This window comes from Pieris brassicae, chromosome 9 (assembly GCF_905147105.1).
Source record: "Pieris brassicae chromosome 9, ilPieBrab1.1, whole genome shotgun sequence".
NCBI lineage: Eukaryota > Metazoa > Arthropoda > Insecta > Lepidoptera > Pieridae > Pieris > Pieris brassicae.
In genome coordinates, this window is record NC_059673.1 from 13,056,551 (window position 1) to 13,117,498 (window position 60,948).

A 60,948-nucleotide genomic window follows, 5' to 3' on the forward strand; every position below is an offset into this window, starting at 1 on the left:
TGTGTCAATAATTATGCTATATTTTAATACACGTAGTAATCGTTGAAGAAGTTGCAAGAGAATTTGGTAAAATACACGAAACCCACATGGACGGGAGCTGGTTTAAAATAAAATATTACATATAGGGGAATTATTTTGATTTTGTTAAACCTGCCTAATTAATTAAGTAAATATTATTGAACATAGTTTGTGCAATTATTTTAAGTTACACTGAATCTTTATAGAATCAAAGTCGTTGAACTATAGGATATTCTAAACTCAACATCTGCGAAGTTGATAGAGGGAAATTGCCGTCTTGTTCCTGTTCCGTCGATATTTTAATGAATTATTTATAATCACACTATACTCAAAATATCCGAAATATACAAATTATATTTTTTTCCTAAATTAGCATATAAAAGTTTTTTATTTAATTAGCATATAAAATTTCCTAAAATAACATCTTATTATTTTAACTTTATTTACAAGTTTTATTAAAATATAGAATTTAATATGTTCTAACCTATTATTTGGACACGTTCGACACAAAAGGGTTGAACAAAAGTAACTTTTTTTGAATCGCTTATTCTGTCATAGCTGGAAGGCGCAACTATCAAATTTCGGTTCAGCTATGCGGTCATGGTACAAATCTTCATACAAATTGAACGAACGAAATCTGATTAGCGCTAAGGTCACGTGGGAACATAAACTGTTTCGATGTCATGGTACGAATTAGCGATGCATCTCAGTTGTAGGTTGTCAATAGGCTCGCAATAAGAGCTCATGGTAGGCCCCCTGAAACCTTATTTTTTTATTCATAATTTTCATACAAACTTGCTTGGCGTTAGTCGGTTGCATCAGTCGAAAAGTGATTTTGTCTCAAGTTATAACACTGAAGGAACAATAGTATATATAGGTATCATAGACACACATTTTACCCAAAAATAATTTCCTTTAAAATAAGATATATTTCTATTGATTGACAAGCAGTCTTGAACTTATAATGGATTAGCGTGTCTCTAAAGTGGTTAAAATCACGGCAGTGCTCCATTAGAATTTGAAGCCTGTTAAAAATCTATTATTCATAAAGTCTACACTATCAGCAAATCTTTAATTCTCATAAAAAGTTATCCATATGAAAATTTAAATTGAAAAGGAATCCGCCGACTGAAGAGTCATTTCATTGAAAACGTTTTATAATGTAAAAAAAAACAAGTATTGTGGAAGTTGTCGCTATAAAACTCTGTGAAAGCGAAAAAAGATGGAATAATTTTAATGAAATATATTTTATTCGAGAGGTTTAAATAGGTTGTGGGTGAAGTGTTCTAGTGAATAATGGTCTGACGATACCACAGGATGCGGAAGTGAAAACCGCATTGACGGCATACGTCACTGTCAGTGAGTAAAGGATTTATAATTAATTTTTGCGAATAATTCCGAGAAGGACCTTAATTTTTTGTTTATAAAACCTTTTTATAAACAGGCTAAGTTTGTTACTACATTATGTTTAAAGAAAACACTTTTTTACCGGATGGAAGCTATGTATAAACTTATAATTAAATTTTTCCGACGTTTCGCGTCGCTTTACAATTAATAATTATAAGTTTATAATAATACATAGCTTCCATCCGCTACGTTAACAAAAGACAATACTTTACATTATGTTTTTCACAATACAAGAGCGATCTCCCAGTGTGACTATTGTCGTAGATTGATGATTAATTGACAGATTTGCAGCACCACCTACTTCGTGAGTCCTATTTATCGACGGATTTATAATTGAGCCATACTAAGTTTTGTATCAAGTGAATTTTCTTGTATTTCTATATAGATTTACCTTATAGAGAACCTACTGGTAAAGTTTAATTTGGTCCATGGTCCCTAATGAATCCAAGAAAGCCATATAAAGTTGACTAATAAGGAAAAACCAGGAACTAATCACTGATATTGGAACCAAAATATACGTGCTTGTATTACGAAGCTTCATTCGAAGAAAATTCATATTTATTTATATTAATCTGGTGAGTTTATTTGATTGAACACGGTCACTACTAACAGTTTTTGGGTTGGAAAGTGTCGTCACGTTCAATTGAATTAACAGCAATATTAAGAACTTCCGCTGAGTATGCGGTGAAAATTTTCCCTAAAAAAAGCCTACAACACAACATCAATACGTCTCACAAGGATGAATTAATATAACTTTTTACCGGAAATACATTTTGGTCTATTCAATATTAACAAAGGTTTATAAGCATGATAATAATCCTTATCCAGCTAGCTAGTTCAGCCATAAGTTCTGTTACAGGTGAAAATGCAATGTTCTTTTAAATTAAGTAATGTAATATTATTAAAATTTATACCTACATATTTATTAGCAAGAAATAAAATATTCTATTCGAAATGGCCACCCTTGGCTGTTATACAGGCTGATAAGCTGTTTGGTCACGTATCTTTTGATTTACGCATTGTTTCCAAGTGAAATTTCGCCGCTGATTGCTCCAAACATTCTTTAAGGGACTTAATGTCACCGTGACCATTATTTGAAGTCCAAAAAGCTTGAGGTCTGGGCTAGTGGAGGCCTTCGGCTCTTATAAAGTCCGGAACATTGGTTTAAGCCATTATCATTTTTCTAATTGTAGTGATCTTAAAACGTGAAATTTATTGCGTATCACGACTGAAGGCGTTTTGATCAATCCAATCAATTTTGACTCTCTTAAATTGTAAAGATTGATTTAGGACATGTACTGTATATCGACGATAATTACCGAGCTTCAGGTGTTGTTTTGTAATACTCGACAGAGTCCTAGCGGGAATTTTCATTTCTCGCGATAAGATTTTTTCTGCCTTTAATGGGGTTTCGACGAATTCTGGCTTTAACAGCATAACAGCCTTTGTAGTTCTAACAGCATGCGGCCGCCCCGATCTATTCTAGTCTTCGACAGACGAAGTTGTTGTATCTGTTGATAGTACCGTATGAACATACAGCTGAAACCAAGCTTTTGAAGTGTCTAGAATATGACCGAAGGGAGTCTAGATATGACGAAGTGGATCGGCCACTTTGTGCAAGGCGATCACTGCAATCCTATTTTCTTTAACACCTCATTGCATATTGTAATTTGATAATTAACACGAAAAAATATATGAAATGGCGCAAAATCCAAAGAAGATTTTAAAAAAATATACGTATTCCTAATTCAAAATAATTAAAAAGTTGAAAAAGAAATACATTTTCATCTGTAACAGAACTTATGGCCAGATTAGTTATATACGCTATTAACAAGATTTTTTATTTGCAAGAATATATCACCAAATAAAACCATCACAACAAAATAATGGTCAAGAACCAAGATCAAGTTTTTAACCGACAAGAGGCTAACGTGCAGGCGAGACAGAAGAACAAGTTCGTCGACGATTTGAACTGAGGATAGATGCGTTCAGGAGATGTTAATGGGGAGGTTTTATGTACAATACTCCATTTGGAGCCGTATTTGCGTTGAGATTTGTAAACGATGACCTGGAAAGAAAGTACGGTTGTGCCTCATAAAGCATCCCTTCCAGATGACTGCTGATCTGAACGTCGCTCACTGTTGACACCGAGTATTTACGATGTTTATATTAAGTTTAAGCGGGAAACAAATGAATCTCTCTTACATGTAACAAGCATATTTAATTAACAAATCCAGCAAGTCAATACAAATAATAATTTTGAAGTTGAATATAAACCATCTCCGCTTTTAGCCTCTAATGAAAATGAGCAGATATACAAACAAATATCGTAAACTAGACATTTGTAAACTTAAATTCATATAATAATATAGTGTAGTTTAGATGATGAAAAATATCAAACATACAGATTTAGCGATTTCAATATAGAATCATGCATTCAAGTTTGTGATTTTGCTCTTGTTGTGTGTTTGTAAACATATAGTTACGAACTGTTGTAGTATTAATGTGATATGACAGAATCTTATTTCACTCATATCCTTCACCTATAGTGGAGTATGTATGGACAAATATCACGTGCTCTGAGGGATTGTTTATGTAATAACAGAACTGGATATAATTCGAAATCGAAACCTTTTGCGAATACAGCGCTAATTTGCGAACAACACTGAAAAAATATTCTTAAAATTCTTGCGTCGAATTATAAACTACTTCAATGTTTTTTTCTTATCGGTCGAAAATTTACGGTTTTAATACTTTTTACATAATTACATTAAAAATAACAATTTGTATTCAAATTTCAAATTCAAATAATTTTTTCATATAGGTAACACAATTATGAACGTCAAAAACAGAATGCTTCAAATTTTCATTAACATTCTTAAATCAAGGGCATAGAACGGAAGATAATAACTGGCAATAAACTCACCGCCACTCTTTTTAATCGCCAAGTTTTTATTTTACACAACGTTTGTAAGGAGCTGCTACCATTACACCATGTTGCACATGCTATCTTAAGTAATTAATAATAATAAATTAATTAAAAACCAAAATTATACTTTCATAGTAAAACGTTTTTAACTAAAGCGTACAATTAAACATTAAATTAATAAACTGCAGGTAAGAATACGTTTCTTTGATCAAAAACAACTTGTACTTTCATATGTACAATTCACTAAAAAAGAAAAGCGTTTCAGAACATGAAGACCTAGTTTTCTTATAATTAGTTTTTTTCTAATTAAGTCACGAGGGGAATTTTCTACGTGCTATTTTTTTCCTATTCGAAATTCTCTTGTGCGGTTTTGAAAAGAAAGTTTGCTTCTTTCATATGTAAATAAAAATGGCTTTTATGTGTGGAATCTAGTTAAAAAGCTAAATTCTCAATACATTCGTAAAATTTAATTAAATTGGCATTAATTAACCTTAGATTTTAGACTAATAATCAGAATGCAAAACAGATGCAAATTTGCGGTGTTTACTCCGAGCTAGCTACTCTGGGCTTCAATAATCTGTGATGCCGTCAACTGTCAAAATTGATGACATAAATAATTATGAGAACGTGAATTGTAAACAATATTTGCGTTAAAACTTCGTGTTTTTCTCGATCTAAAGTGACATTTTTCAAGCTTTCCCTTCGTCACTATAAAATTAGATCTGGCTGTCCAAACGTGATAAACTCAAACAACGAAGGGATTTACGTTTGGATACCTAACAAAAGGTAGTTTTAACAAAACAATTAAAACAAAGTTTTTAGTACCATACAATATTTGACTTTAGAAAACAGTTCGATCACTTACCTACATTAATATAATAAACAGAAATAAACTCGAGTAGTTATAAAATAGGTCACGAGTTTGCTCTTCTTGTAGGGGCTATTAAGAGTTGTAACCACCACTTTGTAGAAGTATTTCCGAATCAATTCGACTAAGGCTCCTTGAAGTGAAGGCACTTGTCAGCCCTTTGGCATGAGGCACTTAATATTAGGTGATCCTCCTGCCAGTTTTATGGAGAAAAAATGACGATGATATGTAATAAAATTATTATCATCAGCGTGCTACAGGGCTTGGCGCGGTCAATCCTGGAAGTCCAGATGATCTTATTTTCGATCCTTTTGCTCAGTTTAGTCTTGTACTATTGAGTTTTAATATGTATTCTCGATTTCTGTACACATCCAGAACATCGGTCGATATTTTATTAAAATTCAATCGACAATTATAGCAATAAACCACCTAAATTTCAGTAAATAAACGTATCTCTCTCCATTCACCTAATTAATTTCACCTTGAAACTGAAAACCCTGAAACATCGCGAATGACAATTGAAATTGTGAATTTTCATAACAGGCTTTATAACAACTTCATTATGGTGCTACAAGTCTGGCATCATTTTGATTGTGACGCAACTTCTGCATTGCAGGTGAATAGAACATACCTTATGGTTTTAAATTTAATAAAATCCTTTACATTTTCAAATAAGCTACGCCACTATATCGTATAGATATCGTATAGATTTCGTGAGAAATAATTAAGCTCTCAGAACCTATTTGAGCGTAAGGAATAGGTAGCGATATTTTTGACAAAATCAAAGATTTTTAAAACCGCGAGCGTTTTTGTGTTATATATATTATACAGGTACATATATAACACAAAAACACTCAAACCCCAAATCAAAACAGAGTTTTGAGGAACTTTTTAATACAACAAAGATAATTTGTTACTCTTCTCATAATCGGACCTAATATATTTTATTAGACCTATTTTTTTGAAAATTGGAAATTTTCTATATATTTTTCTATTTAATGTCTCGTTCAGTAATAAAGTCAAAGTAAAAAAATATTTATTCATATAGGTAACACAATGTACGCTTATGAACGTTAAAAAAATAAATATTCATTAAATGCTTCAGATTTTACATTTACTGCCAGTTCTCAAATCAAGGGCGTAGAACAGAAGAGAAGAACTGGAAATAAACTAAATGTATAAATTGTATGTAGTATAAAAAATCATTTTTTTCTCCCAATTAATTTGAATTAAGATGCCGAACTCATAATTCTATTTATTAAGCAATAAGAAATAATTCATAATAAATTCAACAACCGTAAGTATTTTAAATTATACTTCATTGTTATTTAGAGTATTATGTGGACTTAGGTAATACTGATCATATGTTTCAGTCATGTAAAAAAATATATTCTTTAGAAAACTACTTTAAAAACAGGGAATGCCTTCAAATATCGAAGTTTTTTCCTTTGGAATTCCATAAATGAAGCTTTTTTGAAGTTCCCAGTGGTCTGCTTGAATAAATGAAAAGTTAATGTTGGATTTAGCCAGTGATAAAAGTTATTTATTTATTGTTGTCTCTGGTAATACGTGCTAATCTTTTAAATTCATTCCTTAACGGATATCTCTATATACAGAATGTGACGTATGATTATATAAAATGGTACCTCTGGGTAGTTGATATGATGTAATGGTTCAGAAAAATATGTTTTAATATAAGGGTTTTTTAGATATTCGACATTTGCAAAAATTGACCTTTGCCACTCTTTTGGTGCCTAAACTTCAAATAAAGGAATTTTATCAATCTGTTTTTTGGCTAGTATTTCTGGCGATATCAAATGTAACCTATCATTTTTGACATGCCTGTTTCATTGAAATTCCGAAATCTTTGTTCTGTGTCTTGTATATCTAAGATATCCACTAGTACTGATAATCCATTTAATCGACTGAGGTAACGGCATTCGAACTGCAGCACTGTATTGGAATCTTTTTCCAAATGCTCGCCATCCCGATTATCGAGTGTTAACTCGCGTGCATAATGCATGGAACGCCGAATACCTTGAAGAGGTTTCAGTGGAACGAACTTCGAAAAGCCACGAGCACACAATGAAAAGAATGTTGATAAAATCGCAGCTGGTCCGACAATGTCTACGCACACCAGAGCAAAACACACATAACTCTAGGCAGAACGATTTTTAAGAGCATGTTCACTGTTTGCTGCCAAGAGACAATCCTGGAAGAGTTGAATTCTGCAAAACATGGCAAGCAAATTGAACAATGATCCCGACAAAGTTCGGTTGAGTGACGGGTCCATGGCATAAAATACTGATGTACTAAAAAAAATATTTATTTTCTCCCATATAACATTTACAACAATAAATAAGATTACAGTTGAGAAGGTATTGGGAGACTAGTTTCCTAACTAGGTAAGAACCTGTGATAAGGATAACCAGGCTTTCATTCCACAGCAAAGTCATGATGAGTGGTAACAAAAAGTACTTACATATATGTAGGTAAGGTAGGAAAACAAATTTAACTTTTTAAATAGGGAAAGAAAAACAATAAAAAGCAGTCAACTAGTTAGAAGTTAGTAGAAATAAAGTTGTATATGGGTGTGTATGTGTGTGTGAGTGAGTGTTATAAGGGTGTCTGTGGGTATACCCTTATCACACTCACCTCAGGCGTGTGCCTGACATATCAGTCACACGCCTGAGAACATATGTTAAAATTATTTTAATACATCTAGCAGATTAAAATAATTTTCACATGTGTTTTCTCGAAAAGAGCAGAGTTGGCCTAGGGGCTTCAGCGTGCTACCCTCATCCCTGATGTCGTAGGTTCGATCCCCGGCTGTGCACCAATTAATTTTTTTCTATGTGTGCATTTAATATAAGCTCGAACGGTGAAGGAAAACATCGTGAGGAAACCGGCTTGCCATAGACCCAAAAAAAGTCGACGGCGTGCGTCAGGCACAGAAGGCTGATCACCTACTTGCCTATTAGTTTAACAAATGATCATGAAACAGATACATAAATCTGATGCCAAGACTTAAAAAGGTTGTATCGCCATTGATTTATATTATTTTCTCTCTAAAATGCACTGTCTGCTGAGTTGGCAGCTCACCAACCCTCATTTAAATAGTAGTAGTGGTTTTGCCATGTACAAGGAATGAAACGACAAGGTGGGGTCTGGTAGGACTTGTCATACATACCTGGACCAAATCTCGGACTCGTACTAGAGAAGGAACAGATCAAAAGTACCCATAACCGTCGTGCATGCATGGTAGGATGTCACGAAAGTGAATGAAACGAGAAAGGTATATCAAGTGGAGAAAAGTTGTCTCTGCCTTCAGTTAAAATTTGTTGATGTATACATAAATAAAATATGTAATTAAGTGGATTTTCTATATGATTAAAGAAAGTCAAAATAATATGTTATTATCATATATAGTACATTATATACTATGTGGGTATTTAGATATTTATTTCTTATTAACAACGTTACAACGTTGACTAGTATAAGAAAATATGCTAACTAATAGAAGAATACAATCACCTAGCTTATAAATTAATTATGTATGAAGTACACTAGTAAAAAATAGTAACAAGACTTATTAGATACAAATACAGCAATTAGAAATTCTAAAACTACATCAGAGATGTGACGGTATTCTTATATTTGCGCAATGAGACTCGTATCGCCTAAAACACATCCATTAAGTGCATAACAATTTTAAGTACAGAATAAATATAATTGATATGGCCCTCAACTAGTATGGCCCTCAAAATATAAAGAAAAATATCCAAATATGTTGCTGAGGGCAAAACTCCAAGATGGATAGATATTTTTGAAGTCAAACTTCTTGATCGGCGTTGGAAAAAAAGTTAGTTAAACTTTTCTTTATTACTTCATTGTTTCGTAGTTCTATCACATTAGTTATAATTGTAATAATAACTATTATTAAGCCTTTATTGCTGAATGTTAATATATATATAAACACTTAAGTTACATAACCTAACTTAATCTAATTCATCAAATGTGCCGGTTTTATCAATCAGCGTGCCCACATACGTACATATTATGTTTATACGCGTACACATAAGCCTCTTCCAGCTGCTTCCATTATTTTTTAATATTAGCTCTTCTTGTCCAAGCTATGCCTCTTGTTGTCTTTATATCGTCTGCCCATCTCTTTCTCTGTATTCCTCAATTCTTATTTCCATCTCGTGGTTGCCATTCTGTAATATGTTTTGTCCATTTCAATCGTCTCTCGTCATGTGCCCAGTCCAGCGCCATTTCAATTGCCTTAATTTCTCTTTGGCATGTTCTCAACTTTAAAAGATATTTCTCAGATATTGCCCAAGTCTGGCAGTCGCATGGCAGCAGATATGTGACACATACATAAGTTGAACACTGTAATTATTTGGCATTAATATAATAATACAATATTCAGTACACCACAGATAATCGTATAGGAGTTGCTTAAAACTGTTTTGATTTGTTAAGCAAATGATATTTTAGTCGTTTTGATCATTATTCATCCTTGAAATTTCCTTTAAACAGTAGACGTAAAAGAATAATATATTGTTACGGAGACGGGTCGACTGCAATGTTTCTAGATTTTTCCACTAGATAGAGAACTTTTCAGCAGGCTGAAATATGATTTCTGACCGTTTCAGGAGAGGCTCAATCACTCTAGAACGCCGTACGACAAGGACGGAGCAACGTGCGAAAGAGACAAAGAGTGCGGACGTTCTAGAATTGTGCAATCGCTACTCAGTAGCAATCCCGCCTAGAAAGTTCTCGAATATTGTTTAGAATTATTCCCAGGGATATATAAGCGAGCCGAAACGCGACTAGTCGCCTTTAGTTTTGAATGCGATAACAAGAGAGAAACACCGAAGCGATAAAGTGCAAATAAAGTGAATACAAGTGATAAAGTACTGTGTGAAGTGTGCATAAGTGAAGTATTTAGTGACTGTGTTTTTGCGTGCAATTAGTGCATCTCTGCAATTAATTTGTGCCCATAAATTCCTCATTGATTTATCAAGAAATAAACCCTTGAATAAATTCACGGCATTTTCTATCCGATCCCCTAGCTCGTAACATTTTGGTGTCAGAAGTGGGATAGAAAAATGCCAATTACTCCAAGGGAGAATCAGGAGGAGTTTGTGGCAGAGTCTTCAGCTGCGGAGGGAGTGCAGACAAGGGCGCAATCAGCACGCGATGCCGCCCGGCGACAAAGTTTCGATGCGAACCGCGGGATGGGTGAAAGTAACGATGGCAACATCCTCCTTGCTCTGAAGCAAATGATGGAAGCACAGGCACGCCGTCAAGAAGAACAGACACGACAAATGATGGAAGAACAGGCACGCCGTCAGGAAGAACAGGCACGCCGTCAAGAAGAACAGGCACGCCGTCAGGAAGAACAGACAAAACAAATGATGGAAGAACAGGCACGCCGTCAAGAAGAACAGGCACGCCGTCAAGACGAACATACACGCCAAATGATGGAAGAACAGGCTCAGACACGTCGCATGATAGAGGAGCAGGCACGACGTCAAGAGGAGCAGGCTCGCCGTATAGGAGAAAAACTTTGTGACCTGAAAATACAGGTAGATGAAAAGATCGAGAATTTGGAATCTAATATGGATTGTAAGCTATCCAAGCAGGATAAACGTATCCTTGGATTAGAAAATGAAATCCAATGCCTGAAGACCTCTGTTGTTGTCACGACTGTAGCACCACCTGGAAATGTGAAAGTGCCTCCCTTTGATGGTACATCTTCTTGGGGCGCGTACAAGCTTCAATTTGAGACTGTAGCACAGTCAAACGGGTGGACTGACGATCAAGCAGTTACCGCCCTTATTCTGGGACTGCGAGACGAAGCCCTATCCATATTAGATACCAAGAAAGGTAAGGTGACGTTGAAGCAACTGCTAGATGCCCTGGAATCACGATATGGAGACGCACATTTAGAGCACGTTTACAGGGCTCAATTGAAGGATAGAATACAGCAGACAAATGAAAGTTTGCAAAAATGGGGACTTGAAATAGAGAAGCTGGTAAGGAAGGCCTACGCATCCTCACCAGATGTTGCAGACAAGATGTTGGTTCAAGCTTTTGTCGACGGTCTTCGAGACCGTGAAACTCGAATGGCTGTGAACCTCGGTCACCATAAGGACCTTAAGGATGCTCTTGCCCATGCGTTGGAAGTGAAAGCATTTTGCAAGGATCATCGACCTAACCGCATTAGGGCTGTCACGGATAAACCAAGTTCCCAACGTGGACCCACCTGTTACCTCTGTGGGGAAATAGGGCATATGAGGTTTTCATGCCCTAAAAAAGATCTCAGAGGCGAAATAAAGACTAGACGTGGGGAACCGGAAGCAGCGGGTGTGACTGCCGCTGAACAGCGGCAGGGAAACGAGTAGAAGCCAGGACCACGGGGCGGGTGCTGGCCGGTTCTGTAAGGAAGGCCCCAAAAGTTATGATCACTCAAACTCAGGATGGGAATACCATTGTTATCGACGGAGAAGTAAACGGATGTAGGTGTAAGTTAACCCTTGATACTGGAGCTTCCCGGACAGTAATTAGATACCAACTTCTGAAGTCATTTTACAAAAGCCTTTCAGGTGGAAATGTACAGCTCCTTACAGCTACTGGTCAGCACATAACCGTTCGAGGGGAAGGTATCGCTACCTTCAAAATTGGGGGAAGATCATACAGACATAAGGTGGTTATTGCTGACATCGTGGATGACTGTATTATCGGTTTAGACTTCATGAAGCATTACAACTGTAAGATTGACTTGTAGAACGGCACGTTCAAGTGTAGAGATGAGGTAGTTTCTCTAAAAGGTAATACATTGAAGGGTGGGTATGACGTCTATAGATCAATCACTGAAAATAGTACAGTCAGTAAAGAACGAGATATAGTTCAAGAAGTATTAAAGGACTGTAAGGAAACCTTGTCGAAAGAAGAAATGTTGAAAGCAAAGGAACTAATGATGTCATTTTCAGACATGTTTGCTACACACGATGGAGATCTAGGCAGGACAGGTGTAGTTAAACATCGAATTGAGACTGGAACCGAAGCACCGATACGTTTGCGACCGCGACGAGTACCTGTCGCATATGAAAAGAATATAGACAAGATGATGAGATGCGGAAATGTCAAATCATAATGTCATTGAATCATCATCCAGCCCTTGGTGCTCTCCAGTAGTTTTAGTCAAGAAAAAGGATAACAGTTTAAGGTTCTGCGTCGACTACCGTCGTCTAAACCATATCACAAAGAAGGACAGTTACCCCTTACCTAGAATAGATGACACCTTGGATACCTTAAGTGGGGCAAAATGGTTTACAACTTTAGACTTGAAAAGTGGGTACTGGCAGGTGGAGATAGACCCAAGTCATAAAGAGAAGACAGCGTTCTCAACTGGAAAAGGACTATGGCAGTTTAAAGTTATGCCGTTTGGGCTTTGCAATGCGCCTGCTACCTTTGAAAGACTAATGGAGAAAGTACTGTCAGGACTGATAGGACAAGCCTGCTTAGTGTACTTGGATGATGTAGTCATCATTGGGAGAAATTTTGAAGATCACATACGGAATCTGCAACGGGTGCTCACCAGACTCCATAAAGCCAACCTGAAATTAAGTCCAAAGAAATGTTTATTTTTTAAAAGAGAAGTGAGCTACTTGGGTCACATTATATCGCAGGACGGAGTTCGAACAGATCCCGAGAAGATAGTTGCGGTGAAGGAATGGCCAGTACCGAAAGATAAAACTGAAGTCCGTGCTTTCTTAGGCTTATGTTCTTACTACCGAAGATTCGTGAAAAATTTCGCGGATATTGCAAAACCTCTTCACAGACTCACCGAAGAGAAGAGGAAATTCACATGGGATGGATAGTGTGAAGTTGCATTTAATGAGCTCAAGAACCGACTATGTGAGACTCCGATACTAGGCTACCCGGAACATGATGGTGAATATGTGGTAGATACAGATGCCAGTGGAATTGGCATCGGAGGTGTACTATCACAGGTAAAAGGTGAGCGCGAGGAAGTAATAGCCTACTTCAGCATGTCGTTATCGATACCAGAACGAAACTACTGCGTTACTCGGAGGGAACTATTGGCTGTTGTGAAGACGCTGCAGCATTTCAGCAAATACTTACTAGGTCGCAAGTTCCGTCTTAGAACAGATCATGCTGCATTAAAATGGCTACTTCAGTTCAAGAACCCAGAAGGACAGGTGGCTCGATGGATCGAACAATTGCAAGAGTATGACTTTGCTACTGAACATCGCAAGGGTAGAGCGCACGGGAACGCAGATGCATTGTCTCGTAGGCCATGTGAGGAAGACTGTAAACATTGTACAAGACACGAAGGTAGAGAGGTTGCCCATGTGAGGATACTAAGAACGGATACCATTAGTCCAGATTGGTGTGGTAAATTAATTCAGGAAGAGCAACAACAACTCTCTGACATCTCTGACTCTGACATTAAACCAATTCTGGACTGGATGAAAACTTCAGCTATAAAGCCGCGATGGAATGATGTTGCATACTAGCACCACGACCAAGAGTTACTGGGCTCAATGGCATAGCTTAGTTCTCCATAATGGGGTGTTATGTCGTAAATGGGAAAACGCTCGTGGGGATGCATCTCATCTACAGTTAGTTGTGCCAAGATCCAAGATTCGCAACATATTGGAAATGTTTCATGACGGCTCATCAGGCGGACACTTAGGTGTAAAAAGGACTCTTTTAAAAATTAAAGAGAGATTTTATTGGATACATTGCCGCGAAGATGTAGAAGACTGGATTCGAAAATGTAAAGCTTGTGCAGCTGTTAAAGGCCCACAGACGAGAACTAGAGCGAGTATGAAGAAATACAATGTCGGAGCTCCATGGGAGAGGATAGCAGTTGACATAGCTGGACCATTTCCGTTAACAGAAAAAGGAAATAAGTACATCATGGTTGTTATGGATTATTTTACGAAGTGGCCCGAAGTATTCCCTATTCCCAATCAAGAGGCAGTTACAGTGGCTGAGATACTTGTAAATGACGTATTTTCTAGATTTGGAGTACCCTTGGAAATGCACAGTGATCAGGGAAGAAATTTTGAGTCTCAACTATTTCAAGAATTATGCCGATTAATGGGAATTCATAAGACGCGGACTACCCCATATCACCCACAGTCAGATGGAATGGTGGAACACTTCAATCAAACCTTGGAAAGGCACTTGGCAAAACTGGTGGACAACCATCAAAAAGACTGGGACAAGTATATTCCATTATTTCTAATGTCATACCGGTCTGCGGTTCATGAAACCACGAATGTTACTCCTGCTTTAGCCATGTTTGGGAGACAACTTAGATTACCAGCGGATATTGTAACTGGGCGACCACCTGACACACCGGAGAGTGTAACAGAATATGCTGCGGATCTGCGTAATAAACTAGATGAAATCCATGAACACGTACGAGCATCTCAAAGCAAAATAAGTGAGATTACGAAGATTAGGTATGACAGAAAGACGAATCATATAGAATTTAAAGAAGGCTCGCAAGTATGGCTCCATAACCCAACAAAACGAAAAGGCAAATCACCAAAGCTTCAAGCTGACTGGGACGGTCCATACATAGTCACGAAGATAAATGACGTTACCTATCGCATAAAGAAAGTGGGTGGTTTAAGGAGCAAACCGAAAGTGGTTCACATAAATCGATTGGCTCCCTATAAAGGATGTAATGATGCTCGGGACGAGCATGTCTAAGGAGGGGGTAGTGTTACGGAGACGGGTCGACTGCAATGTTTCTAGATTTTTCCACTAGATAGAGAACTTTTCAGCAGGCTGAAATATGATTTCTGACCGTTTCAGGAGAGGCTCAATCACATATTAGTTAATTGTAATTTCCATAATGTTACCCTAGTTTTCAGGAAGCTGAAACCTTTTTTCAGTCGGTTTCAGAACATGTGTAGTAGAGTGGTGCAGTTTTCAGGAGACCCGTTTTCAGGCCTAGGTATACCCCTTTGATGAAGGAATATTCTAGACCAAACTTTCTAGGTGTGAGACAAGGACGAAATGATACGAGAGAGAGAGAGAGAAGATCGGAACTTTCTCGAAACTACATTGAGCACTCTAGAACGCCGTACGACAAGGACGGAGCAACGTGCGAAAGAGACAAAGAGTGCGGACGTTCTAGAATTGTGCAATCGCTACTCAGTAGCAATCCCGCCTAGAAAGTTCTCGAATATTGTTTAGAATTATTCCCAGGGATATATAAGCGAGCCGAAACGCGACTAGTCGCCTTTAGTTTTGAATGCGATAACAAGAGAGAAACACCGAAGCGATAAAGTGCGAATAAAGTGAATACAAGTGATAAAGTACTGTGTGAAGTGTGCATAAGTGAAGTATTTAGTGACTGTGTTTTTGCGTGCAATTAGTGCATCTCTGCAATTAATTTGTGCCCATAAATTCCTCATTGATTTATCAAGAAATAAACCCTTGAATAAATTCACGGCATTTTCTATCCGATCCCCTAGCTCGTAACAATATTTACGCAGCTAATGAACTGTTTCCACTGCAATAATTGTATTATCCTCCGTTTAATTCGTAGAGGACGTCTCTTAATTAATTTTCCTCAGAAGAAATCTTAGCTTTTTAGAAAATTAACTTTTATTTGACTGAAACTCTGTTATAAGTAAGAGTTTTATCAAGCACTACTCCATTCGGGGCAAAAGTGGATCGTTTTATTATCATATTATTACGGCAGAAGAAAAAAAAATTAAATAATTAGTAAGTTGATATAAATTGTAAAAAAATATACAAATATTCCATAATAGAGAGATTAACTATAGGTGGGCCCAAGAGTGTCGTAGGTTTTAATTAGGTAGGATTTTGATTGATGTGAATCATTAGCAGTTGCTCATGTTAAAGGGTATGGTGAGGTAGCAGGATGTCTTGGACCCAAAAAAGACGTCTCGAGCGTTAATCTACACTCAAGAAACACAAAACACTTACTCATCGTGGTCTACGCGGTACAGGGGGGCAATTTGATTGTTAAGGGGGGCAATCTAAATCAGCTGGACACGACGTGGAGACTTGCGACTGAAGCTAACCAATTTTAAATCTGTGTGGTGCATCAAGCGCAATAATCTCACTAAACCAATACAGAAAAATCTTTATTAAAATTATTCGTAATTTGGTTTTCAACCTTCAATATGTTTTGAGTCTACATTACAATTTTAGGTCGGCTAAGGTGGGGCAAGACACAAAAAATACTGGGATACACTGGTCTATTATAAAGCACAAACTTGTACATGGTTCGTCCGCCTTTAGAAATCCTTACGTTATCCTTAAGTTTCGTGAACTGATTAAAATTTGATTAATTGTTACACTGATTAATTTACAGTTTATACTCGAGATCACAGGCTATGACAGTAAATATCAAAGTTAAATACATACACGGCATCAAAGAAGATTAATTACTTTTCGTACATTAATTGATTGTGTGATTGTGAAGGCTCAGCCCTTTATAGGGAGATATCTTAATTAAATAGTTAATAGAATTAAGTCAGTTTTAACGTTATTCAATGTTAAGGGAGAATTAAGACATAACTAACTAAAGGCATGTCAAGTGCTTGAAAAGAAAAATGGGCGAAAAAGAGACAGAAATTATTACAGGGGCATATTTAAGAGTTCTGTAAAGGTATGGAGATTTAAGATAGATATTATATTTTATTTATATGTATATATGTTATATTCATGAATATTATATGATAGAACATATTTTTTTTTTAGTTTTTTCTTTAATAGAGCCTGGAATCGCTTGATAGCGATAAGGCCGCCCGTTGCATTTTTTACATTTTTATGTATGTTATTTGTTCTGTATAAATGTAATGAACTTTGAATAAAAAACATGCACAATAAATTCCTCTCTCTCTGTTTTAAACTTTAGTTTTTGAATCATTTCCCCTCTTAAATCTTTAGTTTTTATTAATAGAATGAGTACTCTGTAGGTTTTCAGGCACCAAGGTTAAATGAGATGTTTCTGTACCTAGTTATAATATTGTTACGAGCTAGGGGATCGGATAGAAAATGCCGTAGATTTCTTCAAAGGTTTATTTCTTGAAAAATCAATGAGGAATTTATGGGCACAAATTAATTGCAAAGATGCACTAATTACACACACAAAAACAATCACTTATTACTTCACTTATGCACACTTCACACACTACTTTATCACTTATATTCACTTTATTCGCACTTTATGGCTTCGGTGTTTCGCTCTTGTTATCGCATTCAAAACTAAAGGTAACTAGTCGTGTTTCGGCTCGCTTATATATCCCTGGGAATAATTCTAAACAATATTCGAGAACTCTCTAGGTGGGCTTGCTACTGAGTAGCGATTGCACAATTCTAGAACGTCCGCACTCTTTGTCTCTTTCGCACGTTACTCCGTCCTTGTAGTACGGCGTTCTAGAGTGCTCAGTCTAGTTTCGAGAAAGTTCTGATCTTCTCTCTCTCTCTCGTATCATTTCGTTCTTGTCTCACACCTAGAAAGTTTGGTCTAGAATATTCCTACATCAAAGGGGTATACCTAGGCCTGAAAACGCCTGAAAACGGGTCTCCTGAAATCTGCACCACTCTACTACACATGTTCCGAAACCGACTGAAAAAAGGTTTCAGCTTCCTGAAAACTAGGGTAACATTATGGAAATTACAATTTTCTAATATGTGATTAACCCTCTCCCGAAACGGTTAGAAATCATATTACAGCCTGCTGAAAAGTTCTCTAAGTAGTGAAAAAATCTAGAAACATTGCAGTCGACCCGTCTCCGTAACAATATTAAAGCAAAAAATGAAACAGGCATAGTTTTTTTTCTAGGAAATGTAAGTTGGTTATTATTTTCTGTATCTATAAATACTGGTTATTCTATTAAATAAAAAAGGTTCGATAAAAGTCTGTTAGTTGACCTCAATAGAATCACTATAAATTCGTATCACGAGGAAATTCCTTGTATTTGTGAGTCCTAAATAAATACGCCGAGTTTGAAAAGGTAGGTGAGAACTTTATAAGTGTTATACAAGGAATGAGATGGGTTTGAATTATTTTTAACTTAAATTAGTTTCAGTGCTTAAATTATGTATCATTATTATTTACGCAAATTATGAAACATTAATATGCTTTTATACGTTAGTGTTGGCATCTCAGCGAGCTATGTAAGCTTAGTATTAGATTGAAATTTTTTTTTTAATTAGCACACATCGTAATGAAACAACGGCAACGCACTCGCGAGCCCTCTGCCATTCAGAGATTGGCGGTATAACTCACCATCAGAGGAACGTCCTGCCCGTTTAAAATTCTATAAAAAAACAATTATATGTTTTCCTTCCGTATGTTCCATTGATATTTTTTTTCTATTTATACAAAAGGCCTTCTGTGCCTGACACACATCGTAAATTTTTGTCTATAAGACTAACGAATTCATCAAGATAAATGCTTATAAAGAATCATAAATCATCCAGATCATTTAGTGCACAGCCGTGGTTACACCAGGCTTCTAGGCTAACACTCCTCTAAGATCTATATCAAGCCAGTCAAACTGCCAGACACACAAATAAGCGTAGTTGTCAATTTGCAAAAGTAAATAAAGATAGGTAAAATCTGATACATAAACATTGTTCCAAAAAACTGATGAATTCGTTCAAATAAACCTAATCCCACTTTATTCTGTTTTTATTTAGTCTCCATGAGTTGGGTCCACGCTTCGTTTCTTCTAAGTTTAGGTCAAGTATTCCCAAAGGACGAATATATATTATGCGACCTGTGTTTGGCAAAGGGTGTTTGCATAGTTTTAAATTCATTGGCCTAATGGATTCTGCGAACGATTCTCATCCCTGAAGTCCAAACACTCCCTGATAGAGACTCAAAAAGTAGATAGGCTGATCACCTACTTGCCTATTATAAGAAGAATAAACGATCACGGAACAGATAGAAATTTGAGGTTTCAAACCTAATAAGTTGTAGCGCCACTGTTTGTTTTCGCTAAACGAAAGTATCGAAATTAATTTGGATACGATATTAGATAAATGCAATTTATATTATTATAATTATATTCTACGTATAGGCTGGATCCAGACGGTCTCTAACGAGAAAGTTCTTAATAGTATTGGAATGTAAAAAAACTTATGCATTAATTGTTAGAAGGAAAAAGTGATGGCCTCGTAAGTAGTGGATGGCGGGTATTGCGACTACAGAAGAGTTTTTGCATCTGGCACAGAACAAGACACGCTTGACGAGACTGACGGCCAACCTCCAGTTATGGAGACGCACCAAAAGAAACAGAATTATGATCGTCAATAAGATCTTGAACAATTATTAAAACGTTTTGTTTAATAATTATTTCACACAATAAGCACAGTGTTAAATTGTGTGTCGCGATAAAAGTAGTGAAAACGTCGCCACTGTATCATAATATATTTGTAAACGTCAAAGTGTATCTAAAATAAAATTAGATATGAAATTTTGGTGCACCTGACTTTTTATCTTGTCACATTTATTAGTCTCGGAAGCATTAGTTCTGTTGGCATTTATTCAATATTATGCTGTTATCATTTGGTGAAAGACACATATTTTAATCATAATTCTAACACGAAAGTTATAGCTTTAATCTCAGTTGTTGACATATTACTAATATTTTCATTACGAATAACACGCAAACATCTTTATTTGCTACGCCTAAGGTCTACGATCGAATGCGGATATATAAAAATGGATTAAATGATTTTTGCAGACACGAATTCCGTTTGCCATTTCGTAAAGACAAAATAGCATATAGACTTTTTTATAAAATCAATTAATTTCTACGATTTTAGAACTACCGAAAATTCTAGCGCCAGACGTTCTTCTAATAAGATAAATATTTAGAATAGAGTTATTAACAGACTACAGACTTACGATTCTTCACTCTGATTTTTAATCCTGGTTGTTTTAATATTTATTTAAATCTACACTAACATTTCCTATGTTTTTGACACATGTGTCAGGTCTGAGCTGACCACTGACCTTATAAAATGATCAATGGAACCATTGCCTGTTGTTATGATTAATCATGTACTTGAAATATATCGTGTTGGTGGTTACTGGTGGTCATATAGCACGTCGTGAACCAGATAACCTGGACTAGCTGGTTGGGCAAGGCAAGAGGCAGCGCGGCAGATCACCAACCCGAACCAGATTGAAATATTATACGATCACTAATGGAAATTGAATATTAATTATGAATTATACGCTACCAAAGCTACTGCAACTCCTGTTACAGGAGGAGGAAGACAACTTTTTGTGGTGGGGAGGCCTGATACCAAATAGCAGTGCCAATCGTTCTATTGGGTATATTTTAAAATAACTCAATGGGCAGACTGTGTGTGTGATCGATCGTTCGTGTGCAATGATTATGAATTATCAGGTAATTACTTCTTCATCAGAAGTACAACCCAGGATCTGTCAGTTAAACAGAGAACAGGAGTGCTGTATAATATAAATATTCTAAAAACAAAATTAACGAATAATTAAGGCTCTAACTATAACTATACAATATAACATATAGAAATACAAGAGCGTAAATTTCTTATAATAGTATTTTTAGAATATTTTACAAAATTCATTCCCCTAATAAAATAAAAAAAGCTTAAGATTATTTATAATTAAAATATTTATTATCTCTTATATATATATATATAAAATTCTCGTGTCACGATGTTCGTTCCCATACTCCTCCGAAAAGGCTCGACCTATGCTTATGTTTTTTTTTATGCATATCCAGTAAGTCTAAGAATCGGCTACTATCTATCTTTCAAACCCCTAAGTGATGGCTGACGCACAAACCGTGCAGGCCAAGAAAGGAAAAAAACCCCTAAAGTGACGTATCACTTCCTTGGGGTGTCCACCCCAAAAAATTTTTTTGTTTTACATACAACCCTTAATTGTTACCCCTCTACGATCAACCTTTATTTTTAATTATAGTGTATTGAACTAAACTAACTAGTGTTCCCTGGAAATAATATACATCGCAAAACGACGTTTGGCGGGTCACCTAGTTATTATTATATGACAACATTCCCGTGTACCTAAGTGATCATAATAACTATAACATAAATGATAAAGCCTTAACAGCATTAACGTTTGTACTCTATGGTTTGTGCGGAAGAGATTATTTAAGAAAATATTTGGTACAAGGGATTATACTAAGCCATCCTTCTCACATAATTTTATCATAGTAAATGATGTATTAGGATTTCGGTTGCGCCTGCTTTATCTCGGATTTCGATTTACGAGCATATAAATAATGTAACGAACTTACATTAATATTTGATTTATATCTGTATATACAGTGATTTATTAGAATCAAATTGTTGGTACTCACTAATTTCCATATTAGGGCTCTTAACGCCCCTGTCCAAAATACCATGTTTTCATAGAAAATGCTCCCCAGTGCTATTAAAGACATAATTAAATCCATAATGATGAAGCAGAAAATCTGAATTTTTGTCCAACAGATTTTACAGAATCTAAATCTAAATTGAAGCTCGGTCATAATAATACCACAACTTTATGAATTCAATTAAGACAGTTGAATTAAAAATTATATTACATATAGTTTATTCACGTCGCTTGAAGTCCCGTTGTCAATAGATTAGGCATATAAATAGCAATTAATTTATTGATTACTAAGCCCAAAATCCTCAGGTGTTTTTTTACTTAATTAAGCAGGCGGTAGAAGATAATATGCTTATTTACTTAATAAAATCAGTGTAATTAATCCTAGAACACTTGATAATGATTCATCATATATAAGGTTTAAAAAGGAAAGGAAAATTTAATTTAATGCATCAAAAATGCAAGCTTGCTTAATGTTTCACTTGGGAGTAATTAACATAATTAATTCTTCGCGTAAAAGGCTTTGCAATTTATTAAAAAGATATAAGTTTAAGTATGTCACTTTGCAGTTGTGTATTCTTTGATGAAATAGAGTACTTTATCTGTGTCTTGTGTCTATTTGTCTATGTCAAAATGAATTCTATTTTTAAACTAACTTCAAAGAAATAAAGTTAAATATAATTTTCGTAACGATACAAACTCTGTTGTTTCTTCACATTTTTATTGATATCTTAAAGCCAGTATTTATTAAGGTATATTCCAACTTAGAGAACAATCAAGCAATATTTATCTATTTACACTTCTTTAGATTTATAGAACAAATAACAAAATACATGAAAATTATAGGGAATGCAAGGCGGCCTTATCGCTGACAAGTTATTGATCTCTTCTAGACAACTTTATTAGAAAAAAAAACTAATATGATATGATGGATAAAGGGCAAGAAATGCATAACTAAATATAAAATATATATAAAAAAGTTATAGAATCACGAACCTTAATCTAAAATAATTCTAACAATTTTAATAAAATGAACTAAAAAGCTAATCTTACGGATTCATGAATAGCGTTGCAATACAGAAGAATAAGAGTCCAGATTTAGCAGGATTTTTCAGATGATTCAGGAATCGTGTTTTTGAGAGATTTTGTCTAAATTATTAATTTACACTACGTTACCTCATATAAAAACATACATATATAAATTACTTTTAGCGTTTACGTTTTTTTGGGTAATTGTGATATGTTTGAATTAGCTGTGATATAAATTGTTTTTAAATCCTATCCATATTAATGATAATATTTATCTAATATACCATATAAACATTTACTACACTCCAGTTCTATATTAAAATTCATTTTAGTTACGTTTTTTTTTTAAATAAAAAAAGCACAATTAATTATAATTGTACAATAATTTATTAGCGTTTTAATATATAGTTAAAGAATAGAAGATATTAGAAATGTAAAATGACCTATCTATAGAAAATCTACGACTCGTAGCGATTACGTTTGGTACATTATATAAAACCCAAGCGTAAGATACTCTATATTTTAAAATTCTAGTAAAGCAGAATTAATAAGGACTTTCATATATTTCGAAAAAACTTTTAACGGCGGTGTAATGTGGATTTTAAATGAATTCTTTAGTTAAATCTCTAACGACTAAGATTGATAATGTCTGCGTCAGTCTGCACAGAAATAAATGTAATAAATCATGACTATTATCATTTTTATTCCGTTTTCATACTTAAACCTCCATTCAGGATGCATAAAAGCGCGTTTGACCTTGAACTTTATTATATGAGGAATCATGCAAAACATGTGGAAGAAACACTATTTTTTATCATAGTTCGATTTAAAAGTGGTTTAAAAATGTATATTAGATTATAAAACAAAATTTTATGTTCATAGAATAATAAAATCTATTTACCTTTATATATAAGAAAAGGCTTAATTGTATAATTATAGCAGGATCTTAATTCACAAACTGTAACCATAATTATGTAAATAGATTTAAAATAAATTAAACAAAACTTACCGATTCAATCATTATACAAACAGAACATCACTTAAAATTCACAAAAAAGGTTTTATATTTTCTCTATATGTAAATTAATAAAAACCCTAAAAGCAGACAAATTTCGTAGAATTGTTTCGTTTTTTAAAGCTCGTATTGAATTTAGAATTTCATTTGGCGCGAATTTCAGGTCGCGTTGGATATAGGATGACGTCCGCAGCATCCGCTATCTCATGAAAAACTGGCGGGAAACATGATGGCGGGAAGACTACATACTAATAAACGATAATATACAATACCAGATTGAGATATCAGACGTCAAATTACACTTATGAATGCATATATCCTTACATTTATAGATAGCTATTTTGTTATATTTTGTGATAGTTGTTTTGCTAAAATATGTTGGATATTTAATAGATCAGTGTTAATGCTAATAAATGAAGCAAATGTAATGAAGGCATGACAAGAGGTAAGTTATTTTAAAATACATTAATACAGATTTTAAATATTTAACACCTTTATTCAAAAACACACGACAAAACTACTAAACTATAATTTGTAAATAAAAAAATTAAAATAAACGTGTAACCGAAAATACAGTCGATATTCAAACAATCATTTTGATCTTTTTAAGTTTAACGCAAGAAAAATCATTGTTTACGTAACACACAAAGAATAAATTCCAAGTATTATATCCAACACACAAATATATAGAATTTACAATTTCTTAACCTACTTAGTTATAATAATTAAATATAAAAAGTTTGGTCCCTGTGGGAATGTACCTATCCATAATGCTGGCGCCAACTTGAGTCTAGAATTAGCGCCTGTGCACTTGAACCCCTCGGCCGAAGCCGGGAATAAATTACATTTTTTTAAATATACAACTCGACGTTAAATTATAAGATAAAGATATGATTAAAACTTATTTTGTAGATATATTTTAAATCTTACACCGGTTATCAATTCGAAGTAATTTTTTTGCATCGCCCCGCTGCCCTTTTACTGATCTGGATCGGACTTGCAGGTTGGAAAAAAATCCCATTGACTGTATTTTGTAATCAGACTGATAGTTTCATATGAACTGAAATGTTTAATTTTGCAATATTTTGATTATCCAAACCGTCAGTGTTAAGTCGCTTTGTAATCCTTTATTAACCTATTATATTTTTGGCATCGATTTCGAAAATAAACAGATAAGATCTCCATATAAATAAAGAAATTAATAATCTTGCAATACATTAAATTTTTTTATACTCAAAACCAATGAATAGAAAGAAGAAATATTGTTATTAACACTTTATGTTAATGTACTAAGCATTTTGAACTCGGTTAGATTTTAAAGTAATGTATAAACAAATCTAAATTAAAAATAAATAAACTAATTGTTTATTTGCAAAGAACATTTAGATATATTAATTATAAAAATCCGCACAATGTACAATATAAAAATAAACATGCAAATGTCATATTAATTTTCACAAAGTCATATAATAAAGACATTAACATAATGTCATAATAATAAGTTAGTTATTTATAATTGTTGTCAAACGTATGGTTTAAATACGCGCAATAAAGGCACCTTGCCTTTAAAAAAATTATCACCTTCCAGTTAAAAGCATTACACGGCAGTGATCTATAAGTTGTAGGAAGGTGATTAAATAATTTGATAGCCATGGCGAGTATTGTATAAACTTAAATTTAAGAACAACATAATGTGGCGTGATTATTTTTATAAAGCCTCCACTTTTTTTTTCTTAATTGTAAAAAGCTATACAGCCTAGTTGTTTTTATAAAAATTATGTTATTTATATAAATCCCCGTACAAAATCATTCGTTTCTCTAATGTGATTAAACCCATATTTCCAGGTGAGTCGCATTGGATTTTCACAAATGAAATTATTCCGAGCTGAGCCAGCATTAAAACTTGCAGACAAAAGACATTCAGAAATTTCATGGTAACTGCAGTTGATGTATTTTTAATTAAAATATCTTCCTATTAATCACTCGATGTTAGACAAGTTAAAAGTTTGTTATATGAATATTGTTAAAAAATTTCGTAATTAATTAACCGATGTAATTTTCTTTGAAAGTAAAAACATACGTATATACGTGGGTAAAACTGAAAGTTTTTAGAACTGGCCAGTTAGAAACATTACTAATGAAAAAAAATTTCAATTTCAATTTTAGAACTCTTTGGTAACCTAATGTAGTATATTGCGTTCATTTTGTTTTTGTGAACTGGCGGCAAATCTAAAACTCTTGTTATACGTGAAAAAGAACTTAACGCGAGAAAAAATTCGGTTAATGAATATTATGACTTGCGTTGTAGGATTACTCAACAACTATAATAGGCTGCGATTCGCATTTATTAATGAAGCCTCATCTCGTGCCACTATATACAATTGGTCAAAGCAAAGCGAATACGCTTTACGAGCCCTGAAGATACGGTGAAACCGTACGAAAATGCCAAGAGACCCCTAATAAGGAAGAATGGGCCCACTACTTTTCTCATTGGTTTCATCGAATGCGGCGATGTGTAGAGAGGAACGGAGATTACTTCGAAAAACAATAAAAGTATTGGCAACTTTCTACATTAAATCGCTTTTCATTTTCTAAACATTTTCAAATACCTAGGTATAACTAACAGTATAAATTTAGAAAAAGATTTAAATTTTGGATTCGACTATTAATTTGTAAGTCTTTTAGGAAACGATAATAGGAAAAACAGACCTATGTTATAATTTATGCTAGAAATGCATGAAATCCCCAGGGCCCACAGACAGAGTCTCCCAGACATGTATTTTACGGGCGTTTGCGATAATATTTCCGCGACCTATAATGTACGCTCGAGTACCTACTGGCTTCCCAAACAAATTAGTAAAATAACCGTAAGAGGAAACTACGTCTAAATACTTATGTATGTATTTTTTGTAGAAAGTTTATTCATGTTACTGTTTTGGTAACAATGATACTACCCATGGACACTACCAGAAGGATTTAAGTGCATTGCCGACCTTTTATTACGCTCTGTCTTGGTTTGGAAAAATATTTCAGTGGGCAACTGATTCACCCACGTAGTTGTGCGCAGCAAAAACTACCTTAAAAAGCGCTCAGTTGTGGAACGCTGGACGTTCAGGTGATACGGGTGGAATTTCGATGATGAAACTCAGCTGCAGGTATTAACACGAACAGGTCCTCTGAATACTCTCAATGATAAATGCGAAAGAAGATGCAGAGAGACCCAACATCTGTACGCAACAACAAGGGATCAATGGCGCTCGGAAAGTGACTGGTCGTCGACGATTTGAACCGCTCTTCGTTTGAATGGTCAAGTGGAATTGTATTATTACTCTTCTATGGACGGAAGCTCCCCAGTATTCAGTGACTATATAATTGAGATTGCACTTTATACAAGCGATGGCCCGGAGTGAAGCACCGTCTCGCTTAGCTATGTACACGAAGTTTCTTTGCGGATAATTTAGCCTTTCCCTCCAAATCACCGTCAAACTGAACTGCGTTTGATTATTCGCCAAGTATTCAAATGCTGGCTATCTATGGCTTTAACAAGAATTTCTTCGAAGAAAAGAGTAATGACAAAAGGGTTTTTTAGTGGAAAACGTTTTCTTGCGGTTAAATTGGACGAAGAAGAAACAGAGTCGGGGTTAGGACTCAGCCTTGTGGGACGCCAGCGTTCATGGGCTTTAGGAACATGCTCCATCGATGACGAGCTTGATGCTCCAATCAGCGAGAAAAGTGGAAATTAGTACCTAGTTGCATTTTTGCATTTTCTCTGGGAGCCCAAAGGCTTGGATCGTCTGGTTATCCAAACACAGGGTAGTGTTTTTAATAGAACTTCGTTGCAGAAAGGACACATTATTAATAATAAAAAATAGTGGCGTGCCTGACAGATTCCGCTCGCAATTCACCCGCGCCATCTTGTGTGTAATAAGCAAGACGTATACACCTAACAGTCAATTGGAAGTGTTCAAACATTGGATAAAAATAACTATTTACTGGATTTATTATTTATTCATTACTTTCGTTCTCCGACAAAAATGAAATGGAAAACACAATGTATACTCATACACATTAGGAAAAGAAACAATCAAAATAGACAAAATACACAATTTAGGAAGCTTGTAAGCTTGTAATTCGGCTCTAATAACAGAAATACTTTATTAGTTACCACACAATATTCGCAATTCGAATAAACTTGCATAGATGGCGTTAAAAATAACTTTACTTTAATGGTCCTCATACAATTACCATTCCAATTTAATCAAAGAGATGTCGCTTAACTTAAAATAATTAATGGTTGGTTAACAGTTCCTAGACAAATATGTGGATGACGCTTAGACTAAGTCTATAGTAATAAATAGGGCACCTAATTTCTCCAAACAATATTTCCGAATCTCTGTTTTAGTTTTAGAAAACAATATGCAAAAATTATCACTTTTATAATAGCATTTGATTATAGAATGTGTCAAAGACAATACACGATTCTGTATAGTAGGCTTACTATTCTATTATTACCGTTAAAATATGTTTTAAATAATAAGTGGCCTACTGAGCTCAATGCATAAGCTTTTATGGTTTGTTTGGTAATTGAAATAAAAGAAGCTCTACATATAATATCACTGTAATTCTCCACAATTACTAATTATCACTTTGGCACTGACAGTCCCACTTTTACTTCCATATCGCTCCATTTTTTTTAACACATCAAGACCTGACACCACATGACCAAATACAACATGTTTTTCATCCAGCCACTCCGTTCTGGAAAAAAAAAGTTTAATATTATCAAGTCCCTCAGACTTGCTCTACGTCAAAGCCGAATCTGTGGCATCAACGGTGTATATCACCAAATTTTTTAATACAAACTCATTATACCCCTTATTAATGAGAATAAAATCAGTCTAGGTTTTCAAATAAAGCACTCTTTTAAATAACTAACTAACAAAAATTATTGTACCACTTTTACCGTTAAAGACAGACATCTATTTCTAAATTAAAATTAATTAATCTAATTTCACTTAGTGCCTAAAATTTAGTAAGACAATAAATAGATCTTCTTATATACCAATAAAAATGGATCTAATATTCTAATAGTAGAGTTGTTTAAAGCCATATTTTTATATACTATTCTATATATATTTTTATTACCTTTTATATGTATCTGGTTTTATATAAAAAAATTAATATGTAAACATACTTGGCTGTACAAAGGAAGAACTGAGATCCATTACTATTGGGTCCTGAGTTTGCCATACTTAATATTCCAGGACCTGTGTGTTTCAATATGAAATTTTCGTCTTCAAACTTTCGGCCATATATTGATTTACCTCCAGTACCATTGTTGTTTGTAAAATCACCTCCTTGACACATCTGATACTTTGTTAGGGAATTTAAAATAGATTACCATTCAAATACATAGTATCTATAGACTACACTAACTAACTATAGACAATAATACTAGGTACAATACTAAAGCTGGAAAGCATACTGGTTAAGTAAAAGTTTATGTATTTTAAAATATACCTATGTTCAGCATAAACACCATTACAATACACAACTGAATGAAATCATAAAAGGGCATTGACATTAGTACAGAGCAAGTTATCAATTGAAGAATATTTTTTAGAAATAACTGGCACCTTTGATTTTAATACATATAAAAAGTCTATTACAACTGTTTTAATGTTTTCTCATTTTTGACTTCAACATTTTACTATAAAAAACATGAGGATGTTTCTTTTCAATGGAAATTCTTTTGTGCAAAATGTTTTTAAGTATATTAAACAAATAAATAGATCACAACAACCGTAAAGTTAGTTTTATTTTAAATTGTAATTCTACCAAATATTTATAAAAGTTAATGCAGTTTAAAAACAATTGAAGAGTGGTCTCTCTCTCTATAAATCTTTCCCACCCAGGATATATTTCAGCAGAGTGTTAAGAAATTATTATATTGTATATATTCGTCAAAAAATAATGTGTGGTTGCTGTGTTATCTGTTATTATGTTTAAACAGTGAAACAATTGTAAAACACTTTTGCTCTTTAGTCAAGCCCTGAGGCAAGCAATGTATGAAAATATTGTTTTTTTAGGTTGTTGAAAAGGATACAAAGTCAGGAATAATCCTGTGAATCCCGCTACCCTGATATCCAAAGCCTTTTTCGTGTGTGCACAGAGCTCTAAAGTTTTCTGCTGTCTTGGGCACAATGTCAGCTCGGAGCATCATTATTATTCTGCCTATTTCTTGTTTTCCAACACTTATGTCAAAGTAAACTTGTGGATTCTTTTTCTCAGTTGGCTTTATGGGTATAGGCTGAAAATCAATTTTTTCATTAATAATATATTTTAGATAGAGCTGAAATGGAGGTATGTTCATACTACACCAAATTCTCATAGATTTTATTTTAAGTTGATACACTTCTTTAATAATGTATATATAAATAATATTTTAAAGTACATACAGTGCTCTCTGTATCCATTTTTTCTTCATTATCCTTTTCTTGAGCATCCTTATCAACATCAAGAGTCTCTCCAGCATGCTTTTGAAGCCAACTATCTTCTGACCACACAGGTCTTGTTGAACCCTCCTTTATCCTTTGTGGTGCTGCTACATTGACTCTTATTGTTCTTCCAAATAACTCTGAATCATTCTGGAATTATTTAAAATTAAAAATTACCTAAAAAGTATTAATATTTAAGACATCTTCCTCTTATGATAATGACTTATGTATGACTAAGCTTTTATATGTTGGAAAGTCAATATCAAAAGATATTAAAACTTTATAGAAGTATTTCTATAAATTTTTACTATCTGTATCTGTTAATACATAATCTATCTGTTAATATAAAAAAGTATTTTTTAGCAAGTAGTCGTAGAAATAGATATAACCAAAAGTGACACAGCAAGCAAAGTACCAAGGTTTTATGAAGTAAAAAAAACGTACCATGTTATCAATAGAAGCTGCTGCGTCTTCAGCATTTTCGAATTCAATAAATGCGAACCCTCTATGTTTCTCAGTTTCATAATCTAAGGGTATTTGAACATCAACAAGATCACCAAATGGGACAAATGCTGCATGTAAAACCTTCTCATCTACCTCTTCAGCTAAACCGCCAACATAAATTGTACGCTTAGAATTAGGTTTACTACTCATTATGAAATCTCCTATAAGTGAGATCCAATTAACAAGATTACTAAAAATGTTGCGAGAAATTCGAAAACAAATATTTCCCCGCCCGGTGTGCAGTTTGCATCTAGTTTTTACAAATTCAAAACATCTATTTACATTGACAATTAACAGATGTAACCTCAAAATTTATCCCTACAGATTTATCCGTTCAATTTTGACAGTTGTCTTGCAGAAATAATTTCTAAATGTCATGAGCATTTATAATAAAAATATATAAAAAAATTAACTTAAATTGTATATAACAATTTGATGTGCGAATAATAGTTAAATGGATACATTTTTATCGTATTAAAGAAATAGCGGTAGTTTCAGTCTACCAGTCTATCTACCAACAAACCGAATAGTTATGTACATATTATACCGGCAAACATCTTGAAAAAATGTCCTTGCCGGCGCAGAAGCGATTCTTAGTGACGTGTCGATCGCGTGATTGCTCAATCAATTAACGTTTATGTGTGTGTACGAAGCTTTCCCCCACTCCCTTGTTTAATGTTCAAGAAGTTTGCCGGTATCTGTACAGTGTTTGAAATTTTATTTAAAAAAAACATAATAGTGGTGTTTTTCCAATATAACAACTGATCATTATAGTTATACGAACTACTTCAATGTTTTAGAACTTATACCTACTGTTGTTGCTATAGTCTATTAAAGTAATTAATCAAATTTGCGTCTCGTCTTTATCCTGTTATACCAACATCGTTATATTAAAAAGAAAGAATCAACGAGAGAAATTACTTTTTATTTTACGATTCGCAATAAACGTTACGAGTATTAACTATTAGTATAAAATATTATTAATATTTTGATTGTCTTTGCTAGTATAGACCGTAAACAATTCTTTAGTCACACACGGCGAAAGTGACACACGATACCGTTGACATTATTTGTTCAGGAATTTAGCTTAGAACTTAATTAATCGTGACTAGAACTTTAACGGAAACGTAGATGAGTTATAATTACATAGGTGTTATATAAATGTTCTAACTTATTCTACAACTTAGTAGCATGGCAGTTAAAGATGCACCTACTGTAAACATTTAGGATAAATATTTTATACAATGAAATAAATATGTTTAGTTAAAAATAGATTTCGATGGTAAATATAATATTATTAATTCATAGTGATGAGGTTATTTTAATCTTCCAAAAGCAATGCTATATTAAGGTAAGTAAAAAAATAATTTATTTATTTGTTTTTATCGTGTTTTAACTTAACACCAATTAGATAGAAAAAGACATAGATAGATAGAAAAAGGACTCAACCCTTTACTTCATATTAATAATAATGAATTTACAAGGGCGACACAGACGCAGGGAGGGAGTTCCATTTATTAGCCGAAGTAAAAGTGTAATGTATAATAATCATATTTTTAAATGTTTTCGATAAGTATATATATAGAAAAATCTTATATATTAAAAGAGGAAAATAACTATAGTGATTTGTAAAATATAATCTGGCCAGTCAAAGATAGTACAACTGCAATGGCTCTGTGTGCTGTAATTAATATTTATAGAGCGGGTACTTTTCCAGCCGGATAGTACTTTTTTGCCCCAGAAGAAACGGCATAGTACAGCTACAGCTTTTTACTTTCAAAAGTAGTTCATTTTCTTCTGCTACGGTAAAGTTTATTAAGGAAAACCTTAAACTCATTCCAATAAGTAATAAATTTTCTTTTTGCTTAATTATTGCGCATTTGTTTCATTTTTGGCTTTCAATAATGAAATGCATTGTCATACCAATTCCGTTGCCTATAGGTGAATTAACGTCATATACTCTGTGGTTGCTGTGTTCCAGAAACTAATTCCTATATTTGTTAAATTCGCAGATGGCCGGTGATCTTCTTGTAATAAAACAAATGAAGACGCGTGTCTATCATATGTCCCAATGGTAAAGGGCTACACCGGATTGCCCTAACATTGATAATATAATGATTCAAGGCAATAATACTTTAAAATATCTTGTTTGCAGATTGCCGTAATTGTTATTAGTAAACTATACATAAACATGTACTTTATATAAGTAGATCGAAGTAGAAGTCACCTTAATCTTTAGCCTAGAGTATTAGTTAGATTTTTTCTATTTGAAGTTCTTGTCTCTTTCTGCCAAATTATGTTTTCCCTGTTATGAAAAGAGATAGATGAGTACTTAAATTACAGTGAAATTGTACTGGTTTTTTATAACAACTCTGCATAAGTAAACTTTTCCTTAACTCTCACAGATGGAAAAAGCTTTATCCGTATTTAATACTAATCCTTACGTTCATTGTTGATTCGTAAAGGCCCATAGTGGAATGTTCTCATACTTGGCAAAGTTCCTTGCAATATGTCCTCTTGACCATTAAACCCGGTATTATGTAATAACTGTTGTCGAATATTACGACTCCATTTATGGCTTCAAATATATACATAACCGTTCCTTTACAAAAAGCGAAGTTTCCAGTCTCCGCCATTACAGGATGGTATGCACATATCTCCCGATTATATCGAAATCTATTATATGCAAATTTTACTGCCGTGTGTGTTTAAGTAAGACGAGATATTATTTGATATGCGGATTATTGTGCTATTTACATCAATTCTTTGTAAAAAAAATGCCTTAATTTTTACTGAGTATTGATGAAATGAATGTTTTTCCTGTAACCCATACAGCAACGTTAAAATAACGAAACCTTAAAAGAAACAGGTTTTCTTCTAATCATAAAAGATATTTTTTAATATCTATCATCATCATCATCGATGCCCTTGACTTGCGAAGTGGTAGTAAATGTAAATTTACAATTAATTTAACTTATTTTTGACGTTCATAAGTGTACTTGTTTACCTATATGAATAAAGATGTTTTGAGTTTAGTTAGATGGCATTACAGCAGTGGGCTTTATTTAGTCCCCTCAATTATATGACACTATCTCAATCTTTTTAGTGCTTCTTGCGTCCAACTTGGAACCTCTATTGCTTCTAGGTCCTTAACAACTCCCAACAACGCAGCCTCGGTCTACCGAGTTTTTTCATGCCACCATTTTTTCCGTCAGTAGGCGCACATAACCCAACCAACCAATGTGTAATATTGTAGAGAAATACATATATAAGACAGGTTTGTATTCTTTTCGTAAAATCGTACGTGTTCGTTGTACGCAATTTACATGTTATTTCTACAATTTTACGACGTGTGGTCTTTCAAATATATAAGTGTATTAAAACTCTGTAACAACATATTATCAAGTATATAAGTAAACACTATAAAGGTTGCTTAAAAAGTTTATACGAACACACGGGCTGCAAGTTTAATAAGCTCATAAAAAAACTTTTTAATGAGAAGATTCATTAGATTATTTATAGTTTATGTGAACATTTTTTAACTAAATGTAGCTAAACCAAACTTAAAAGTTCGTAGGCTATCTATAATAATAATAATAATAAAATATGTTTATTCATTTTAAGTTCAATTTCATTACAATGTGTAAGATTTGGAAACCCTTTTAAGTAAAAAATATACCTGTGTCAGGGTTTCCAGCTCTTTCATAACAAACTTAGTTATACATTCCTTAAAATGTTTAATTTATATATAATTTAGTTACATCTTCTATTAATTTTTTTTTCTTTTTTTGTTATTGATTTTTAACTGTTATCAACACACTGGAGTGCATAAGTGAGTGTGTGAGTGCAAATGTGTGAGTGAGTGAGTGAGTGAGTCAGTGAGTGAATGAATAAAGTCTGCACTACATACTAGGCCTCAGAAGAAGCTCCAACTCTGCGTAGGGTATGTTCATGAGCCAGTCCTTTAGTCGTATTTTTAGATTGTAGACGGTAAGCGGGTAGATGTTAAGCAGCCTATTTAATTTATTATAGAAGTAGTCTGCTTGCATATTGCGTCTCGCAAAGTCAGTCCTAACGGTCTGACCGACGACAACATCCCTATTTCTTTTTAAGAACAGCCTACTATCAAATGGTAGCGCTCTGTGTGATTTAAAAATTAGACTCAGGACATACAGCTTACTAACGGAAAGTAATTGGCTGAGATGATAAAACTCTTCCGATGGGAATCTGTATGACCGGAACAGCATGACCTTTAATAGAGCCCTATGTCCCCGTTCCAATTCCAAAAATTTTGTTTTATTGGCCGTTCCCCATATGTTTATGCAATATGTCAGTACGGACTGAACAAGTGCTATGTAAATTCTTTTAAGTATTATATCCGATGTAATGTGTCTCAAAATTTTAAAAATATATGTTAGTTTCCTTAACTGGTAGATTAAGGACTAATTATTATGGAGATTATGGACTCTATATGGGGATACCATGATAGTCGCTCGTCTATATGAATGCCCAAATATTTGATAGAGCTAACTTTTGCTATTGGAAGACACGGACAGTTACTGTCTCTTTGCATATCGCAGTGATGTATTTTAATTTTAAAATCATTAGGTGGTTGAGTTCGATCAGAAATTCTGAAACATACATAGTTAGTTTTCTCTTTATTGAGAGACAAAAGGTTAAAATCAAGCCACTTAGCAATAGTTGTCAGTCCAACTTCCGCTGTTATTTTTACCTCTGCCCAGTTAAACCCTGTGAAAAGTACAGCCGTATCATCCGCATAGGAAAATATTTGCCCGTGATCAAGTTTTAGATTGCTTAATGCATTAATATATATTAAAAATAATGTTGGACCTAATATGCTTCCTTGCGGAACCCCATAGGTGATTTCCAATTCATCACTTACGTAATCTCCTACTTTCACTCTCTGTGTTCGCCTTGAAAGGTAATCACAAAATAGCTTTAAGGGTGTATCTCTAATACCTATATGCTCAATTTTATGTAAAAGTGAGGAGATACAGACTGTATCGAAGGCCTTTCTTAAATCTAGAAATACACCAAGGCATTTCTTTCCCTTATCTAGGTTTGATACTATTAGAGACGTTAATTGAGATATGGCATCTTCAGTTGATTTTCCTTGCCTGAATCCATATTGTGCGCTTGATAGAATATTAAATTTATTAAGGTAGTTTAGTAATCTAATATTTAGTAGTTTTTCTAAGACCTTAGAGATGGCTGGAAGAATGGAAATTGGCCTGTAGTTATTTACTTTGTCTTTATCGCCTGATTTATATAAGATCTATATAAGTCCATTTTTTTAAAGTTATACTTTTAGCGCGATGGGGAAAAATGATGAGAGTAAATTTTTACGATGCGCGCGCACACCGTCACAAAACGCCGACACCCTGAAGTTAGCAGAAGCTAGAAGAAGTCTACATTTTAGTTTTTTTCTATTATTAGTGTCGTTTTTTCTACAAACAAAGAAAATATATTTTTATTTTGTTACGCCAAAGAAGTATAACTTCTAACGCGTGTAGATAAGTACACACGTTTTTTGTGTTTGAATTTGATTTGATTATTCGAGAGCGATACAACGATAATAGCGGTCATACAGTTTTCGATACCATTATTATAGTACGATTTGTGTTTTGGCGGTTACCTCTTCATCAGCGCCAAACTCCAGCGAGACCTATCTTGAGGAGAGCATGAAAAACTCTCTGGAGGTTGAATTTAAATGGATGTGGAAACACCAATTCTTGGAATTTTATAATAAAGGGTCGACATGTTTTGTAATCAAATACGTTTGGACTTACGAGAGAAGGGGCTATTCAAACTATAATGAAATAATAAGAAAAAAGAGATAAGTTACGATCTCTTGTAAATTTTATTTGTGGTGATGGCGTAGGGTACGTTGAAAATCTTGGAATTTGATTTAAAAATATTATATTACTAGACATTTACATCATTTTCAAATGACATTGAGCATCATTGCGAATCTTTTAGAATTTTCGATTTAGCCATTAAATTTTTTTATGTATAATTCGGGGACGAATCTTCTGGTCAGCTGATAAACGTAACAACCACAGCGCAGACCACCGTTTTTTCTTTGTTAAGTGGATGGATTCGTGCCTGGGATTAAGGAAGGAGTAGCGTCTTTGTCTTTTTGACCTCTGAAAGTGAACACGATAATATACTTTGCCGGATTCATCAGATGTTTCCACAGGTTTTCTATCAGATAAAATATCACGAAAATATTTGTCTTCAGGTTCGCTGCTCTTCAGAGCCGTAACTATCAAATGAGGGAGTATAAAACAAGTAAGCAGTCCGTTTGGCGTTACTCTTCGCGCAAGGTCAAGACCGGCCAAGTCATTGCACCACTCTGCGCGTACACGCATAGCTGCGCCCGCGCAGTGCTTTGTTAGAGCTTTTCACAGTGAGTACCGTGTTTTTTTAATCGTCTATGAACTTATCTAAGTTAAGGAAATAATAATTTAGTTTTAAATTATTACAAGATAAATACATTTAGCCCAAAAAGCTTTTATGGTGTTTAGATATTAAATAGCTTTTATCTAGATGGTAAAAGTTAACATTTTTATATAATTTTATAAACCAGATATCATTGTATTTAACGATATCTAGTATATAATCAATTAATACAACTACATTTTTTATTATTTAAATACATTATATAATATCGCAGTCATCATTAAACATTCAGTTAACTTTTAGAAATTTTAATATTATTAAATGAAAAAGGCATTTGTTTAGATTTATTGAATTGTACAAGTTTAACTAACGAGCTTTTTTAGACTTCAAGGCAGTGTTACTAGCATTTTACACAGCTTAGTTATAATTCGATAGTTAGCACATTTATAACAAAAAATCCTATTATAATTACAACCACAATGAGTTAAATTTATCTTTTAATTTACAAATTTAAGACAAAATTATACTCGATCACTTAGAATACTGAATTCCATCAACAACGATTTTCGCTATACTTCACATCAGACTTATTTTTATTATTAAGTACTGAATCTTCAGTAAGTCTAAAATATGCGGATATAATAGATAAGTTCCCATAGATACATTAAATAACATAGATAAAAACACCAAGAAAAAGGCAGGGAACGGGTTGAATCAACGAGCGATGTTTTTCTCAGCTAATAAAAAACATCGAGCAAACTAGTTCATAATGACAGCCTCTTGGAAGCCAATACTATGTTAGAACGCCGGCTTCGAACTACGTGCAAATCATTATATATGTGCTTACTATATCATTATTGCTGAGTCCAAGTGCGCAATACTTAAGTTATTAATACCTATCCGGATCCGGCAAGTAATTAATTGATCAATCAATTTTATTTTTATCAAATGGAAGTAATTCTTAATTCCAGTGGGCCAGCAGTGAGTTCATGGGAAGTATTACTAAACATCAGTCTCCTGCTCCTGCTATAGAATGTAAATCATAATCCTTAAATTGTTAATTAAGAAATATTTAAAAAGGACAAATTCTCACAAAGAACGTCTAATGCGGCGTAAAAAAGTTACGAAGAAATGGTAGACCAGATCGTGGTAGTAAAACGGCACCATATAAATTACTAGCAGCCAGTCCCGCTTCGCAGGGCTGGACATAGGAACATAGGTGTATGTTTATATCCAAAATTATATATATTTATTTTAAATAATATCACCTTATATAATTCATGTATATAAAGTAATCCTACAGCTAAAAAAAATAATATAACAAAAAACAGTAACTAACCTTAAAATATTAAAACTGAAATATATTCTCAAAAGGAGTCCGTAGCGCAAGGTTCCGAAGATACTGGTAGTGTTGCCCCTTTGAATAGCTAGACTTATTCTTTGTCCGAGGTAGTTGCCGACTCTTCAGTCTCCTGTCACTAACCTTTTTGCTATTTCCTTAAAAAGCCTCATAGCGCTAGGACCCACGGACCAAGGGCCTCGCCACTGACATAAGCATATTCGGAACCTAGACCCCTAAAGAATTTCCATGAATATTCTCCAAAATAATTTGAAGAATTGATAAACTCTTTTGTCTACTTCAAACTCTCTTGTCTTTCTTGCAAATTGTGTTTACATTATGATAAAAATAATTCGAATTATTTTATAAATAAGGGGATTACTCTTCAAAGTAATATATGCCATTTAGGGATAATGAAGCATTCTAAGACAGAAAAAGTTGATTAAATCGCTCCAGTAATTTTTGAGGTACGCTATAAAAATACAATTCTCTCTCTTCGTTTAAAGATTTTCTTAATAAGATTTTATACATGTCAAGATTCATCATTATAGATAATGGTGTATATAATTTAGTTATTAACAACTTATTAAATTAGCATTTACGTAGCCCTAAAAGACATTTAGTTTAAAGCTTTTTTTACTTTTAAAAAGTGATGGACTAGTACATAGTCACTGATATTAGTTCGTTACTTGAATTTTTTTGTCTAATACCTAGGACAGTAAGCTCTGTTGTACATAACGTAAAAAGCTGTTTCGCTATTAAAAATATTAGTGAAACAGACACATGTCCGTATTGTGAGATTACAACACTTTTAATACACATTTAACGACCTTTAATTAATTTTGTTTTGAAGAATATTATTTTAAGTGATACCGTCGTATGTCACTACTAGCAGTAGTGCGTTGCCGGCCTTTTAAGAATTAGTAGGTTTTTTCTTGACCCTTAATCCTTAGTCAAATTGATTCGAAAATGTTACTATAATATAGTCTATTATATAATATATTCTCTATAATATTAGTCAGGGATATATTTATTTACAAAATAAAATAATATTTCCTATTGCTTAGCTCATTGCCTTCTCAGGTAGTCTGCCACTAACTTCAATGGTGGGAGCTGCTTTTTGTTTCAAATTGAATTTTCGCCTAATCTGATAGTGTTTTTAAAGAAACTAGTAGAGCGTATCATATATTTCCGAAACCAGCGGGAGTATTTCCATTATATTTTATTTATTTTCAAAATCAACACAAATTCGATTCGCAATTGTAAAAAGCTGGCCTAGTTTTTTGTAAGCCGTATCAAACGTCTTAATTGTGGTTTGAATTATTTATTATTTTTGTGACTCAGAAGCACACATAAATACTCTTGGAACTAGTCTCTGTATCTAGTTGTTTTAAGTACTTGTACTCCTAACACAAGGTCTCTCTTTTACCCAGTACGACTCACCTCTATTCTTTAAGGGAACTTTTATGGCTTTACACTTCCGTTATCTTAAATTAAGTATTTATAAGTAAGTATAAGTAATTAAGCTTTGTATTGTATATTTTTAAATAAATATTCCAAAAATGCCAATCCAGTTATTGGATTAGGTTTTATTTGCATATTATTGCATAGTGTAAAGAAAAATCATAATATAGTAAGAAATAATTAAGAACACTTAGATTAATCTAGATTATAGTAAAGATTTCGCTTGCGGTTAAATAAATATAAAACCTTCTAAATAGGTAGAAACCTGCCTAGTGATTAGAACCCTAACTAATTCATTACGTACTTACGAAAACAAATTTTTAATGCATCACCTTATCAGATATTATGTCTCTAGCTGTAGTTTGCATATAATTACCAGAAAAGCGAAGTTCAAGCAACTCATAATTCACGGCAATTAAAAAATATCTCGCGAATATCACAAGTAATTTTTATTTACAGTTAATATTGTTATCGGTTATATTGTACGTAAAATCTCCCATCACCGTTACATACCGTGGTAATTCACTCGTTACGTAAGTTCCTCATAACAATTGTTTAATACCATTTTATCACGACATACGCCTTATAACTGCCCTGTGAACAGGAAGACTTTTTTCCAATTACCTTTGTACAAGACAACTGTAAATCGAGGCTAAATAAATATTAACCTCCCTAAGCCTCTTCTTTTAAAAGTTTAAAATGTTTCCTGTAGTTTAAAATACTTCAACAGATTATCTATGGAATTTAAAATTGAATTTGTTTCCTGTTTGCTTTTTAGATGGTATTTACGGTGAAATTCAAAAACGCGCGCGAACCTCCGTATGTCAAAATTTAATACATTTTCACGTAAGGGACTCCGTCTAATAGTCTGGTTCCATAAGTTTACTCTTAGAAGACACATAATTTTAAAATCTACGGACATAGATTACCAGGAAGATCAGTGAGTAGAAATGTCACGATTAATCAAATTAGTGTCTTATATAACTCTAGGAGCGTAGAATAACGGTAGTAGCCGAACAAATACCTTATGAAATGGACCATAAATAAATTAAAACCACCATTGTTGCTAGATACGAAAGTAATATCAGTACATTCTCCTTCACTCAATTAACTCGATATTAATCCGATGAGCCGTTACTTTAATAGTCTAACAAAATCAATCTAATATTATTCGAATTGCTTTATCTATGATGCAGAATCTTACACCTACATTAAACCTGTTAGAAAATATAGACTGATTTTTATTATAATTATAGAGTTAAGTTAATATCGTAATATTGATACAAAACTTGCCATTAGTATTTTTCAGTATTCATTTCTTAACTGTGTACTGATGTTTCTATCGCGTTGTTATGGTCGTGTTAATTAAGTTAATAAGTAAAAATTAAATAATATAAAAAAAATGTAGTGGATACTTACTCACAACTTAAAATATTTGAATGGAAATTATGCCGAAATGAACTTTTTCAGGTGACTGAATAATTTATAAAAAAAAACGTAATTTATAGTAAGGCGTGTATACTGACCCATACATACCATAAAAGTAATATCAACATTCAAATCTTATAAGATACAACTAAAACTTCAAAAAAAATAAAAAAAGCTCAGATTCTACCTAACCTACATTAATATTATAATATATAATATTATTGTTGTTTTTTTAACTAAATTTAGCAAATTGTAGGAGCATTTTATATACTATAATGGTTATATTATTTGTCTTAAACGTTATCTGCGATTTCGACTTCGATAAAAAAAAGTTACCGTCTTAGGAACCCTACACTTAAATAACAAGAATCAAGAACTATAAGTATTCCTTTTAACACCCTTGTCTTAATATGCTTAAAATTTACATAGACCAATGTTTATTAAAACCGTTGTTAAAGCAATGTACTAAACTGTCACAACTCACAAAGCAATCCATTAAAATAATTTGTCGTACCGTTTCTGCGATGATTGCTCTTAACTTGAAATAGCCAAACCGTTATGTTTGTATACGTTTAGTAATGCTTTATGAAAAACTGACAATAATTGATATATCAACCGGTCCGTTTGCATACGACTTGCCCTAGTTTGAGTTGGTGTAGGTTTTAAAATAACGTTTCTGTATGTGAAATTTATATGGGGAATAAAAATTAATTTGTACTCAATTACATTAAAAAGAAGATTTCTTGTGTCAATACATAGCCACGTTATTTGTGAGTGTCATAGGCTATATGAAAAATTAATAGATTTGTTTGTGGTAGTCGGATTTGCAATAAGAAGCCGTGGAAAACGTTTCTTACGAACACTGACTTAACGATGTGTAATATATTATAGAACTAATTATACAGAAAAAATGTAGAGCTTGATAATGCCTGCAAAAATATAGAAACAATATGGGTTTTAATTTTATATTTAGGTCACAAATAGTAAACACAAAGTGAGCACGAGTCAGCTAGTGTAAGGGAAATCCTTTTCGGCTAAGCTCGTTATTTCCATAATAATTAATTTTAACACTTTTTATTAAGGCCGTTTATTTTATTAACTAACACTATTCTAATAGGAGTGATGAACGTGATGACGTATGTTAAACATATGTTGTAAGGTTGGCATCGCATTCGCGAGCCCTATGCCATTGAGTGTCCAAGGGCGGTATCACTTAACATCAGATCAGCGTCCTGCCCTTTTGCCCCTTGTACTATAAAAATAAATATGTGTTCTGGTATCAAAAGTATCAAATACGTAGGTAGAGAAGGGGCCTAGTCAGAAAAAAATATCAAAGAAATTTACGTATGGTTATGGGACTTAAAATAATTAATATTACAAAAGATCTTCTTTTATTTTGGTTTTCTAATTGTGTAAGTGTAGCAGTGTTAGCCTAGTGGCTTCAGAGTGCGACTCGCATCTCTTTAAGGTTCAATCCCCGACTGTACACCAATGGACTTTCTTTCTATGCATTTAACATTCGCTCGAACGATGAAGGAAAACATTGTGAGGAAACCGGCTTGCTTTAGACCCAAAAAGTTGACGGCGTGTGTCAGGCACAGGGGGCTGATCACCCACTTGCCTATTCAATTGACAAATGTTCATGAAACAGATTTAGAAATCAAAGGCCCATGCCAAAAAGGTTGTAGTGGCACTGATTTTTTTATTGTGTAAGTGTAATATATAAATAATAATCTACAATTGTTATCTGTATTTTTTTTTATCTTAAATAGTATTATTTCCTTACGATTGTCGCCTGGATGAGATCGGTTGTTAGCGATCAGGCCACTCGTTGCCTCCTTTATTTATATATACATACATATACCAAATATGTAATACAACAAAATGTTGATAAACAAAAGACTCGGTATGAACATACATATATAAAATCGAATGTATAAAGGAATGCTAGCTAATGGTGAATTAACTATGGTTCCAACCATAGAGTATAATCATTAAGTAGTTAATTCACTAAGTAGCGGATGTCTGGATTATCGTCTTACGAACTTAATTTTTCCACGTCCTCAGATAAAATCTCAGACACCTGTAGTAACTTATCAGGCTGTTACACGAAGTGACACTCATACCGGTTAGAGCTGGATAAAGACGAAGCTAGTTTTTGTTACTTTATTACACCCTTAGGGCTTGAGCTGAAACGGTACATGCAATAACTGGTTTTGAAAAAATGCATTATATTGTCTATGAAAAGATCTCAAGTACCAATGTACTATATAGTAAGAGATGTTAAACAAACTATAATTAGGCTTTCTGTAAACAATAAGTAGACAGAAACGAGATTGGAAGAACTGATAGGTTTACAAGATTCGATAAAAGACGAACTAAAGCCAACAGCTACAACACTATTTTGGTTAATTGTTGGGAGCTGTAGGGCGCTGCCTGATATAAAAAAACACATATTTATAACACATTTCTTTAATTAGAAACTTGGAAATCAAATAACTATTCAAATTCATTTGATTTATTTTCATGTTATGTTTAAATAATGTACGTAGAATTAGGTAATTATGTAAATCTAACGATGTAAAGCATCTATCTATATAATTCAATATATTTAGCTTTTATTAGATTGTATGTTATCGTCGTGGTAACTTCATACTTAGTTTGTTATAAGTCTAAAGCATTATTTATGTTGTTTAATATGTACCTGAATCGCTATCGTAAAGTAATTATTTTCTTTCTCAATCCAGATAAAAACAAAAAGTAAAATGATCGTCATTATGCAAGCTTGCGTGTATGCGCCGGAGCAAGGCCGCATGGGATCAATGACCTGCATCACCATCTAGATTTTTTACAATTCTTGTCTTATTTGATTGATATTTCTTGGTTTTAGTCTTTTATCAGTATAAGTATTGAATAGTGTAAGTTATTTCAAAATCGTCCCGTTTTTTACGTTAATTAGTTAATTTTTGTAAAAGCATTATGAAACACCTTTACCTCATTGATATTGCCTGCCGGTTCGCTAATGCGAAATTTGTAATAATCTTTCCGGGTGTAAGTTGATTTCATATCATAAAATACAAGAATTAACCAAATTAAAACTACCTAAGAGGGTTCATCAATTTTTTTTACGTATTTTTAAATTGAAACTAAATATTTATAAGTGAGAGTAAAGGCTGTCATATACAAATACACACATACAAAAATAAACTATAATACACACCAAACGGTGAAAGAAGAGAAAGAAGAAAAAAAATATTTTTGTTTGTAAATCTAAAAAGTGTAGGACTTATGAATATAACTTGAATAGAAAGAAATTTAAATTTAACCTACAAATTTATATTACTATACCTCGTACTCATTATTTTCTTACTCAAAAATGACTAAATGACACAAGAATAATATTATTTAGACTTATAATTGCGAGAACACATTTGCCGAGTGTAGTAGAGGCGTAAATTATTAAAAATTTTATCATGGAACATTCCTTGATGCTTCTTTAGTATCGTCTTACTAGAAATAGGCAAATTGCGAAATCGGTTAGCACCTGTTCTAATTGATCACTCTCTAAATCGGTATAACGGTTAATTTAACTCATGTGTAATAATGTTAATGAACTCAACACTTGATCATTTGAGTTCATAACTCATGTTCATACACTGTTTACATTTTAGTTACGCATTTGATAATTCAAATAAATAATATTATTAGTCTACATATTAAAAATCGGTTGTAAACTTGCTTAGTGTATGTAGGAAGTTCATTTAAAATTATTCATCTCTGGAAACAATCCCTCATTGACATAAAGTAGGTACATGCAGTAATGTTACTTTTAATGACTTTCGATGTCAAGCAACATTAAGTTGGTTATTAAATGTAGATCATATTTGATTTAATCCAAATCATGATACATTTGAAAACCTATGTAATTTGAATTAATTAAACAAAAGCTGTCAGGAACACGTCAAATGCTTATGAAAGCAATTCTTCTACTTATTTTTTATTTTGCGTAACGTTAATAACTAGAAGCGCTGCTAAATGCATCCACGTTCTCTCACCATAGACGTTGTTTGCTCTTGAAGTACAAGGCCGAACTTGCGTTACAGATGTGGTCTGTGCATCGAACCTAAAAGAATCATCCATGCAACACCACCGCCTGTAATGTTATCTCTCTCTACTCGCTGACATTATAGTGACCGCCACATTTTGTGTGACTTTTTTTATTTATAAGTACATAAATCTAATAACAGTTATTATAATTTCCTCAAACCCATCATGTATACACACGTTATAATTGATATAGCAATTAATATTGTCATTCGGGTTTTTATGTATCTCAATTAGAACATAAATTGCTATTAAAATTTGGTAATCTAATTAATTAGTATTTCTAGATTGGAAAGTATTTAATTTAATCTATTCTAATTAAAGTAATAACCTCGTAATAGTTTTTGTGTATTTAAAATATACTTTTACAGTTTATTATTACGTTTTTTTCTTAATAAACATTAATCAAACTGTATAATTTACATACATGTATTTACTTTCAGATACCATCATGGGGAGAATAACGTTAACAATATTATTATGCTTCGTCGCTCACGCTTTAGGAAGTAATGATGATAAATTTATCAAGAAATATGCTATGATGAAGGTAAAAAACATAAAATAGTTCGCAGTCGGTAGGATTCGAACCTACGCTCCCAGAGGGAATCTGATTTCTAGTCAGACGCCTTAACCGCTCGGCCACGACTGCTACACCCACTAATTTTGAAATTAGTAACCACGTGCCTTGTTTTTTCTGTTCGTAATCAACGAATATTGTTCTTTTGCTATGAAGCAAGAATTGTAGTAAAACTTCATTTTTAACCATTTATCTCATTTATATAAATCTTGCAAAAAATAAATATCCTACCTAATTATTTAGGATATTATCAGACTTAATGATAAAAAAAAATTACAAACAATTATTTTTTTTTACTATTATTACACATAACTAATTTTTTTCTATCTTAATTTCAACTTTTTATTTTAATTCATAAGATATTTTTTATACCTTTAGATCTACGAGAGTTGTTTCGGAGCTGAAGTCGTAAAACAAATAAGGCGAGAAATGAAAGAGGCTTACGCAAAATGCTCATCACCGCCATCTTTTGAGGAAACTCCAAACCAGCAAATACCATCCATTTTGTTTGGCAAACTGCCGCCAGGGTTCGCAATGGACCCGAACACGCAAACAATCACTAAACCCTCACCAGATGGCGCTGGGCAACATCAAGAAAATGAATTGCCGAACCATGAGAAATTGCACGTCCAAAAAATTCCACTCAGCCAACTTCTACCCTTAAGATCTCAGCCGGTAAGTAAAAAAAATAAAAACAGCCTGCATCAATAAAAACTACCTGCCTCCTGTGAGGATTGAACTCACGACCCCTGGTTTACGAGACCAGTGCTCTACCACTGAGCTAAAGAGGCGACGAGAAAGAATGTGAAATATAATTACTTATAATTTCAAATTTGCATAATATTAGTAATAATAATAAATTTAACCTCCATAAATTAACTACACGTCTTCGGTTACACCGAACCAATCATTTTTAATATTAAAAAATACTTATTAACATTTTTATTCTTAATATAAACTTTTATGGACCTACATATAAAGAAATTAAACTACCTACTATAATTGTTAATTTTTACCTTCAAATCTTAAAATATCACCCGAAAATTGCAATGTATTTTTTAACCAACCTGGGATGTGACTCCTTTAAATTTAAGATAGATGTAATATCATGTAGGTAAGGTATAAAAACGTTCCTTTTTCTCTGTTGTTCGTTTCATTTTTTGTAAATTGAATTTTGTAACTCTTTAGTTCATAAAGACATCAAGGTTTAAACCCTTAGTGTTTTTGTGGTATTTTCTGTACTTTTAATTTATATAAAAAGCAAAAAAAATAATAAAAAACATTGGAGATGTTGAATTATGTAAAATATTGCAGAAAAAAAAGTTAAAAAGTATTATTATCAGTTTATAATATGTTATCACAAACAATAAAATGAATTTGTGTCCCACATAAGTATATAAGTAATATTATAATATTTGGAATTTTCCAGCCATTCCAGTCCCAACCAATACCCCCATACATGATGCCAACAAACCCGCAATTCAGACCGTTTAGTCCAGCGTCTCCGTTCTATCAGTTCCCGTACCCTATGCCACAATATCAGTACCCTGGACAGTACAATCCCTACTACCAACCAATGCAGCAGTTTTATCAGCAGCCGCTCTACCCTTCTAACAGGATGTCGGTAAGGGGAATTCATTTACTATTTTCTTTTGTAATAAAATATTGTAGCAATATCTTCAAAGGCAACAACAAGGAAATAAAGGGTGAGAGAAGAAATAATTTTCATACCAATTTAAGGTTTTAAACAAGAAGTCATGTAATTATAAAGAAATTCACTCTTATTAAAAATATTTTGTCTTTTTTTAAAACAACCACTTCCGTGGCTGGACTTGGTATCCAACATGGGATTAAAATCTGAACTCCGAAACTACCTTTTCGGCTAAACAATATCTTCGGCTTGATTGGCGGCACATCACTGAACCATTTGCCGAAAGAAAAAAGAGCTAATAATAAAATTAAATTTAAGGATTTACTGTGTCCAGAAACCTACTGGCTCCAAACATTTATAATACTTTTAGGTTTTTTAATTATGTTACTATATTTTAGCGAGACCTCGACCTCCGCGATCGCCTTGACATCATAACACGAGGTCCCAACGCTGGCAAAGTCAGAAATATTACATGCGTCATGCAAGAACTGGGTTACATAGATCATAATCTAGAACCTAACTATGAACAGATAACGCAGAGAATTGCTAACCTGCCAGTTGCAAGTGACTTGAAAGGAGACATTCAAGATGGCCTCCAGTTCTGTCATAAGTTTTCGGTGAGTTTCGGCAATATGAGTTTAGACACCTTTGGCACTACAACCCTCTACTTTCAGGAGCTGTGTATCTCTATCTGAGCTTTGGCATTAGTCATGCTTTAACTTAATATACCTTTTAGAATACTTCTCTCTGTTTCGAGATTTTTTTTAATAAGTAGATGATGACTTCTGTGTCTGCCTGGGACCGTAAGTTTTCAGATCTAAGACGATTTTGTATAAGGCCACAAGAGTGAGGAATAGTAAGCGCTTGTACCATATTGCGCTAGTAACTTTTATAATAAAATCGTACTTTGATTTTAGTAGTAACATTTCAGATAGTTAATTAAGTAATTCTATTTACATATATTGAATAACTCCAATTCATGTTAAGTGTGTAAGAGAAAGAGTGAAAGTAGAATAAATCGAAATGAGAGCGTTAAGAAGTATGTGTGGCGTAACACTGCGTGATGGGATAAGTAAGTATGATACGTGAGCAGTCTGGGTTAATGGGGGAGGTAATGGCGGGATACGAAACGAAATGCTTTGGCGGTTTGGCCGTGTACAACGAATGACGGAGAAGCGGAAAACAAGTAGGATAACAGGGCATCCGTGGATGGTGGAATCGAGTTGAGTAGGCCTTGTTGTACATACCTGGACCAAATCCAGGAGGTACCTTAAAAGGGACAAGTTAAAAGTACCCATAACCAACCGAAGCGAAAGAGGTATGTCAGGAACGTTGCAAATGGAGATCCACTATCTGCCCACTTCGGGAGAAAGGAGTGATAATTTAAAGAAAATAAATAAATAAATTACGTACAACCTTTTCAGCAATGTGTTCCTGATATAAAGCGCGACGTGTCTCCGTTGTCCCAAGAGCTAATCAAGCCGATGTTCTTCTTCAGATGTTATAAGGTATATTAATTTTTAAAAAAATCCCAATAAAAAAGCGTAGTCTTTGCACATTGTGCCCCCTTCCATATCCACCGGCATTCCATATCCAGGTGCTTCAGTCGCGATTCATGAGAATCACGTCGATCTCCACCACGACCTGGAGCTCCCTACCATATCCCAATGGATGAAGTTGGCATCAACACGCCACTTCGACAAGGCTAAACATCATCCCGATCAATACTGCCCGAGCTGAGCTGTAAAAGCCAACAATAAAATAATCAACAATAACTTTGTTTTGAAGATAATAAAATAATAAATGAAGATGAGAAGGAATTAAATTTGTATTGTGTTAAAAGGGAACAAAAAAAATAGTTTAATTTAATTTTTTAATTATTATCAGCTAATGTTACAGAAACACGATAGTAACTTGATGAACGCTTGAATGCGTTGGCGATTTGCCTTTGTAATGGATGAACTCTAAAGCTACTGATTCAATCAAGTTATAGGCCTATGTTATATATTGTTAATGTTAGTGAAATAATTTTCTGTAAAATTGGTTTAGATTTTAATTTAAAAATCGCGCTTATTAGCCTCTAAGTATTTTGGTGGGAAATACCATGAAAAGAGTGAAAAGTAAGTGTGGCGGAAAGTTTCTTGCCAGTTCTTCTTGGCCGCTCTACGCCCTTAACTTGCGAACTGGTAGTAAATGCAAATTTACAATAAATTCTAATTCTTTTCTGACATTCATAAGTGTACCTGTTTACGTATATGAATACAGTTATATTGATTTTGAGTTTGTAGGAACTGTATGTAATTGTTGGAATTATGAATTCAGGCTTCTAAACATGTTAATCTCGTTATTAACCGCAACATCAGAAAGTTAAACACATAGAGATGATCCTTTATGATTAAAATCAGTAGACAATTTTTTTCCTAATTTGGAAGAGTCTAATTTTCATCAACAAGTCAAACAAGTCTTGACGTATCAACGTATTTTTCCAGAGGATATCTCTTCTTATATTATAAATAATATTTGTCAGGTTGTAGATAGTAATCTCTCGATATACTGAACCGATTTTGAAATATTTATCCGCAGCCACGTTATTTGTAGGTTTCAAATTTATCCGGTAAACGAAGAGACTTTAAAGGCCGCCTTAATGATGGGATACGAGTTAGGTTCTAGATAAAAGTTTAGAGCTTTTGCCTACAAAAAAGTCAATGACAGAAAATGCCTAACTTTTATTTTATTTCAAAACTATATGAGTCTAACTTTTTAATATAAAAATAATATTTTTATTACGGTTTTTACTAATGTCTAGAATGATTAATGAGGAAGACTTAGAATGATTTATACAATTTGTCATGGTTTGGAAGTCACAGGTATATAAAATAGGCAACTAGATAAATAGTTATTATGAGTTAAATTTTATTTGTTACGCAATTAAAATTACAGCACAAGAAACTAGAAGCCTGTATCATGAAGGATATTCGCGATCGGTTCACGAGTGAAGACGATTTGGACACTGATGGTGATTTCAGGTACGTTTTTATAAAATATTAAACATTATATGAAAAGTCCCGTAGTTGTGCTGAGATGCGGATATATTTTTGTCTCTGTCAGTTATTTCCAAAACCAATTTCTTAGTCTCGCTTTATTCTCCAATTCAAAGTCTGGAATAATTAAAAAAAAAAATTAAAGAAGAAAAAAGTATATAGTAGTTATTCAGAACCAATACCACTTGGATTCCTTCAAGAGCGTGAGTTGGCGGTATCGTTTAACAGCCTCCAACCTGTCTTATAAAGATTTAGCCATAAACTATATAATTTTATAATTATATCACAATAATCAAAGTTAATAGACTTGGCGGGCCACAAGCTTTTTCGCAAATTTTAGGAAAAAAAACGCATTTTATATTCATAGTTCTTTTTGAAAGAAATATATTGAATAGTATTGCTTTTAATTTTATATTGGCTGCCCCGCAAATTTCGTTTCGCCTAAAATCCTTTTTTACTTAGCCTTAAGTACATACCAAAACATGACACATTTTGCTTTGCCCATAGAGACTACTGAGCTTTTCCGGAATAAAAACTTACTATATATATTTTCCGTGCCATTATTCCAATTTGTCTCACCATAAAATCCTTCTTGAGAGTTCAAGGAGTTAATCAAAGAAATACTAGAATTGATCCAGTCGTCTTCGAGTTTTGCGCTTAACAAAATTATTTACATATAGATATAATATAATAATCTCTCGCTAGATTCTAACTCTACTATCTCAACTAAAAATATACGATATGGATTTTAATCTCCAAATTTAACCTATAATCATTACAATATTCTTATATGAGAAATCAAATTCCTCAGATCCCTCGGCAGATCAGGTCGTGCGCTCAAGGACGAGCCAATAAACGACCCCAGGTTCGATGCCCTGGACGAAATGGCTGTTTACTTATATGACTATTTAAGTGGGGGTAATGGACTTGACTATGATCTATATTTGTAAAATACTGACGTCATAGTATGAAATTGAAATATTCTTGTGACAATTTATATAAAAATATAGTTTTCTTTTATATTCATATAATTCTTAATTTTTATATCATTGATATTTATACGAACTTTTTACAATTGTAATTATTTTAGCATTAGTATTTTTTATATTAAATCTAGGAAATGTTTCATACGCCTAACCATTTGAGGAAAAATTACGCATTCTGAATTATCATTATAAATAAAGTATACCTCGGTTATACTGACGTAATATATATTCTTGTCAAAAGCAAGGAAATCTATACGATCCCTTTTACATTCCTACGCCTGGCAAAAACAAGGCTGAAAAGAGATCGAAATTCTCGTGTATTAAAAAAGATAATTATGACAATTCAAAGTAATTTAATGATATTTAGGGGTTGTTTTGCCCTGGTTAAATGTTTAGGCGTTTCCCTTTAATATGAAAAGAAGCGATAAATTTAGATTTTAATTACAAAAAAGGTATTTTATCGACTGTCTTATTTAGTTAAGTTTATTATTATAAAAACTAAATCAGTCAATGTAGTAACCATTGCAAATAAAGGCATGTCTTATTTCATACGCAAATACAATTTGAGAAAAAATATAAAAAAGATTGGTTTAGTTTTAGTAAGGAAGAAAGTAGGTTTTTTAGTTATTAAGTAAGAAAATAGTTAAATTTCACACGAAAGAAACATATCATGTTTTTATTACATCAATGATTTATACATTATGTACTTATAATTTAGTCTTGCCACTAAAAGCTGCTATATGTAAGATTTATTTACCTAACAATGCCTATATAATCTTTTATATGTAACAACATAACTTTCACGAGCATGGGTTGCCAACATATTGATTTCAGACTTATTCGTCTGATGTCATTCGAATACTACAAAAATTATTCTAAAATTATTATAAGAGTCTTATCTATCAAATACTTCAGATTTTCAGCAATAGCTAATAGTGTGTTTGTGAACTTGAAAACATTTCTGATATATCTGTAAAACACAGATTGTTGGTGTACAATTCCACTGTCTTTAATATAATATTGAAATGCCACGACCCAATTTTTCCGCTCAACCGAACTTACTAGTAATAAGTTAGGAATAAGTAATACTTGCTGCTTCGATGCTCAAATAGACTGTAAACTTTATGTTAAGTAATGCCATAGGCATTTAACTGCATACACTTTATATTTAAGTTACACTTTAGGGTTTAAATGGGATAATGGTTTGCTGTTTGTGTATTTAATTTAAGACTCAAAAAACGTTATTTTGTTTTAACGAGTTTACAATTTTAAAAAAATGATATTATTTTATATACTTATTAAGAAAGAAAGAAAAATACAACCAAAAATGTCCCCAAATCAGCTTTAAGTTGCTGTCACCTGCAAGACTGATGGTACAAACACAAACAAAAATATATTACAAACAAACATATATGTGCATAAATATTATTACATGAGCTTAAAAAAGCAATGACTTCGTACTTATGTCTGTTAAATAGGTGTTTAAACACCGAAAGAAACCAGCGTCTTTGCATTTGCAACACTTACAGAGGAAATTTCCAATCTTTACATCAATCATTTCATTTAATAATTTCGTCAATTTTATATGCGTAATGTAAAATTTAACATAAAACGGCAAACCATTTCAGTTCTTGTCAATACAGCTATAAAGCTTTTTTGGCAATTGCATTTATATTTATGAAGTAATACTCGTTAGTTTTAAGTTTAAATAAAAATAAACGTTGAACGTATAACTGTTGTTTTTGTGATCATGTCTTTACACTTTTGCTTTTTATAGGTCATACAACGTTTATGAGGAGTCCCCATAAATAGCTAACATCTCTTGTGAGATGGTTTCAGGTGTCTTTCATTGTTTGGTAAGGAACTTTATAACGGCGCGATGTTAAACTTTTTCCATAGTGACTAGGCTCTTCCCGATTAATTTATTTACTCGTTGATATCTCAAAAGATAATGACCCGATAGGCTGAAAATTGGTATAGATACTACCAATGAGTTACTCAATTAGCGCTAACATAACAATTTAACTGGATGAGTAAACTCACCCCCGCCAATACCACCATTCCCCGAACTTTCTGACCGCACCTCGTAAATGCTAAGACAGTATCAACGATCACGTTATCGTGCATCGGCTCTCAACCTTGGAGTTGTGGGGCCTGGAAACTGTGAAGTTATGAGACGAACTTAGCTTAAAGTATCCTGTTAAAATCTAATTATTTCTTTATATACGGGAACCATTATCTGGGATCCGAGATGTCCAGATTGAGTATTCTGATAAACGAGTTGGGTCTGGGTATCCATAGCTGCTCCCCTCACACTTTAAGATTTTCGTTTATTTTTTATAATATAATTGTTCTCTTTATCTCTTCGTATATGCGTGCCTGTGTATGCCAATGTATCAGTGTGCCGAGCGTTAGCAAGCTTTTATACATTAATAAATAATTGGAAATCTAAGTATCGACTCTTACCATTTGTAAGCATATTTGTACATTAACTCATTCAAGAATCTATCTAATCTTAAATTTTTGTGCTAGATTAATGATTACACACAAAAATATATGCTATTTTTACTTGCTATGAGAGAAAGGGTACCGAGTTTTACGCCGGCTTTTTCTCTCGGCCAAACCCTCTCTTCTTCCCTCGTCTTCTTTGACGTCTGCGATACAGATTTAAAGACGTGTAATAAGTGATACCTGTATCTTATATTCCATAATAAACATATTACGTGTCACATATTACGTATTTGTACGAATCACAATATTATAATACAAGTTGGTATCTGTATCTGGTAGATAACTCAATCCGCATGGATTTCAGAGTACGTTATACTTTTTTTTAAAATTTATAACACTACTCCCCTGCCATAGTGTCCAGGGACTTTTTATCTCACATTTTTTCCAAAATAAAAACAAGATACATTACATTAATTTCACTAGTTCGCGAATGGCGGGCTACGCATCGCGAAATACGCCCTGGCTGCATCGGCAATATTTTTATTTACAATATTCATGGGCGTGGCATAGTCATCTACTCGTTTGGTGTAAAATAGATATTCATTGAATATCTTATATAGTTTTATATTCAAATTCGATTACGTTTTTCCTGACATTGATTTATGATAATATGTATATTCATATATTTATCCTTTGCTAAAAGTCGACAAAAGTGCAGTGAGTTTGGAGATAGCCAGTTCACAAACAGAAAAAATATATATATATATATATAATTTTCATGTTGTATTTCTCATCTTTTTTATTCGATTTTGGTATTTGTTTTATCATATCTGATACAGCTAAAAAAATACCTTTTACAGTACAGAAGACCACATAGAACTTGCCCAACTTAATTTTTTAATTAATAATATTATCGACAAGTAAAATTAAAAATGTAAAAGTTGGTAATAACTACAGTAGTGTGTCATATGATCATTACTTTTAAATCAAATAAAATCCTATAGAATTGAAGTTATTGTAATTTTTTCCAAAACATCGCGTGCCTCACATGGGGTGTGTAAAGGTGAATGTCTATCAAAATAATATCAAACGTCAAGCAAAGCGATTATCATGTCAATACGTATTAAGAATTTTATTGCGGCAATTTTATAGTCAAATATTTATAAAACGTTTTGTTATACAAAGTTTTCTTTATAAAAATGAACCTATATCAAAATTTTAAGATACATTTAAATTCCTTTGCTGACCAAGATACTGTCAAGGTAACGTTTAGATATAGTATTTTTTTTTGTATTTACTAACGAAGACTTAACGAATATTATATACTCATACATTTTACGGCTACCATCACAAGACCTGATACCCTGAAAAGCGCTAATGAAGTTATTCCATATATATTCAACTTGGCGACGTTAGCCTCTGGGGCCAGTTAGAAGTTAGACTGGTCGCGGATCATCCCTTTAGGTTGGAGGAACTGTTCTCATCGTGTGGCGGGATGCGTACTAGGCTTCACTATTACTGTGTCCTGTCTTGGCTGGTGGCCGTGGGATGTTAGGTGGCAGAGTACCAAGTCCGACATAACCATCCACAAGGCAGTCGCGTCGCGGGTATGCGTAACGCAAACATTACATGGACCATTTTAGTTTATTATTAGAATTATTCATAATAATATTAGAATTATCATAAGGTACATACTATTTAAAAAAATCATGTTTGAGTCTCAATAACTATTAAGAAAGTGGAACGAGGCAATAAATAATTAATTTAATTTAAAAAAGCTTACGTAAGCATTTTACACGTTTGATATAAATTGTAATAAATGACAGAATTCAACATATGGAGTTAATATCTAATGTCCAAATGGAATAATTCCACCCACACTCTAAAATCACTAATTATTCATTAACGTCATGTTTGCCTGAAAGTGCCTGTCATTTATGTGTATGCTAAGCATTTTAAAGTTTTATTTTATTTTAAAAAAATACTAAAATGTATGTAAAGTAGAATGTGTGTAATATAGGTATATAGGTAAGTATACAGAATATATTCCCACACTGGGACAGTTGTTAATATTGTAGAAAAAATATTTTTAACCAAATCAACCAGCGAACTAAATGCAAATAAATACAAGCCCCGCCGCGGGGAGCAGCACATTTTGTACTTTTCGCAAAAAATTGTCTATTTAAAAACCCTTTTGTGGTCGAAATCGTCGATTCGAAGAAAGGTCCAGTTTTTGCAACAAATAAAATGTAAGATATTGTATTTGTTAAGCACAAAACTTTCACCGAACTTTATAGAGCAAATATTTAGCGAAAAAAGGTTTTACCTGGAATTAAAACCTTTAAAAATATTGGAGCAGTCCAAAATGCCGATGTTTCGACAATTATTGTTTATGGTGCGCCATAAAGACAATGGTTAATCCTTTTTTATTTATTAGTGTAAAGAAAGCACTGTTTACGATGTAAGTACCGTTAAACTTAATGGCCCTAGTTATACATAGTAAATATTTACATAACTATATTAAGTTACAGCATTTCCATAATATTCCGCTAAACCCTCTTTGATAAGAAGTGTAATAAAGGTATAATTATATGATAAATATGTAATTAAATGTGAAAAAGTACGTAACAAATATACAATTATGTAAATTAGTAAGCACTTTTTTTCATAAAGTCTTCTTAAACAACATCAATAAAAAACAAGTATATCTGTGGCTATCCGAATGATGAACGAAAACTGAACTAAATCCAAATTCACAAACAACAAAGCAACTTCTCTGTTCGATTTTGTGGGAAAATGCATTACAAAATCAAATTTCTACGCCACCTAAAACCCTTTTCATTCGAAATTTTGTAATTTCGAAACTGTCATTTTATACGTAATTCATCATGCACATGTAGAGCAGATGCGTTCGCAAATAAACACTTATTGACGATGTTATTTACATTGTACTCGATGAAAGGTTCTCAACCCGTCTAAAACACCTTTCGTCCCTTACTACCAACCCAATAGCAAAAGTTTATTCCAATTTTAAACTCTTATATCAGAGTGAATTCATCGTTGAATTATATAATTATTGTATAAAAACTATGTTGTAATCAAAATCGTAAAAACCAGTAATGTATCATTCGGTAAATGTGTTTTATTAAATAACAATTCACCCGCATGTATGCTTATTCTTTAATAGGACATAGCGGAAGAATATTTCATTTTGCTTTTTTGTAAATTAATAGACTAATTTTAGTAAGATACAGTTTAAAAACTCCCAAAGATATTCCCATCTCATGCTGAATATTATTGGTTTTATTTTGTAAGTAATAACATAACTATTCCGTAAAAACTTTTCGCGTTCCTGCGTTTAATAAGTACATACAAATCTTTATGAATTTGAGGAATTCTCTTGATATCCGAAAGTTTTTACAGAGCTTTAAGTGCCATGTTCCCTGTAAGTGCGAACTAGATAGTCGATGTAGCTCTCAAAAGTGTGAAATCCTGTAACAAAAACTTTCAAGTGCTGTGCTACTGACATTCAGAGAATTGGGCAATTTAATACGCCAATCGAAATTGTTATTATTTGCATGTAGATGTTATTATGTTAAATAGGTGATGTAAGTCATTATGAGGACGATGTCTTACGCTAAGATACATAGAAAAATATAGGTAAAATATAATAAAGATAGAATAAATGACAAAATCAGAGTCATAAAGGGTTTTAAGAGCCGTTTGATTATGCCTTACTAATAAAATAATAGCGGAAGGAACTGGAAGTTCGTCATTTTAAGAAAATCTTTAAATTGACTGAAAATTTTATATTAACTGTAACATCCACGTGCTGGACCAGGTGGTGAACTAACGAGCGTGCTCCCACGGGACGCGAACCCTGAACTCGTGGTATTTCCTGAAGACCAACACAGCCAATTAGGAGTATCCGAGTCATATTCATCAAAATACCTTATGAACCATTACTTTGATAAAATACTTTTCTCAGAAAATTGTCTTTAAGTAAAACTAATTTAATTTAAAAAATAAGAAATTGTTCGCCTCACGACTATGGTCTATATAAGATCCGATTCCTGGCAATAAATATTTAGAAATCAATGTTTTAAGTGAAAACATTGATTTTACGTGTAAAATTTTAATTTACCATTTTTTTTTTATTTCAACCGTTTTCCTCAACTTCCGCTTAGCGAAACATAAATTTCATATTTTTAATATGGGAACTACGAGTTCCGGGCCAATCCCTCGGGTCAAATAAGTCAATGGAAGCACTTGGCCAATTCCCAAAACCATCATAATACCATATCATTCGAACAAATACTATTTTCTTTCTATATTATGTTACGGTATTTGCCAGACAAATAGTACGTCTAAACGGCAGATTTATTTACAAAGTGTGTAGAACCTTTACTTTACTAAATAAATATATTAAAGTCGTATTATATATTTTTTTTATTATATACCATAGATAACCGTACATGAAATAAAAAAAACTAATAATATAAAATCTCAAACATTCAAAAAAGCGCCTAATTTCCTTGTGGTTAAATATCATTCAAGTGATTTTTTTATAGGACATGGGGCAAACGGATAGGAGGCTCATCTAATGTTAAGTCGTCGCTAATGGACAGGTTCCAGGAGACTCACGAGTGCGTTACCGACTTTTAAGATACGTTCTCAATGTAAATTTGTATTATCGATATTCCTAATGCATTTTCATTGCATTCAAAATTTGTATCATTTGAAACGACGAGTAGACTTAATCTATATATCTATTAAAGCTTTATTAATAAAATAAACTCCATATTTGATCGACTACATGTTTTAAAAACAAATGAAGGGCAAGTCTGTGCTTGACACTAAAGTAAAAATAATACTAAATTATTAGAGATGTTATAACTTCTTTCATGCATATGCTTACCAATTTTTTACTTTGTTAAAAGAATAAAAATCACCCGAAAGATCTTTGAAATAGGAGATGCCGTAATGTTTGAAATGTAGCGACAAAAAGGTCCAATCGACGCCTCTTTCACTCTCGACATGCCAAAAACAACATTTTCGATGATTTATGAAGCAAATTAACGAGAATATATCCTCATTCTTGAGCATCATTTCCTGCTAGAGCAGAGTTGCAACTGGCCCGAAAAAACCTAAGCAAAAATGCGCAACCATTTCAAATTCCGCAGAAACTTTTGTTACTAATCATATATTTCAGTAACTTCATACTAACGAACACGATTAGGCAAACTCATTGAGCCCTGAAACCTCCGAATGGGGCACGGGGCAGATCAATAATTGTATATTTGCTTTATTAACATAAGCGGATCACTGAATACCGAAGCAAATATCGTTTCACCTGGTACGCCCATGAGGAGTGACGTGTACGGCCTTCATGTGTAACCCATGATGGCAGCCATTTTTTAAAAAATGTATCGTAGGTATTAACCTACTACTACTAACTACTTGACTGTGGCCCATGTCAATGCTCGTTTTCGATCAAACTACCCTTTATAATTGTATAGATATGTACGTAGCCTTATTTTAGAAATATATTTTAAGCCAGTAATAATAAACACGTTGTTAAAGTTAATAAATATTGACATTTTATCTATCTTTAACTTAACAATTTAATTATTTATTTTACCATCCAAAAACTATCTATGCCTCCATAAATGTCAAAAACAATTTATGCAGTAAATGGTGGAATAGTGAAGGATCGTTGCCGACATCCGCATACCGTTCAGCTCGTGTTACGATGTTTTTTATCTGTGGAAAAAATATACATAAAAAATTTTCGCGCGCTCAGCAAGTGGTTCGAAATCATAGATTAAAATAGGATCTACAAAATAGTATATTATTAAAGAACTGAGATGCATTGATAATGCGCACTGTCATAGTGATAAATATCAATCTGCAAAATTTTCTTCAATAAAAAAGAAACCATTTATTTATTTATGTACTTGATTAATTAATTATTTCAATATTGCTTCGTATATTTTAGTATTCTCTTTTAAAATATTTTCATTGCTAGCAATAAATAAAAAAGGAACAAATTAAATACATTTTAAATAAAAATGTCACTTATTGTAAAAAAGTGTACACGTAGCATATCTACTAGATTAAAAATATTCTTTGTCCACCTTCAACGTCATTCATTAGTCGGGTCGTTCATCTTCATTTCATGTGACTAAAATACTTTAGTTTTCAATTCAATTTTAGTAACGAACTTAGGAAACTTTTGCTTATCGATAAACATATTTCAATGTTATTTATTAGATAATTATACGTTTGCGTTGAGCAGTATTGGCCTAGTGGCTGATGCGTGCGACTCTCATCCCTTAGGTCATTGATTCAATCCCCGGCTGTACACCAATGGACTCTTTATACGCGCATTTAACATTTGCTGGGACGGTGAAGGAAAACATCATGAGGCTTGCCTTAGACCCAAAAAGTCGACGGCGTGTGCACAGGAGGCTGATCACCTACTTTCTTATTAGATTGACAAATGATCAAGAAAGAGATACATAAATCTGAAGCCCAGACCTAAAAAGGTTGCAGAGCCACTGGTTTTTTCTTATACCTACCTTCGATAAGAGTGAGCGTGCCCACTATCTCCTATCTCTGACATAGGTTTTAAACCTAACATTGAAATTTCTTTCCAATGTGTAAAGGTCCGCTCTTAACAACGCACTTGTGATTATCAATTAAAAATATTTGGATTATTTGCGAATACGAAACCGCTTACCAACAATGTCCACATCATCTAAGCGTAAACATAACCTGGTCATTTT

General features: G+C 33.2%; 2 protein-coding genes and 2 non-coding genes across 5 annotated transcripts; 1 reads left to right on the forward strand and 3 right to left on the reverse strand.

Annotated features, from left to right (window-relative positions):
• Nucleotides 1-28,297: 28,297 nt before the first annotated feature.
• Nucleotides 28,298-30,964, reverse strand: LOC123714644 (peptidyl-prolyl cis-trans isomerase E). Of its 2 annotated transcripts, none has more exons than XM_045669000.1 (5): nucleotides 30,637-30,964; nucleotides 30,154-30,342; nucleotides 29,802-30,005; nucleotides 28,963-29,062; nucleotides 28,298-28,453 (listed from the first exon to the last, which is right to left on the reverse strand). In XM_045669000.1, the coding sequence occupies exons 1-5, from the start codon at nucleotides 30,844-30,846 to the stop codon at nucleotides 28,389-28,391; spliced, it is 768 nt and encodes a 255-aa protein (XP_045524956.1). In that variant the 5' UTR covers nucleotides 30,847-30,964; the 3' UTR covers nucleotides 28,298-28,388. The 2 variants fall into 2 exon arrangements, with proteins under 2 accessions (XP_045524956.1, XP_045524955.1); XM_045668999.1 differs by having other exon boundaries at nucleotides 28,890-29,062.
• A 6,081-nt stretch (nucleotides 30,965-37,045) lies between these two features.
• Nucleotides 37,046-51,704, forward strand: LOC123714299. Its single transcript, XM_045668515.1, has 8 exons — nucleotides 37,046-37,126; nucleotides 45,898-46,001; nucleotides 46,410-46,706; nucleotides 47,461-47,655; nucleotides 48,081-48,299; nucleotides 49,107-49,190; nucleotides 50,623-50,708; nucleotides 51,535-51,704. Exons 2-8 carry the CDS (start codon nucleotides 45,906-45,908, stop codon nucleotides 51,671-51,673), a joined length of 1,116 nt encoding a protein of 371 aa, XP_045524471.1. The 5' UTR covers nucleotides 37,046-37,126; nucleotides 45,898-45,905; the 3' UTR covers nucleotides 51,674-51,704.
• Nucleotides 46,022-46,103, reverse strand: Trnas-aga. The gene has a single exon. It is a non-coding gene; the product is annotated as a tRNA-Ser (tRNA).
• On the reverse strand, nucleotides 46,751-46,822 carry Trnat-cgu. Its single transcript has one exon. It is a non-coding gene; the product is annotated as a tRNA-Thr (tRNA).
• Nucleotides 51,705-60,948: the final 9,244 nt, after the last annotated feature.

Bases quoted from the DNA above. Each gene is read 5' to 3' on its own strand.
- LOC123714644 (XM_045668999.1), bottom strand. From the start codon at position 30,846: ATGAGTAGTAAACCTAATTCTAAGCGTACAATTTATGTTGGCGGTTTA. The intron at 30,343-30,636 runs GTACGTTTTTTT...AAATAATTCCAG, and splicing joins CAGCTTCTATTGATAACATG to AATGATTCAGAGTTATTTGG. The intron at 29,063-29,801 runs GTATCCTTTTCA...ACAAAGTATCAG, and splicing joins ACAGGATTATTCCTGACTTT to ATGTGTCAAGGAGGTGATTT.
- LOC123714299 (XM_045668515.1), top strand. From the start codon at position 45,906: ATGGGGAGAATAACGTTAACAATATTATTATGCTTCGTCGCTCACGCT. The intron at 46,707-47,460 runs GTAAGTAAAAAA...GGAATTTTCCAG, and splicing joins TACCCTTAAGATCTCAGCCG to CCATTCCAGTCCCAACCAAT. The intron at 50,709-51,534 runs GTACGTTTTTAT...CAAATTCCTCAG, and splicing joins GACACTGATGGTGATTTCAG to ATCCCTCGGCAGATCAGGTC.